Source organism: Medicago truncatula, chromosome 5 (genome assembly GCF_003473485.1).
Source record: "Medicago truncatula cultivar Jemalong A17 chromosome 5, MtrunA17r5.0-ANR, whole genome shotgun sequence".
In the NCBI taxonomy this organism is placed as follows: Eukaryota; Viridiplantae; Streptophyta; class Magnoliopsida; order Fabales; family Fabaceae; genus Medicago; species Medicago truncatula.
Genome location: NC_053046.1, coordinates 26,636,680 through 26,708,768, shown reverse-complemented (window position 1 = coordinate 26,708,768; position 72,089 = coordinate 26,636,680). Strand labels below are relative to the sequence as shown.

At 35.7% G+C, this 72,089-nt stretch overlaps 5 protein-coding genes, 1 long non-coding RNA gene and 1 other non-coding gene across 7 annotated transcripts in view; 3 read left to right on the top strand and 4 right to left on the bottom strand.

Annotated features, from left to right (window-relative positions):
* Nucleotides 1-118, top strand: part of LOC11433517 (uncharacterized) — a 1,541-nt gene extending 1,423 nt beyond the window's left edge. Inside the window, exon 1 of the mRNA XM_039834201.1 lies at nucleotides 1-118. This exon is cut by the window's left edge and continues 1,423 nt beyond it. The gene's annotated coding sequence lies outside the window, so the exon portion shown is untranslated.
* A 3,787-nt stretch (nucleotides 119-3,905) lies between these two features.
* On the top strand, nucleotides 3,906-6,545 carry LOC11433515 (uncharacterized). Its single transcript, XR_003012020.2, has 2 exons — nucleotides 3,906-4,754; nucleotides 6,254-6,545. It is a non-coding gene; the product is annotated as an uncharacterized lncRNA (long non-coding RNA).
* A 3,812-nt stretch (nucleotides 6,546-10,357) lies between these two features.
* LOC11436047 (mediator of RNA polymerase II transcription subunit 1) lies at nucleotides 10,358-16,928 on the bottom strand. Its single transcript, XM_003614808.4, has 5 exons — nucleotides 16,303-16,928; nucleotides 14,773-15,533; nucleotides 14,568-14,657; nucleotides 11,205-11,984; nucleotides 10,358-10,925 (listed from the first exon to the last, which is right to left on the bottom strand). Exons 1-5 carry the CDS (start codon nucleotides 16,409-16,411, stop codon nucleotides 10,782-10,784), a joined length of 1,884 nt encoding a protein of 627 aa, XP_003614856.2. The 5' UTR covers nucleotides 16,412-16,928; the 3' UTR covers nucleotides 10,358-10,781.
* An 18,288-nt stretch (nucleotides 16,929-35,216) lies between these two features.
* Nucleotides 35,217-43,832, top strand: LOC11431495 (mitogen-activated protein kinase kinase kinase 1). The gene is made up of 9 exons (XM_003614803.4): nucleotides 35,217-36,473; nucleotides 37,928-38,012; nucleotides 38,208-38,270; nucleotides 39,193-39,350; nucleotides 40,416-40,488; nucleotides 40,615-40,674; nucleotides 42,187-42,297; nucleotides 42,494-42,736; nucleotides 43,238-43,832. Exons 1-8 carry the CDS (start codon nucleotides 35,452-35,454, stop codon nucleotides 42,701-42,703), a joined length of 1,782 nt encoding a protein of 593 aa, XP_003614851.1. The 5' UTR covers nucleotides 35,217-35,451; the 3' UTR covers nucleotides 42,704-42,736; nucleotides 43,238-43,832.
* Nucleotides 43,833-46,187: 2,355 nt separating this feature from the next.
* On the bottom strand, nucleotides 46,188-47,124 carry LOC11442256 (glutamate receptor 2.4). Its single transcript, XM_024784483.2, has 2 exons — nucleotides 46,951-47,124; nucleotides 46,188-46,741 (listed from the first exon to the last, which is right to left on the bottom strand). The coding sequence occupies exons 1-2, from the start codon at nucleotides 47,095-47,097 to the stop codon at nucleotides 46,484-46,486; spliced, it is 405 nt and encodes a 134-aa protein (XP_024640251.1). The 5' UTR covers nucleotides 47,098-47,124; the 3' UTR covers nucleotides 46,188-46,483.
* Nucleotides 47,125-47,168: 44 nt separating this feature from the next.
* LOC11431952 (glutamate receptor 2.5) lies at nucleotides 47,169-49,683 on the bottom strand. Its single transcript, XM_024784482.2, has 3 exons — nucleotides 49,319-49,683; nucleotides 47,377-48,680; nucleotides 47,169-47,281 (listed from the first exon to the last, which is right to left on the bottom strand). Exons 1-3 carry the CDS (start codon nucleotides 49,596-49,598, stop codon nucleotides 47,234-47,236), a joined length of 1,632 nt encoding a protein of 543 aa, XP_024640250.1. The 5' UTR covers nucleotides 49,599-49,683; the 3' UTR covers nucleotides 47,169-47,233.
* A 17,490-nt stretch (nucleotides 49,684-67,173) lies between these two features.
* Nucleotides 67,174-67,280, bottom strand: LOC112422249 (small nucleolar RNA R71). The gene has a single exon (XR_003012616.1). It is a non-coding gene; the product is annotated as a small nucleolar RNA R71 (small nucleolar RNA).
* Nucleotides 67,281-72,089: the final 4,809 nt, after the last annotated feature.

Sequence of the window (72,089 nt, the reverse complement as noted above, 5' to 3'; positions counted from 1 at the left end):
CAAGCTCACTGTTTAAGAGAAAGGAATGCTATTGTTGTTGCTCTGGACCATTCCAGTTATAACTATATGTTGGGAATTTACTTGATTCATTAATGAAATAAAATGATTTTTGTATGAATGGTTATTACATAAAGTCAGCAATATCAAGCAGTAGAGGTATTAATTAGATACGGACAGTGGCGGAGTCAGGAATTTCATAGAGCCTGGGCAAAAAATTTATCGCAACTTCATGTGACATAAAGTCAGCAATATCAAGCAGTTGAACGGATAGAATACCAACTTCACAATCTGCAATTTAAAACTATAAATCCCAACAATAACCTTGCTCCAAAAAGTTTCACTAACTGTTACCATGGAAATATATGGCAAAAGTCAAGTAAATAATATATCTATTTAAGCTTTCAAAATCCTCTGTTCTGGCTTTTGTCAACGGCAATAAAGAAAGAAGTGAAGTGCATGTATAGCATCTGGGGTGGCCTCCCCTGAGGGTGGGCGGGGAATAGATTGTCTCCTGTCAGAATATCTGCAGTTTCCTCCGGTGCTAAATCTAAGTCATTAAACATCATTAAACATCTTCTCTCTCTTGATTTTAACATTTAATTTCTCGAATGCACTTATTTTTCAATTGGTAGGATTTCACTGACCCTCTCGTCACCGGAGAGGATCCAGTCCCGGGTGGCCGGAGCCAGGAGAGGCGGCAGCCCAGGTCACCATTATTTTAAGGGAATTAAAATTATTATTTTTATTCAATAGTTAACGCTATATAGATATATTTCTTTTAAATTGGTTTGATTAATTGTATTAAAAATGTATTTTTAGAAAACTTTAATAATAAATGAATTTTTTGCAACAAAAAATGTAAGAAGAAAACTATTGAAGTAATTAAAATGACATAATTTTATTGTTTCGTCCAGGACACCAAAAATCTAAAACCAACCTTGTATAGCATAGATATTGAAAGAAGAAATTAAAAAAAAATTACTAAAAAAAACCACCAAAAATACTTGTTTTTCCAGTTATTTTTATGCTATTGACCTTGTTTTCAAGTTTTTACTAGTTTTCTAGTATTTTTCTTGTTTTTATAATATGTTTTCTAGGTTTTTTTACTTATTTTTATGATATATTTTATCTGGTTTTTCTACTTATTTTTTCTGGGTTGTAATTAACATGGTATTTTTTACTTATTTTTATATATTTATTAGAGTTCAACCTGAAAATAAGTAATGCATTGTTAGACCATGTCTAATGGTTTGTTTAATGTGGGATTCAACATGATTTTTCTCTCCAATGGTCTGTTTAATGGTTGTTGAATTGTGGCATAGATGAGAGAGAGGGTGAATGGATTCAATTGTGTTGAAAGCAGTCTGGAATGTCACACGGTGCGCTGCAATTGGTTGAAAACTGGCGCGTGTAGCACACGCACCGACAGGGCGCGTGTGTGTGCAGAGGGCGGAGAAAGAAAACGAATTTTGGATAGATAGGGACGCGTGGCGCGTTTTAATTGGTTGTCCGGATTCTTATCATTTTAATAATTGGACCTCAATTATTTCGTTGTAAATTAATTTTAAAAAAAAAATACTAAAATTCATGATTTTTTTTTCTCTATAAATAGAGACTTGGTTCATTTGATTTGGACACAGAAAAAAAAACCAAGTTTTTCACTATCTTCATCTTATTATTATCTTTCTATTAGCAAACTAAGTGAAGTTTTAATCTTATTTCTAGTGAAATGGATCCCAATAATAACCATTTCAACACCCAAAAATTTTCTAATTACCCATTTAACTACGAAAATCCCAACAATTATCCAAATCCAAATCAATTTTTCAACCAACGTCCTCAAAACATACCTAATTTTGGTTTTACACCAAATTTCAACCAGTCATCCTCTGTTTCAAACTTTAATGCTTATTATGGATCTATGATGAGATATCCATCTCAAACACCCCGTTTATTGGTTATATGCCAATGGAGAATGAAAATTTTCCCAGTGTTAGTGCAACTCAATATCCTGAATTTTCAACACAAATAACTCTTGATGGCATGGAAGTTGCTAATGAAGTCACTTCAGAAGATTCCTCAAAGTGAACCCGATAAGTTATTTGCAAAACATCAAGAGGGATGTCGGAAAGACATCGAACATGCTTTTGGGTGCTTCAAGCTCGATTTAAAATCATCCGTGAACCAGCTCGCTTGTGGGACATAGTCGATTTGGGTATCATCATGAGGTCATGCATCATATTACATAATATGATTGTTGAGGATGAACGAGATACATATGCTCAACGTTGGACCGATTTTGAGCAACCTGGGGGAAGTGGATCTAGTACACCGCAACCATACTCGACCGAGGTGTTACCAGCATTTGCAAATCAAGTGTGTGCTAGATCCGAGTTGCGTGATCCAGATGTTCATCACGAATTGCAAGCAAATCTAGTGAAACACATATGGACAAAGTTTGGAATGTATCGTGATTGAAGATGATTTGTATCGTACTAAATAAATTACTTGTGTGTTGTATGCTTAGTTTTTTGTATTGCATTTTAAGTTATTTATGTGTCGCGTGCTTAGTTTGTTGTACTTGCATTTTAAATTAAGAAAATAAAAATAAATTATCTTACAAAATTTTGTTTTTCCAAAAATACTAAAAAATAAATAGTTAATTGTATTATTTTAATTTAATTATAATCGATAATTTTATGTAATTATAAAAACAAAAATTAAATAAGAATATAAAAATAAAAAATGGTGGGGTAGAATGTTGAATGAAAACCCATTAAAGAGGGTAAAAGTTGAATGAGTGTTGAATAAGAGAGAGAAAATGATGTGGAGTGTTGGAAATTGAAAAGGTGGGTGTTGAACGGTATTGAATGGTATGAACTATTGGGGGTGGTCTTACACCCATAAATCGAACATAGATTTTTCTGAACATTCGGTCCTTAGTGAAACTACTTAATAATGATTTTTTTTTATTGATAGAAATAAATTGTTTAATTTCAGTTTTTTTTCCTAATCGAATTTAATTATGATTTTTTTTGAGGGGAAGTTTAATTATTATTATTATTATTATTATTATTAGACTGGTGCTAGTCACATCCCAAAAAAAACAAGTTACACCTCAGAATGACTAATATACCCTTTAACTAAAATAAAAATTTCAAATCAACTAAATTTACATTAACGTAAATTGAACATAAGTAAACTTAATTTACATTAACCTAAATTGAACATAAGTAAACTTAATTTACATTAACCTAGATTGAACGTAAGTAAACTGAATTTACACTAACCTCTTATATACATACGTAAACTAAATTTACGTTAACCTAAATTGAACATAAGTAAACTTAATTTACATTAACCTAGATTGAATGTAAGTAAACTGAATTTACACTAACCTAAATTGAACATACGTAAACTTGAATTTACATTAACCTACATATGTAAACTACACTAACCCCTTTTATATACATACACGTAAACTTAATTTTACACTAACCTCTCACTTAAAATCAAATTGACAGGCATATCTCATACCAAAACAAACAATAAACAAATAGAAACTCATCGAAAATGAAATTCATGAAATTCACTAACCTTTATGAATATAGTACATATCAATAACAAAGATGTTGATTCAGATATTGGTTGCATATCTACGGTGATTTGTGGATGAAAGGGGGTAAGGATTCAGAATGATCATAAAAGATGGGTTTTTAAAAATTTACATGAAGAGTGCAATTTTGATATTATTGTAAAATTTTAAATAAATTTGGGTGTAACTTATTTTTTTTTTTGTGTGACTTGTTTTTTTTTGGATGTGACTATCACCGGTCTTATTATTATTATTATTTAATTATTATAAGAAATATTTAAGGAAAACATAAGAGCGAGTATGAATGAAGTAGGCAATTTGTACCGTTGCGCCTTAATCCGCGAACATATATTGATTCATCTCTCTTTCTCTCTCTCATATGAAACAATCAAAACCCTAACAAAGAGAAACATAGAAAGAACTCAATTTCAGTCTCAATCTACTTTTTTCCCTTATCGCGTTTTTTCTTTCTCAATCTATGTTTTGTTGACGATGATTTCATCATCATCATCACCGCGAACTCCCATTTCACCTTCGTCTCATTTGGTTCCGAATCTCTCAACTTCGCCTTCTCCCATAAGGTATCAACCAACAATGATGGATTCTTCACCATCATCATCATCACCGATGGATTCATCGTCACGAACGCCAATTTCCTCATATCCATTTGTTATTACGGCTGAAACCCCATCGCCTCCGCCTGCTCCAAAGAAACGAAGACACACAGAGCATACTATCGAAGCAGTTCGCCGTCTTGATATTGAGATTATAATTGAGACTTACAAAAAAAAATTACAGGAACTTCTAACTAAGGTCAACACCAAAGAGGCTTTGGAGGAAGAAAGAAAAAAGAAAATGAGAATTTTGATGTCACTCCGTTAAGAAAGGTAACAAATTTATAATAAATCGCTGCTTCTGTGTAGGTAAGAAAGGTAAGAACAAATTTACCATGGTTAATCTTCATTTGTTAATTATTAATGCATGATCTGTTCTTATTTTTATCAAAATTATTGTCCTGTTATTGAATTCTTTACTAACTTGATCGTCGGAGTCTCTGCAAGTACCACAGGAGAGCCAACATCTCAAAAACATGGTGGGTAACAAGTTTGATTTGTTTGTGTTTATGCAAGAGTTGAAGCCATTCTGTATTATTCTTCAGGTAATCATGCTGCACTTTAGGTCCTATATATAGAATGCATTCATAGAAAGTAATTCACTGTGTACTTGTTCTCAATTTTTAGATTACATTTTGGAACCACCTAATTGCTAAAATCATAATGGTGTTTAAACCCCTTAGGATGTAACGGATAGATATATTCTTAATAAAAGGATGGAGATGTTTACAGTGTATGAGAGGTCATGTGCAGAGGTGTGTGAGGGTGCGATGGTATTTAAGACAAAAGCTGGATGAAGATAAGTTGCCTCAAAGTGAAAAGGATGGAGAATATGATTTTTATAATTCGTCAGTTATCCAAGGAAATATAAGTCAGCATGAATGATGATTAGGTGGAACAATACCAATGTAAAAAGGGTTATGGACGGTGGTGTGGAGTATGCTGTGAGGCCGAGGCCGAGGCTGACTATGATAAATTTGTTTTAAGATATAGAATGTAGAGGGCAGCAAGTCATGGTTAGCGCTAGTGGGGCTGGGCAGGATATCGACTGGACAAAGTGGAGGACACTGATTGCAATTTAAATGGATATGTGTTTTCTGTTTGTTTCCAGAACAATGTACGGGCTGTCAGTTTTGCTGCCACAAATTTTAAAGAATCAAAGTCCATCCAACCGTAGCTGCAACCATGGGACATAAATGGTGTCTCTGCTGGGCCAAGGACCAGGGTTTTGTGATTTTGTCCATTGGAATTGATTCCTTCGTGGTAGTAAAATGTCTTCAGGGTGCTTTAAACTTAGCCATCACTGGTCACATAAGTTTTTAATTGTATCTGGAGTTAAAACTTTGTTTGAAATAGCTGTTGTGGTGTAAAACATTGCTTGGTTAGCGGCTGTGGACTGTGGTAGATTGATCGCTGTTGGTTCTTGTTTGAAAGAAAAATCTTGTGCTTAAGATCAACCTTTTCATTAATTTCAATTAACTTCCATCCCGTTTACCACACCTAGAAGATTAGTCATGTTTTATCATGTGTCGAATTTATATACCTTCATTTTCTGTCTGATTCCATGAAAAAATTTCAGACTGCTTTTTCCCATTCAACACCTGTGTTATGCACTGTTTTAGTTTATACAGCCACTAATTTATTTATATAATGTTATGAGACATAGCTACTACTAGTCATAAATTTCAATAGTGTGATATATGGATTTCTTTAAAGCAGGATAAACTGGTCACTATGTCTATCCTTAGATGTATTAGAGTTAGAAAAATTGAACTTGACACAAAATGCAACATAGCAGAGGTTGCACTAGAGTTGAAGCAAAGATATGTAGATTTGTTAGTTATCATCTATCTTATGAAGCTCATGAATTGGTGTGACCATAAACTGGTTTTATAATCAAATCAACCCATATAGATTGCATGTAACTTGACTTGTTTTTATATGAGTATTAACTGGTTCAAGAAGTATCTTGAGTGATCATGATGTACTATGAATTATGATTGACTTGTTTTTTTACTTTTCCTGACTGTTTCGGTCATGTTAGATATGGAGAACAAGGAGCTGAGGTTGCAAATGAAGGCTTTGACGCCGCAGGGGATGCAATTGGTACAGTTTGTGCTGTGTTTAAACTTACGACGGTACTCAACCCCGAGAAGTTAGTACACGCTGGTTGTATTAGTTTATCAGCTCATTTATTTTTTCTAATTGATCTTTTATCATATGTATTTAGAGTTGATCATAGATGTTCTGGAAAAAAAAAAGAGATTGTGTTTGTTAAATTTAAATTGTATAATTACTTCTGGAAGTTATCAGGATATCATTCAAAGTTTCATCAATTTTTTCTTCAGTAAGAATTTGGATATCACTCCTCTTTTGTACCAAAAAAAAAAAAAAAGAATTTGGATATCACTTGGTACTTCTTTGGGTCGTCCACTTGGCATAATCTAGGAAATAATAACATGTGAATAAGTAAATCTTCAATTTGGATAGTAAAAAAGAGTTAAATATAAAACAATAAAACATAAATGTTCAATCAAAAAAGAACCATTTGACTTTTTATTTTCAGAAATCATATTTGTACAACTATTTTAAAACAACTTTTAGACAAATCTTTCATATTTTCATTATGTTTTTATTTTCTCTTTATTGTTTAGATAATTATTTTGAAGGTTATCCATAAGTTATTACAAAATAATTGTAGAAATATCATTACTCTTTATTTGACTCTGTTAGCTTTAAATCTTTGTTGACAACTTTAAGAAAATATTTTCCATCTTTCACAAATATCATTTTTTTGTTTTTTGTTTTCAATGAATTAACATAAAATATATAATAAAAGTTATACTTTTATAACAATCAACAAAAATAGGGGAAAGAATAGTCATTTTTCTCACAAGTAAAAAAGAACAAAGTATTAACAAACAAAAAAAAGAACAAATTAAGTTTCCTATTAAATATTTCATACCTCCAATCTTCCGATAGATGAAGAAAAAAAGTCAACTACGCTAGGATCTACTCCTCCGTTCCTTTTTAAGTGTCACTTTTGGAGAAATTTTTTGTTCCAATTTAACTGTCATTTTCAAAGTTCAATGCAACTTTAAATGTTGTTTTATCAATATTACCCTTAGTTATTTATTGCGGAGAGAGAAATACTCCCTCCGGTCCTATTTACAAGAGACAGTTGACTTTTTAGATACATTGAATAATGTATATATCTAGTCAAGAACCTAAACCAAATACATAAATTATTCAATGTATCTAAAAAGTAAATTGTCTCTTGTAAATAGGACCGGAGGTAGTATATGAAATGAAATATTAAATGAATAAGGATATTATAGTAAAAGTATCAATTATTGTATCAAAAGTAGTAACATTTATTGATTGTCTTAGTTTATGTAAAATGTCACAAAGTGACAATTAAAAAGAAACGGATGTAGTACCTACTCATGATCAAGAAATTATTTAGTTTTCTCTAAATAGGTTCACGAGGGAATATATACTTCAATATTGGTCAATGTTAATTCATGGCATCAAATAAATGCGAACAGAAATTTGTTATTTTTTTATTTTTAAGTATATTAAAAAAAGTTAGCAATCTTTCAAAAATAAGTATATCAAATGATTATCAATCTAAGTTTAAATAAAAGTTACATGTTTTGTTCGTAAAGCGTAACTCAACTGTAAATGTTGATATTGTTAGGCTAAATATCTGAGTTTGAATTGAAACCTAGTATTTGTCAGTTGGAGTTTATGTGGTGTATTTACCGGTGCCAAAAATAATCCTAAACTTTTGAGGCATCAAACACCAAGGTTTTGTTTGGGAGTTTGGAGGGGAAGGGAGGGGAGGGCTTTGAGGGGTTGGAAATATATAGAAAAATTGACAAAAAATTCACATTTTTTGAAAGAATAATTTTTTAGAGAATGATAAACTAATACTTATCATTAATATACTTTTAATTTTAAGAATATTATAACAACATAGATTGAATTTAAAAAAATTATATTAACCCTCCATAACCCCCCAAAACCCTTCCCCAATACAATTTTTTAGTTCTCCCAAATGAGGGAGATTTTTTATTATGAGTAAAAAATTAACCTCCAAAGACCTCTCCTCCCAATGTCTTCTTCCACTTGCTCCTTCCTTTTTTCCAAAACCTCCCCTCTCCTCCAAACTCCCAAACAACGCCCAAAAGAAGGAGGAATCATACCATAACACTGGGAACCCCCATCTATGTGCTCCTACAATTGCTGCATTGTTTACCTATATGCAAAATATATTTTTAAAGTTTCAAATATTTTGGGTTAGTCAGTATGAGCAACAATTCACAACTGAAAAAATCAATTCTTCCCAAACATATCCTAATGCTACCACTTTTAAATAAAGTTGATGACAAGAGTAGCAAAAAAAAAAAACCACAACCAAATAATATTGGGTGAATTTGTTTGAGATTTTTTGACAAAAAAATATATCATTTTTAAGTGTTTGTTTAAGATTTTCTAAAAAAATCATTTTTCAGCACAAAATCTATTATTATTTAACAAACTTTTCATTATCTCACCAAGATATCCCGTTCCCAAACTAGTTTCTGAATTTGATAAAATCTGTAAAGAATACAATATTTGTAGAATCTTTGACATCAAGCTAATGGAAAACCACATTACAATTATCTTTGGTACCAAATATAGTAAAAATATCTTAAGTTGTGTAGTCAATTTAAAATGTGTAAAAAAAATGTTCATTTACATACAATTTTTTGTTTCTTTAGCATGGCCCTAATGTAGGCTGAGATATCCAAATATAAATTATTTACTTTTAACTCACTTTTAACGAAACGAAACCCAATTTTACAGAATCAATTCATTCAAAAGTATCAAATGTTTATCAACCGTTTGTGTGGTTCCTCTTCTAGATGGACCAAGATTGATTATAGAGGTGCAAAATCGATTATAATATGTTTGATTGCTTTCATGTAGAATTGATATTACCTCAAGAATTTATCTACCTAAAAGTTAAAATTTATAAATTTTTATTCTAGAATTGATTTTTCATAAACTACTAAATTAATCTCTGACTTTGTAAAACACTATCAAATAAGTCCATGAAATAATGAATATTTCAAATTGATCCCCAAATTTAACCATTTAGTATCAATTAGGTTCCTATATTTTAAAAGCTTACTATCTATTTGATTATTATCTTTAACCACTTACTATCAATTTAGTCCCTAACATATTTTCAAAATTATTTAATGAGTAAAATTTGATAGAGTCGAAGACCCCTTTTTGAAATATTCGTAATTTCATGCCTCATTTAACGGCAGCTAGGAGATGTATTGTAAGGGGGTGGGTTGTGGGGGTGAAGGAGTTTTATTTTTATATTTAAAAGTATATAAGCGACAATGATGTATTACAAGATTTGAGGGTTGGGTAGCAGTCTTCCTCCACCAAACACGCTAGAGTAACCCATCTTCGAATTCTCACTTTCACTTTTGCTCTCAAGCATAGCAAAAATACCCTCTGAAGACAGTTAACTGTCATTGGCTCCACGGTATTTTGGTATTTTTGCAGTGCTTGAGAGCAAAAATGATAGTGAGAATAGCAATTTTTTCTCCGCAATTCAACCAACCGAAGGTCCCACATAATAATTTGGGCTACAAATAGCTCTTTAATGTTTGGGCAGAACTGCAAATTTTGGAGCCGACACCCAACCAAATCCAACCGAAAAACAGCCAAAATTGTGACCAGCAGTACGATTTGATGGTTTCTCAATCCACCCCTATATTCCAAGAGGCCCCCAAAATACACTACCAAAAGGGTTCAGGTAGTACATTTCAGCCAAAACACACTACCGGAAGGACCCTTCAAAAAGCTAATGTGGGGCACATTGAGAAATTATTGTGCTATTATGTAGCTAGTCGTATGCTATTCTAAGTCACATGAACAACTCATGTCGTAGAATGTATCAACAAGAACAGTTTGTTAATGAACTTCATTATGTTCCTCGATATCAATTATGTTATTTGAACTTCTATTTTGTATCTCGATATCAACCATGCCTTTGGAGTTCGGACAGTGATACGAGAACAATGAACTAGGATTTACCCCAAAAAAAAGTACAAACATCAATGAATAATAAATCATATCAACATGCTCTAAAATTAAAAGTTCACTTTTAATTTTCCTTTTTTTTTTTGGTTAAAATTGGCCAAAAACATAAACTTTATCATGTAGAATAAAAACCCTCTTGAAAGAAAATAAATCGATCAAATTACCCCCAAAAGATGCAATTTCCCAGCACCCTACCACGGCAGAGAAAACAGCCCCTACCTACCGGCCCAATAACTTTTGACCTAAAAAAAGGCAAATAGAAAAGAATTTACCCTGTTAAGCAGGCAGGATTGAAGCACCTGTAACTTATTGCAATATTTGCAAATGTATGGTGTTCCATTCAAAACCCACCTACATATTTAACCCCTAAATCATCGCCTTTCTTTCAGAACAAAAGGAATGGAACTAGCCCTCAGACATCAAAAATTGAAACTTGGGTCTATCTATGATTGAAAAACAGCACATCAAGCTTCAGATCTGGGTTCAGAAGAGTTCAATTCAGCAGATGCTCCACGCAAGTTAGATGCACAAGAATCAAACAACTTGGACAGCTGTGGCTGCATACCCTCAATGCATAGCTTGAGTGCGGAGGGATCCAATTTCTTGCACTGGAAAACAAATGACAATAGAGTAAGTAGACCAACCATATCTGATAACAAGCTTTAACAATGTTGTTTTGGCCAAACAGGAATTGAAACATCCAATATCAGCCAAATCAAATAATAGCAAGTTGCATCAAAATGTAATTTAGCAGGGAAAGAAAAGTCATTCATAGGGAATTCACATAATATAACACATCAATGCATAGCAGAATTAACCAATTTTTAATTTTATTGATCTCAAATTCTCAATCGACATAAAATTGAACTAAGTTAAGAGATTACCACCTCTTGATAAAAAGCATTGATCTCCTCTTCAGTAAGGCCTTCATCCTCATCTGAATTTTCCTCCCAGCCAAGAGAACGAAGAAATGCAGCTTCTTCCTCATCTGGATAAACCGTAGCTCTGGAATTTTTCTCATCATCATCAGAAATTCTGGAAAGCACTTCATGGGCATGGGCATGAGCATTGCCATTGCTAGTCGGTTCAGCCGCATTGCCAACAGATTGCGGACTTGCAGAAGGCATAACTGATTCCCTGTTTACTTCACCAGATTTTTCCAATGTAGGAGATGAAACCATCTGGCCAGAATCTGGAAAAACGGTAGACGAGTTCGTCGCTGTTTTGTTCTTAAGCAGATTGAAGAAATCATTCCGGCTCTTCACTTGAGAAATGGATTGTTTCTTATCCAAAGCAGAGCCTAATTTCAAATCCAAAGAAGCTGGCTTCCGCTCTCTGGGAGAGTTTAGGTTACTGGGGTTCCTCACCGGTGTAGGAGCAGCTGCTGAAGCAACACAATGTTGATTTGCCGATTTACTATTAGCATAATTTGTTGGATTTGAAACATCCTTGGAAGTAGGGGAAGCACCATTTTCCCACACCACTGATTTAAGATCAGTAAACTTCCCAGATGTCTTTGGAACATCAACTTTGGCATTTACAATGCGAACAGACTGACTAGCAATGTGCAATGCAGAGGGTTGCTGGAGCGCACTCTTGGTAGCTACATTCATCTCAGCATTTCTGACAGCGGTTTTTGGCTTTGATTTCTCAGAAGAATTAAGAGCCTGACAAGAAAACTAACATAAGTCACCAAGAATTTAAAAGAAAAGAAAGCATAACATTGTATCGAATACAGCCAAGAAATAGACTTTATGCTAAAACACCAAGATAGAATTCAATTTCACTACAGTTTTCCAATATAGACATGGAAACAGCTAGAACATAATAGCAGTGAAAGTCTTTTCACTACTTGGGATTGATTACATGAATCAAACAATATCAATCTTCTCTCATAGATGCAAACAAATAAATCAGAATGCCCTTCAAATCTCTTATGATAACATTAAGATCAAAAACCTGCAAACATATCATAACACGGTTTGCAACATCAAATTAAGTGTCCTGCACAGACATAATAACTTCACAAGTAATCAAGACATCCACAACCACAAACCCACTGGTGGTGTAGGATACCAAAGTAAGCTTGGAAAGTTAGGAGATCACAAAAATGAACATATGATATACGCAGCGGAACAAATGCCAGATTTTAAATAGTGTGTATCAAAATACTAAAAACAAAAGGAGGCAACACATATCAGGTTCTCTTGACATAATTGACCTTAAAACAGATGCTTGCACCTAGAAATGAGATCCTGTATGTTCTAACAATTTTATTTGAAAAATTACCGCAATAATATTAGCCCCACCACATGAAAAATAAATAGGTTTTTCGATGCAATTGAAAAATCATATAACAGATTCCTATTCCAAGCAACCTCATCTTCCCAACTTATGAGTCCTCAGCATGTAATAAATAACCAATGTCGGAGAGATAAGTAGTAATTACTACATATGTGGAGAAATTCTCAGGTTCACATGGTAGACCAGTACCACCAGCACTAGATTGAAGCAAATAGTATGAAGAAATATATTTTCAAATTTGTTTCTCAAGTATTTGTAAAGTAAGATGCTTGTTAATATTGGATCAGCAAACGAGGAGCATCCAAATATCACCATGATAAGAAAACATTTAATGATACTAATCATAATAAGATTCATGGAATTGAATACAGCCTATATACCCAAACCTTGAAAAGGACAAATGGAAATGAAATAAAAAGCAAAATCATCCACTTGGCTAATTAATCACACTTCTAATGCAGGTAAATAACAAGCTTTAACTATACTACTGAACTCAAATTGTTAACGCAACCAATATCACTTCAAACTACAGTGAGGATAGAAAGAGTGTGGCTTCACAAAGCAAATTAAAAATACCTCAATAAATGTTCTTAAAAACCTGTAGCTTCCAATACATGTACCCATTACAGAGGGAGGTAGGAGGAAAGATGATAACTAATAAAATACTTGTTGTAGCTTCCATAAACACACCATTATCATCATTAATTTGTGGATAGCATATAAAGCAATAATGCATAATTAAAAACTTGAATCAAATCAGCAAGTTAAGCATGGTTTCCAGTATGAATTTCAAAGGCAAGACTAATAACTAACAATATTCAAATAAAGACATGGAAAAGAGATGAATTTGTACAATATCATGTCCAACCAGTTATACCAGACTGAGAACCAAGTAGTTGTATATTTTAGGGTTTAGTATTTTAACCCATTTTGGGACTGGGTTCAGGTATGGTGACACACCCAACCCTTGGTTTAAGATTTTCCCCAATTTTTTCGGCCTTTTCTACCACACTGCCATGTCTGATCCCTTCATGGTAGACGTGGCCCTGCCATACCCATACGTAAACTGCCACACCACCACCTTTGTGTGGCGAACAGTTGAAATCCTGACCCCAATATCCACCATGGCCGATATCCAACAACACCAGTGCTCAAGCCTCAATCAATTAAATGGACACACTTTATGGGAATATATGGCTTAAAACAGGTTTATTAAAATAGGCAAAAACAATAATTGAAAATACATAATATACTGAAAATAATATTAAGTGTCATAAAAACTTATAACAACATATAGGGTAAACAGTCAGTTTAGTTCCTGGATGTGTGACACACTGTCATTATAGTCCCTTGATGTATCAAAATAGTAAATACATCCCTAAGTGTCTCTTTTGTTTGTAAATTGTAATATTATGGACTAAATTGACCAACGAAAAACACATTTGAAGACAAAAACGACTAACTAGGGAGACACTTGAAGATACACTTGAAGATGTGCTTGCAATTTTGATACATTCAGGGACTATAATGACAACACCTCACATATTTAGGGACCAAAATAAGTGTTAACCCCAATATATATCTTGCAACCCCCCTCTTGATCCTCACAACCGGTGTACCACAAAACACCATACCTTCAACTATCAAATGTGCTCACAGCCATTCACAGAAGTTAAAGTCAAAGTGTTAACTACTTAAGTCGGATTTACAACTACAACAAGGAAAGGGCCTATAGTATAAACCTAATATCAAGTATAACAGGACAGGCTAGTAATAACAAAATTAACAGTAACACGGACATAAGATTCACTAAAAGGAGAGACAATTAAGAGATAAGGTACACAATGATATAAGTTATAAGAAATCAAATTCACATGTACAAGAATAAAGTTTGCAAATTGCAATGGACAACCTATAAAAAATGTTTTACAGCACAATTCTCTTACCAAAGCCTTAGGCATAGATGGTGTTACTGGAATCAATTGTCTTGACTGCTTGATAGCCAGTTCCTCAAGCCTTTGTGTTTTAACAGACACCTACAGTTGATTCAGGCATAATTAATTGATAATGGACATTCAAAATCATTGTAATTAAACAAATTAAACGAATGTGAATAAAAACACTGGTGACACAGGCAACAAGCTTAACTACCTGGGGAGTTGAACGAGCTCGAGATGGAGCCTGTGCTAATGCCTCGGCCATATTAAGACCAGCTGCGGTACTGGATGATACAGATACAGAAGTTGCAGCAATAGTTTGCTGTGCTGACGAAGATCCAGCACTACTGCTTCCAATTACCGAAGGTACCTCTGCAAGTGCAGATGTCCACCCCTCCCCTCCAATCAAAGCGGAACTGCCAACAGGTAAACTTTGACTAGCAGTGGCACCCAAACCAGGGGATGAAACCCGCCCAATTTCAGCTATTCCCTGCTTCTCATCAGCCCCTAGGGATGGAAAATCCTTGTCAAAGACAGCTTTCTGAATGCTACTACCAACACTACCCACAGAAAGTGCGCCATTTCCATTGTTGTGATTGCTGCTTCCGCCTGATTTAGTGTCAGCTGCAACTCTACGGGGTAAAGTCTCACCCTGTTTCCTGGAAACCATTGAATGAGAACGCCGCAATGTATCTCTCTCTATCCTTCCAGAAAAAAGGTTGACCAACGGGTCAGACCCATCACGATCCCAATGGTCTCCAAAATTGGATCTATCTTTCTCTCTATCACGGTCCTTGTCACGATGATTTCTGTTGAAACTACTGTAAGCATGCTTGGCAGAACCATTGATAGAACCCCTCCTAGAACTTGCCGACGATGTTCGATCAAGAAATACAGAACGCGAGCTATCAAAATCACCAGTATTCTTCGAAGATCTGTTCCTATTGTTATTGGCTGCAGATGGCGAATGAGAATCTACAAAACATAAAGACATTCATTTATTATTTACCCCCTTTTTCAAGAAAACTGCATAGCACGTGTACACCGGCTTTTCTCATATACATCCATTTGCTCGAAAAGGAACAAAATTCTATAAGGACAGAAAACGACAAGTATGGTTTAATAACGACTTAGTGGTGGTTGTAGCCACGTAGCATATCAAATTTTGAACAAATCATTAAAAGCTCCCTGATATGCTTTTTAGTACAAAATGTTTTCAAATAGTGGCGCAGCAGATTGCACAGTCAAAAATTCCAAAAGGAGAGAATACGACAAGTATTGTTAAATAACGACTTAGTGGTGATGTAACCATATAGCATATCACATTTTGAACAAACATTAAAAGTTCCCTGATACTCTATTTAGTACAAAAAGAAAGTTATCAAATAGTGGCGCAACAGATTGCGCGGTGGAATTTAAACAAACCCAAATCTCCAAGAGCCACAATCGACAACACTTCCCACTAAGTGGAGTCGGCTGAATGGATAAAATGCCGCCATAATGTTCTGTCATATATCATATGTCACTGAAGCACTATAGCATAGCGAAATTTGAACAAATTATTAAAGCAACACAATAGTGACGCAACGCAACAGATTGTGCAACGGAATTTAAACAACCCCGGTTTTACCGGAACCGCAAACGACAAAACAACACTTTAACACGACATTAGAATTCATTCAAATCCATCTAAAGCATTAAAAACATGCAATCAATTATAAAAAGAGCATCGAATCAAAATTACCCGCGTGACTAGACGAAGATGCAAAATGTTGGGCTGAATTGCCAGCACCAACAACACTTCCAGCACTTCTCAACCATTCTGGAACTAACGAAGGTTCACTTCTATCCATAACTAACACTGTACATGATCAAATTCAACAAAAAAAAAAAAAAAAACACCTCTTTTCACCGCGAAATCGCACCAATTTCACTATCAAATTCAATCTATTATATTACTAACCCATTCATATCACTAAAAAAATTGAAATTGAAAAGCCCTAAAGAGCAAGCACCAACCCTAGAAGAAAAGCACGTTGTGAAAAAAGCACTTATTCGTTAACTATGGTTAACGAAGAAGCATATGAAGAAAGGAGGGGAAAATTAACCCTAAGAGAGAAACGAAACGATACGACACCGAACGTCGTCGTTTTAATAACCGCCACACGCGAAGATGAAAAATGAAAGAGTGTGTGTGTGAATAGAAATTATAGGGTTTTGTTTTGTTTTTATGAGAGAAGAGAAAAAGAGTGCGATGGGTTTGGTTTGTGTGAATGTGAGAAAATTGAGAGAAGGCGAGAGAGACAAGGTAGAAAGAATTTCTGTTAGTTTTGGATACTCAGAAGCTATAGCTAAAACTATGATAATGACTTTCTCTCTCCTTTTTCTTTTCTTATATTATCATTTTGACTGTCATAATAAAAATTTATGTGTATTAAGAGAAGTATTGATTACATTTTACAAAACTAAATTTGTTACCAAAATTACTCTCTATGAGTAATAAATTTGGTAGTTAAAAATGTTGAATTAGATAATGTATGTTGAAAATATTATTTTTACATAGGAAATTAAAGTCAAAAAATATTAGTAAATGAAGAATAGGATTTGTTTGTTTTAGATTCTTTAAAAATCAAGTTTGATATAAATCGCGATTGATATAAATAATATATTTTGTAATTTTTTTGAGTAAATATATTTTGTAATTAGTTATCTCAATAATATATAGTATTTTAACTAGCACATCTTCGTGAGCTTAACTCAATTGGTGACGAGGATAATGCATGTATATGTATGTTTTGAGGTTCAAACTCCAGCCACCACAAAAAAATACTCCCTCCGTCCCTTAATGTAGACACTCATTGTCTTTTTCACGTTTCTTAAGAAATGTTGTCAGTATAATTAATGTGTCTGTTTTGTGTGTTAATATTACCAAATTGTCATTTGTTTGTATGTGTATTAAATTTGACTTTTCATATTTTAAGACAAGTTAATAGTATTAATTAGGGGTATATTTAGGAAAAAAATAATAAATGCATATAGTAATAATTTGAAAGGGGGTTTACATTTAAGGACAAAAATAAAGTCAAATGAATGCTTAGATATAGGGACGGAGAGAGTATTTAACTAGCACAAAAGAGTTTATTTGTTAAAAGTTAATTGAAATACGAAAGTTAAAAGATGTTTATTTATTTAAGGGTCTTGCTAACCATTGCTCTCAAAGCAATGGTTAAGGAAGTCAAAAGTAGCATGTTTGTATTGGTTTCAACGATATTTTGACTTTTAAAAAGTTAAATTTATCACTTTTCACAATTTTCCAATACTATATTTCTATTTTTATCCCCTTATCCAATGCCTCAAGGGCAAGACAAAAGTTATGGTGCATAAGGAAATCCTTATGCACCGTGCATAAACACTTCACAACCATCAGATCTAGTGTACACGTGTAATAATTTTAGGTTTCTCAAACTTCATTTGCTTCAAACATTTCTCTCACTAAAACATAAAGCTCTCCCTCTCTCTACAATTTTCAACATTCTGGAAAAGAAAACGAAGTACTCAGATGAGTCTTCATCTCTTCCGGCAACACATGATGATTCTGACGCGATGGTCGCCGGCCAGAGGCGACGGCGCCACCGTGTTGGAGAACCAAACTCACCCTTTTTAAAAACTAAAGCCATTTTTCAACATCCATTTTTGTTTTAATCCGAACTCGGATCGCGCAAAAACACAACGAGGAGGAGTAGATCTAAAGATTAAAACACAAATGAAATTTTTTTTGCTTCACTAGCTGTTGAGCCGGTTCGCTCCTCTTCTTCCCTCACGTTTTCTTCTTCTTATTCAATCCAGTGGCGCTGTGTTGATTGCTATATGTTACTGTTTCGTCACTGTTTGTGTTCACACTTCACAGTTTCAGATCTGAAGTTGTTACTGGATTCGAAATCTTTGTGATGTTAGAGGAATTTATGGCTGGGAAACTGCTGGAAACCATTAAGTACATCTAATGATTTTGGAGTAGAACTCACAGAAACCATTTCTTTCCTCCTCCTCCAATTGTGTCAGTTCAAAACTGAATGATGGCAATGGCTCTAGGTCCTTTGTTGTTTTCACCTGCTGGAAACCATTAAGTACATCTAATGATTTTGGAGTATAACTCACAGAAACCATTTCCACAGCAAAATAGAATTTATAAATGATTTTGTCATGAATTTTGCTTTTCACTCTCTCTTCTATTGAAAAAAAATTGTTTAAAAGATAAACAAAATAGCTATTTCAGTTAAAAAACAAAAGAAGTTTTTAAAAAATAATTTTGGATAAGATCCCAATCATAACAAGAACATAAAAAATAAATTAAAAAATCTAAAACAAATGGCCATTTGTGTTTCTTAGCAAAAAAGAAAAGAAAAGAATGTCTTATGACTTTTATATTTCATTTAAAAGAATATGAGTTAATAGACTCATATTTCATTCCAAATAAAATTTTAATTATTCATTTTTCAGAATCCGTTCAAGTTCAAGTTCCAGTTCAAAATTTACACATAATTACAAGGAGGAAAGATTGATGAAAAAAATACTAAAATTGAAAACCCATAAAATTCATGACAAAATATTCACAATAAATACTAAAACAAAAACACATAAAAGTTAGAAACTCATGGACTTCCCGATCAAAAATCCCAATATCAATCAAAGAAGGGAAGTAAGGAAAGAAATTCGATCATGTGGGACACGAGGAATAATATGAGAGCAAAAATTTCATGAATCGTTTCAAATCAATTGACTGCATGAAGGTATCTCCTTCCTTGTTCGTTTGCGATGAGTTCTTTCTCAGTCTCTCCCTGTTATGAAATCATGAGTTATGTTGTTGTTCGGGAAGAGGGAAGGTGATTAATATAGAGATTTTCGTTGAAAAGATATATCTTGATCAGTGGATCGAAGTGAAATAAACTGAGAAGATCGAAGTAAGCAAAGAATAAAAGGCATGTTTGCATATCTGCGGCGGCTACTAGGGTTGTTTGTGGTGGCTAAGAGATTGTGTTGAGAACTGGGAAATATTTAAGTAAAACAATATGGCACTGTTTTAATAGTAGTATAATTTCTAGGATTTTATATATACTAAAATAATTTTATAATAAACATGTACATAACATATACTAGGCCAGTCTTGTGCAGGCTTCGTTGGGTTTGGATCACGCATCCAAAGTTGATCGAACCAAACACTAAAAGATTGGATCTTCTAACATGTTCCAACCGTTTTACCCGATTGAACCGAACCAATTACTTGTAGGCCTATTAGACCCGCAAATTGGGTCAGGCATCACATTTTTGTGTACACATATGTGCCCCATTTCACTGTAGTTGAAAATTGTTACCTCTTTTTATGAGTGGTTGTGTCACTCCTTCCACCATTATCATTTTGGTCACTAACTACAATTGATATGGTTTCAATACTCACACCACAACGATTCATATTTTCTCTAACACGTGCACTGCCACTAACATTGTGTCTGTGATTATCTCTGCTAGTTGAAGGGCCTACTTTCTAGTTTGGACAGTTGTCAAACTTTCTAATAAATCTGAGAGTATTTGAAACATCTCATTATTTTTATAATTAAAATAGATCTTTTACTTAATAACTTATCTTTAATATGTAATTGTGATGTCAAAAACTAATTTTTAATGTTTTTATTAACAACAATGATGTAAACGTTCATTGTAACGCTCTAGTCATTATTTTATTTATTTATGATTTATTTAGAGTCTTTTATATGATTTTAAATAATTATTGTTGATTATGTGGTGTGTTATATTTTATTATATGGTTTATTGTAGTAATAATTAGAATAATGTGAGAATTATTATTATTTGGAATTTTGGGGGTTATATTTTAATTAGTATAATTAAGTGGGAGTTAAGGGAAATAATTGGGGAGTTAAGAAAAGGGGAGAAGTCAGAAAACTGTTTTTACGTGCAAACAAAGCTTTTGGGAGAAAAAGGGAGAAGAGCCAAGTAGAGCCAAGAGAACTATATTTTTGTAGAATTGTTCATCTGAATCAAGGTAAGGGGGAGGTTTACTTCAGTAGTATAGATTTTTAATTCTGATTTTGGTTTAACATTGTTCTGTATGAAAATTGGGAATTTGGGTTAGGTTTTGGTTCTTTGGTTTTTGGGTGAATAGAGTGTAGAAATCACTGGTTTGATGTTAGAAATAGGTTCTGATTGCATACATCATTTAGTTATACATCTGTAAACTGATTTGGCGAGTGAAATTGAGGAAATTTGGATTTTTGGGAAAAATCTGCATTCTGCCCGTACTGATGTTCATCGCTCGCCCCGGCGAGTAGCCTGTCTCGCCTCGCGAGTGAACAACTTCATGGCTCGCCTCGCGAGCAGAACCACTCGCCATGGCGAATAAGTGAGTGAGAGATCATGATTTTTAAATTGTTGTTATAAGGTGTAATTTGGTTAGTTTTGAGTGTCTGGATGTTTTTAGAGAGGACTGGGACAATTTTTAGATTAAAAAGATGAATAGGAAGCTTAAAAATGAAGATTTAGTGAGAAAAATGTCAAAACTCCCGAGAGCCCCCTTTTTCTCGTTCGCCTCGTACTCGCCACGGCGAGTAACCTTTTTCCTGAGCTCGCCATAACGAGCAGATGCACTCGCGAGGCGAGTTGCCCAGTATCTGAGCTGTTTGTTCTTTAATTGAATAATGATGAATGAACTTGATGTATGAGCATGATTATGATTGATTGTGTATTTTCTGGAATTGCTGGATTAAATATGATGACCTGTTGATGACTGTGATGTATGTTTATATTTAATTAAATCATACATGTTGTTAAATTGTGGGGTTGTAAGTCATTTTATATATATGCATTGTTAAGTTGTATGTAGATATACACAAGTGGAGTCCATTGCATAAACATAAAGCGGTGAGGGCTCATCCCTGGAACGCCTTGTTGTTCAAATTGGTGAGGGCTTATGCCCTGAAGAATGCTTTAACCATTCAAAATTCGGTGAGGGCTTCTGCCCTGTAAACTGGTACCAGATGCATGTGCATAGTCGCATTGTTGAAGAGTCTTAGCGGTGTTGTCATGTAGTTGCATGAGTCGTTGTTGTTGGTTGAAATTACCACTTATTGTTGATGTTGTTAATTATGAAATATATATGTGTATTGAATAATTATTGTTATGTTAGAGTGTTAGATTCAATTGATGAATTTTATATCTATTATTATTGTTGTGAATCTCACCCCTTCTGCTTGGAAATGTTGCCCTTCCTATGGGTAACTTGCAGGTGATCCTGAGTAGTAGATGGTGGCTCAAGTGTCTAGGGCTCTGATACGTAACATTTTGGAACATGTTGTGGAGCCTTTATTTGTTGTTAATTGAAACAATGTTTGATGATTAATATGTTAAGGCCTTTGTGCCAGGATTTAATGTTGGATGATGAAGTTTAATGTTTGAAAAATATTCCGCTGCAATTTATTGATGTTTCATAAATGATGATGTTTATTAAATAGTTTTATATTCTATTTAAGAAATTTTGAAAAGTAGTGTGACATGCCCGTTTGATGTTAAACTCTGATGTATTATTTATTATTTAATTGTTTGGGATAACGGGGTGTTACATTCATGGTTACTTTGTTTGGGTAGCATTTGATACATTTGAATTTCATTCAGGCTAAACACCTATGAAGCTTTATCATGTTGATTTTAATGATAATCTCAAGCGTGTACCAAATGTTAGTGTTGAATGGTATAGAAATTTTCTAATTATAGACAAGAAAACACTATTGAGCTTGATTTTACAAAAAGGGAAGCAAATGGATCACACATAGAGAAAAAGACAAATAAATTTCATTGAAATTTAATTGATTTAAATGAATCATTTATTGTTCAAAATTATCAGATGCTTGCATTTACCTACTTTCATCTTTTCTTTAAGCTCGATTGGATTTTTTTTAAGTCAAAGTTAAAAAGTAGATACATATTTTAGTTCATATTACACATTTAAGTAAGAGGTAAACCATATTAAATTGCAAAATATAATACGGTAGTCGTTTTTTTTTTTTTTATCTTATGAGTCATCACTCATATCAACAATCTCAAAATCGTTGTCCCCTTCAACAATCACCTCGATGACTTTTTAGAGAAAAACAAAATTTACACTCTATGACTTTAATGTAGAGTTAATTAGAAGTTTAAGATTTAGTAAAACAATGAATGTACCCAAGAAGTATCTATTGTAGTAAGATGTTCATCAAAGTCACAATTTTTAACCTTGTCATTTATAATGAACTGATTTCTTAGCCTTAAAACTATTACAATGAACTGATTATTTAGTGAAAATCGCATTTGAAAAGTTGTTTTTGTGAATTCTGCAAGTTTGATGTTGCTGTCAAAATCACGTTGCAATTTTGCAATCATAACGCGATTTTACTGGTAGAGACAACCTATTATCTAGACATAAAATCGTACTACGATTTCCAAAATCGTGCCATGATTATGTGAAATCAATTTCTTCATACTTCACTATTTTTAATCCCTATTGGCCATCTATAATTGTGTAGACTTGATATATCATCAAAGCATGACTTGTAGGGTTAATAATTATGTGTAAGGGAATGTAATGACTAGTAATGAACTTTGTGAAATATGTCAAATAGACAAACTTTGAGAAATAATGAATCATGCTATGTTAACTTGTAATTGATTATGTGATAATGATAAGGTTCTGAATAATGATTGAATTAGTGATTGATATGTACAAGATATATTGATTAACTAGGTGTAAATGATTAGTCTTCTAAAATGCTATTTTTTTTTTCTAAATGAAGAGATGTTGTTTATTGATGTGCTTGCAATAACATGACGATCAATGATGATGATGATGATGATGATATATGATCATGTTTGAAAGTGACGATGATGAATATATGATGGGATTAAGTGACGATCATGATTATGTTTGAAAGTCACGATGATGATATATGATGTGATTATTGAAGATGATGATTTACAATGATGAACATATATGTATATGATGATGATGAGTACATGTATGTAAAGTGATGATGATGTACATGTATGTAAAGATGATTTTTTATGAACGTATGCATTTGATGAATCATATGTTCATGCATTCATGCGTTTATGAGTCTTAGTGATAGGATATTTCGGTATCAAGTGACACATGGATCAATCAGTAACAAACCTACGACATCCAGAACGGTACCACATGCACATAGAGTCGTGTTTGGAACATTGCATGCATATGAGTCTATGTAATATATTTCATACTTGATTATGTGAAATATGTGAATATACGTGGAGATGTGTATTTGGTTATGTTTGCTAATTGGTGATACTTGTACGCTTGTGAGGAATTGAGAATGATCTAAGAACCTCTTGGTTTTAAATGATTATGAAAATTCTTGCATGTCTTATGATGTTGAATTGTGGATTGTTGTAGTAAGTGATACTTGAATCATATAATACCATGCTTGTGCTTATATATTCTTTATGTCGAATATTTATCCTACCTTCTTATCGTGGTTGCCACCTACACCTGTTGAGGGTAGACTTGCAGGTTGAGGACGCTTGAAACGGCGTGAGTACCTGTGGATTAGCTTGACACTTCCTCATTTTTCTTGCTTGCTTTTGGAGTCTAGTTGTAGGCTCTGATTAGGACCTTGGTCAGTAGTTGTTTATTTACATTATATGTTGGATTTATTTGAGAACCTTGGAGTTTTATTTTGATGTATTCTGAGATTAAGATATTTGGTGTTGTTACTATTGCATTGCGAAACTTTAATGAAAACTTAGTATTGCATGTTTTGAGTTATTGATGATGTAGTACCCTGAATATATATATATATATATATATATATATATATATATATATATATGAATATTTGTCTTATTTATATTTAAATATTGTATGTGGGTTCAAGGGTGTTACACTTCATATATACATTAGAATAAAATAGAGTTATTTTGAATGCGAGTCTTATTCGCTTAAATGTGTGCATTTTTTAAATGGAAAAATATTATTTAGAGACTCAAAACTTGCACAAGAAGTACACACGAGCAAGAGAACATATAAGAGACAGCACGTACCGTATAGAGGTGGCGCCAACAGAAAACAATAAAGCCTAAATGGGCAGCAATACAAAAAATGAGTACAACCCCACACAAAATCACATATAGATATGTCTGATATGATAATATGGTGAAAAAGAAAAATACAATTTATAGTTATCAGAAGGATTTTGCTTGCCTTCCTTCATATAAAACTTCTAAATGGACACAAGTGTTACCTTCCAGTTATGAATCGTCACCATCATGTTATTTCTTTTGAGCTAAAATTCAGGAAGAAAAAAAATTATAATGTTTAAGAGTCATTTTCTCATTGATTTATTTGAGGTATCGTTAACCAAAATAAATAAGTCGAAAAAGACGAAAAATACAGTGCAGATGAAATGATGGTCATGATAATTGTATTCATAATTGTTCGGAGACATGAGTAATAGTTTGCAAAATAACATAAAGGAGATTGTTAAGGCACGATTGTAAAACAATATATCTACCACAAAATAAACAATACCCTATATATATATATATATATATATATATATATATATATATATATATATATATAACATACACAAAGATAATTCTAAATCTAAGCATCGAATGAGTTATTCTAAAATATTTATGATAATGCCATAATAGGTGCCAAAGAACTCACAATCACAAGTATGTTTGGATCATAAATCTCATTATTCTTTTGATTTTAAAAAACTCTAATATAGACAAAAATAAAGCAATGATATGGACAATCTCTCTTACACTCTCTCATAAACCGTCATTAAACTTTTGGTCCACGTCATTAGTTGGTAAACAATGTATACATGATAACTGGATTTGTTGATTTAATTAAACACTTTTTTTTATTCAAAACTAAACAAAAATAACGGTTCACTCATCTCCTTCTTTGTGACTATTGAGTACTTGTGAATGAAGGTGGGGAAAACACGGGGGGGGGGGGGGGGGGGGTTGAATTGTGTGAGCTTTTGCTTCTTTCTAAACTAAATTCAAAGTCCAGAGTCTGATCAGCCCAATCCCAGGTTCAGTTTTATCTAACTTTTCATCTTCTTCATCCCCCATTATCAACCACTCACATCCCTCATCCTCCCTTTTTTTATCTAAAACCTCCATAACCACAAAACCTTCCAAACTCCATATCTCCCTCAAAACCTCACCAATTCTCAAAATTTCTTCACCCCATCAACCACAATCCACATTTCAATCATAACCCTTCCATCAAAAACAACTTTCCTCCATCCCAACCAAAAATCATCAAATTCGTAGGCCCATTCAACCAACTAAGAAACCCACAAATTCTTCACCAATTCACCCAACCTTCACCCAAAACACAAAAGGTCAACCAAGGTTAAGGATAATGGCATCTAGGAAAGGTGGAGCAAGCTCTTCCGGAGGACCACAACCAAAGAAGAAAACGCAAGCCAAGAATCATTGCATAATCTTCAAGGACACCAAGCAAAGGGAAAAGTATAAAATTCTTCTCTCTAAACCTTTGCATCCTTATCGATATCCAGATCCTTATACTTTGAGTGTGCTAGGACTAAGAGATAATGTGTCTAGCTTACTAGGAAATTTAGGATGGGTTGATATGCTTAGACCTATGAAAGGGTTCGAAAATTTCACTTATGAATTCCTAAGTTCTATTGAATTTACGAAGGATAGAGTGAATTTTGACAACCCCGACCATAGAGTCTCTTTCCGACTTTTGAATATGGATTATGAGATGTCTCTTGAAAATTTCTGTTTAGAGATGGACTTCGCAAATGCGGGGTTCATCCATGACTCTTGGAATCCAAATTTAAAATCGGAAAACTATGACCCCGCTCTCTTTTGGAAACGCATTACCGGGTTAAGGCAATATAATCCTCACAACAATAAGGCTAGTAACATCCACAACCCAGTACTTAGATACCTCCAGAGAGTCATGGCTTGTACCATTTGGGGTAGAAAAGAGGTAGGAACAACTAGGACGGATGAACTTTTTATGCTTTGGGCAATGCTTAGTAACAATCCCGTTAATACTTGTTTCTACCTACTTGATTACCTTTCCTCCATCGGAGCTAGACCTGATAATAGAGCTGAGATAGTAGTCGGTGGTATCATTACCTTCATCGCTAGGAAGTTTGGAGTGGGTGAGGAAGATGGGATAAATCCAATTGAGGACAACAATAGGCTTAATATTGAAACCCTTGTTGCGATGAACTTCATTAAGATTCACCCACCCATGACTTATGCACTTCAACTTCGCATACCTCTTTTATTTCTACTTCCTAACCCATCTCGGACTAACCCCGAGGTGGAGGAAAATTTGTTGTATGTTGGTGATGGATTACAGGTACATGAAGAGCATAATCAAGGTGACAAAGAAGGTGCCCACATGCACCATGAAGAGGAGCCCCATGACCATAACGACAACAATGAAAGATGGACATGGATGCAAACCGAGGTACAAAGGATAAGCACCGAGCAACAAAGGCAAGGTGTTGAATTATCCGGGCTAAGAAATGATGTCCTACGGGGCAACCGCATATCCGAAGAAAATAACCAAATGTTTCGGAACATGATGCAACACTTCAACCTCCAAGGCCCTCCCTATGGACCTCAATAAAAATGTGAGCTTTCCTCTTCCTCTTTTTCACCTTATCTCTTCACTCTCTATCTCACTCTTCTTCCTCTCCTTCTCTTTTATTCTTCTTTTATCTTGAATCATTGAGGACAATGCTTCTCCTAAGTGTGGGGGGAGCCTAATAAAGTGTCTTTAGTCGTAGTGTTTCCAAACTCCCTTGAACTTTATTCTTTTGTTATATTTTATTGTGAAAGGCATGATTAAGCAGCTCGTTTTTATTGTTTTATTATGACATAAATTTTTTGTTGTCTCTTCAATGGTCGTTTCTTGTACATGAAAGTGATTTCTTGTGTTATAAGTATTCTTGTTATACCCACATCAAGTTTTATTGTGAAATTAATTCTCCAATGAGAAAAACACCTGGTTGCAATCCTTGAGTAAGTGTATGAATAGGTATTTTAAGGAACACGTTCTAACTTTAATGGTAACCTGGACCCTTAAAAATCTTCAGAGTAAAAGTAGTATAAGTTTATGTGGGAATAATTCTAATGTGATGAAATGTGTAAACCGAAATGGGGCGGAAGGATATCACCACACGTGGAGGAAAGGATACCCTCTCACTAACTTCCTAAATGTGGTGATGACTTCTCAAATAAATTGTGCTTGAATTAAACCTCTAAAAAGAGGAACTTCCTAAGTGAAGTAAACAAGTTGTAGCACTACTTAGGGTGATCATAGAAACTTGGAGGAAAGGATATCCCCTCACGGACTTCCAATGTGAAATGATAGCCCCTAGGCATCTACAAGCCCCCAAATGTATAAATTCATCAAGTCTATCTTAACTCTCCCACTTCTCTTATATGAAATGAAGAAAAGATTTTTCTCGGTCATTTTAGTGTTAAGGTTAGAACCTGTTCCTCATAATATCTATCTTATACAGGAGCAAGAAAAGGGTTGGACTACACACACACTCACTTGAAATTTGTTGTCGGGTTGAATAAGTTTACAAGGAATGCTTGAAGTTATGATTAGTGTACATTGAAATGAAACCTCGAAGGAGACATAAGCTTTTATTTAAAGTGTCATATATTAATCCTTTTGTTGCTGCCATGTCTATGCCTTTTGCTTGAGGACAAGCAAAGATTCAAGTGTGGGGGAGTTTGATGAGTCATTTATTGACTATTTTAATATGCTTTTTAGTTTAGTTTTATTTAGATTTTATTTGATTTTATATTAGTATTATTTCCTTTTTAGGATAGTTTACTTTAAATTGCATTTTATTATATTTCAGGAAAGAATATTCGATGGATTGAATCTTGGAGCAAAAGAAAGGGACTTGGAGCCGATTGGATGCAAAAATATGAAGATTGAGAGACAAAAATATGTCTCCCACAAGTCAGAAGCTTGGCACGGCCCGTGCTAGCCTTGGCACGGCCGTGCCACCCTCCAGAGTGCCTTTTGCTGCTTTTGCTTATATTTTAAGCTACTCTATTTTTAGCCCAAATGTAATAGCTTAGATTTTAAGTCGATCGAATGCTATAAATAGAGTAGCCATCCATCACAAATATTCATCTTTACTTGGAATTCAATAAGTGACAATTGTTTTTCTAATTAAAGTTCTTTTCTTTTCCTTTATTTTCTTGTCATTTACTTTTATGCTTTCTCTCTTCTCCCCCATGTCTACGATGAACATGAGTGAGTAGACTTCTCCTTGTCTTGGGATTGTTGGATAAGTCTAAATGACATAATCCTAATCAAACCAAGCTCTAAGCCTTAATCTTATGTAACCCTAATTTCTTATCTGAATTCACCGTCTTAACATGGATCAACCATTATCAAACTGTGGAAACGAAAGTGGAGGGTTTGATAATTGTTTATCCATTATTCCAAATATCAATTCATAAAACGAAAGTGGAGCTTTGATATTCGAACAAGTGAATTCAGACAAGGATTGCAAAGTCAGCGAAATAGGCTTTGCAATCTTTGAGACATATAGTTTCGATCTTTAAGGGAACTAATAACAATCAAGTCAGCGAAATAGGCTTGGTTGTTAGAGGAACCAAAATCTAATAGTAATCAAGTCAGCGAAATAGGCTTGGTTGCTAGAGGAACATAAGAGAAACTGTCTTGAGAAATTAGGTCTAACATAACATTATAAGCTTATAGTTTTGGTTTGAGAAGGACTTGTCATTTAGAGGAAACCAACGATCCCAAGGCTCTTTTTATTATTATTATCTTTCAAACGCTTGAAAACCCCCAACTTACAATTCTCTTCTCTCTTCTAATCATCTGTAAAAAGTTAATTGAATTGAACTACTCCCTATCGGAACGATACTCTTTTATACTACTTCGGTAAGACCGTGCACTTGCGGTTTTATCTCATCATGGGTAAATTAGTAATTTGGATGTGGATTAGTTTTAGTGTTTAGTGAGACTCGTATTTTACTAAGTTACTAGTGTAGTAATTAGTATTTTACCAATTGGTGACCCTTATTAGTGTTTTACCGCTAAGTGATCGTTAATAGCATTTTACCGTTGAGAATAGTAGTAACATTTTGGAATTGGGTTAGAATGGGTTAAGTCCACTAGAAACTAAGTTAAGCCCATTAAGGGAGATACCATATGAGTTTGTCTTAAAAAATATCACTTCATTCATTTCATTTCACAAGATATTTCTAGAGAGAAGTAGAGAGAGAAAGTGGTGAAGAGAAGAAAATGGGTTAGAGAATGAGAAACTTGAAGAATCAAGAATTGGAGTGAATCTAGGAGCTAAAGTGAAGCCTAAGTTTGGATTAATCATTATCTAAAGTAAGGGGGTTAGTCTTCATCATAATCATTTAGTTTAGTTTTTCAATTGTTGTATGAATAAGTGCTCAATTGAATAAGTGATTATTGTGAACCCAATCTTTGAAATTCGTGCTCATGTTGAAGTGATATGTTTGAGTGTGTTAATTTAAGGATAATTGAATTGTTAATTATGAAATTGCATGTTCATGATGTATGTAAATGGGTAGTTTGAGAATTATGCTCAATTGGTGATTTATGACATGTTGTTGTTGGAATATGATGAAATGCATGATTATAAGTTGTGGTTGTGGTTAATTGTTGATGATAATCGGATTTCATAACTTGGGTATGAATCATGTGGAGATGTTGTGGTTGAATTATGTTGAATTGGGAGAAATGAATTGTTGTTGTTGTTGGAGAATTATTGTTTTGAGAAAAATCAGTTTTACACAATTTCATATTTTATTCAAATGCCACGAAACGAGCGATTTCGACGTGCTAGAGCCTTGGGTTATGCCTCGGATCACTTTTGACGATTGGGGGTTTTAAACATTCGATTTTGGAGCGAAATTGGCGAAAACCCGCGGCCGAAACACGCGAAAACGCGCGTTTACGAAGCGCTGGGCGCCCACTTACAGGGAGCCAGCGCTGGGCGCTACACTCCTGGCGCCAGGCGCCCTGGACAGGGCAACATGCTTGTTGCTCCATGTTCGGGTGCTTGGGGGTAGTCGTGTAGGGGTCCTAGGCGATCGTTTTGAAGTGTTCTTTTTCTGTTTTCACTTACTTTTCTACTAGAACAACTTGGCTTTATTGAAACTTGGATTTACTATATAGTTTGAAACTTGTGATTGTGTCATGTTCGGTTTTCCGGATATTGTCGGAACTTGGAATTTTGTGAACAAAAAGGGTTGCAAGCTTAGTCTACAGTCCATATAGGCTTAGGCAATGCTTGTGAAGTTGATGCAATGTCTTAATCATGTCAAACTTGAATTTCGGGTGGGAATGTGGAAAAATGTGAACTTGGGTTTTCTCATATGAACTTAAGCTATTCTTTGAACTAATGTCCAATAGTTTGTTAGTGACTTAAGATTATGACTACATGATTGATTAAGATTATCTTGTGAGCTTTGAACTTGGATAAGTTATTTATTTGGGAATTATCAATGTTAGCCGTTTGCTACTTGATATGGATTATACCGGAAATGTTCCTTTTTAGCAAATTACCTTATAAATCTTTCATAATTAGTTTTGTATGTCTATATGGAAGTATTTGATTGATAGTTGAGTATTGAATGTGATGTTTATCTTAAGGTGACGTATTTTCCTCTTTACTTGGAATGTGAGCAAATCATGTATTTGATATGAAATTACGTGAAGGTGATGATATTGGTGAATCCATATACATTGTTTGTTATGATATGGTGGGTGAATATATATGTTGTTGTGAATTGTTGGTGAGTGCATATATGTCGAGAAATGATAAATTGGTGTGAATGCATATATGCAAGTAATATTGGTGAGAATATGGTGAGTTGTTGTGTGAACATATGCATTGTTGTTGAGTCATATGTTCATGCATACACGAATGATGGAGACATATATTTTTATATATCCAAATGGTGAGATTATGATGTTCTGTTGGCATCACAGGCGACAACCTAAATATTGGTGAGACCGGTACCACATGCATATAGAGTTGTGTCTAGGATCATATCATGTTGTGGAATGAGTCTTAGTTGTGAATGTAGTTGATGATCATTGTGGTTGTGCATATTTAATTGTGATGATTACATTGATTGATTGATGAATTGTGTCATGATTAACTATATGAATTGATGAACTTGTGAAATTGGTGAGATTGTTGAATGAATAATTGTTGATGATAATATGTTAGTTAAATACATATCTAAAGAGATTTGGATGATGATAAGAATGTATTTTTGGAAACTATCTACTCTTGATTCATTACACGTTATTTGATTTGAATTATTCATGCTTAATTGATTATGTGGATTATGTTGATGTAATGCTCACCCCCAGTGGTTTGTTTGTCTGCTTGCCTGCTTGCCTGTATGGGTAAGTAGACGTTGTGCAAGAGTAGTTGCTTGGTGAGTTGATAGATGTTGCTGGATAGTGGGAGCTTTCTCCGCTATCGTGTCTTAGAGTAGTATAGGCTCTGATCTAGGGGTCCTTGTATGATTACTCTAGATCTTTTGTTGGATTTTTTCATGTTTTGAGATTTTGTCCACTTGTCGGACTTGGAGAATTATTGTACTTATGCATTTTGAGATCATGTGACATGTATGCTTTGATGTATATGATTTTTGTATTCCGTTGCGACTGATGAGATTTTTATGCATGCATGTTGACCGTTGATTTGATTTTTCTGAATTGGTGAAAGTAGCGACTATTTCTTGAATATTATTATTATTCGCATGTTTTATTGCTGTAATAGAAGTAGGGCGTTACAGTAACTGCTCTGGAAGAAGGTGATGTTGTTAAGGATAAAGTTTCTGTTTTTACGGGTCAAAGTGGTGGTTGTAGAAGAAAATCATTATGTGGGTCAATTAAGGGATCACCAAATTAGTTTTTGTTTCTCAAAATGGTTTCATTGTTAATCTTGCTTTTTCAATGAACGGAAACAACAAAAAAATCTCACCAATTTGAGACAAAATTGATTTTTTATGGTTTTGGTTTCCTAATGAGAATCAAATCGAGATAACAAGTAATTTATTCTAATTTTCACAAACATGAACCAATTCATACTCACCCTGCGCAATTTGTACCTTTTTTTTGTTTATTATGGGTTTTTAGCGTTTTATGAGAAAACGAGAGATACAGAGATTTGAAGATGAGGGAAGTTTTTGAATCAGTAAAAGAAGAAAAAACGAATATTGAAAAGAATGAAGGTGAAAAAAATGGTGTTAGTTTTGCATTGAGTTTGTGGTTGAAGATGAATGAATTTGTTGTTGAAGGTGATGGATTGGATAAATAGATGTTAGTTTTGATGAGAAATGCCAGGGACACTCTCTTTTCAACACTCACTTTCTAATTGGCTTAAACCAATGTGTGACCCACCACTTTAAGTGGAGCCCATTTCCAAAGTGTGAGACCCACTATGATTTAAACCAATTAGAAAGTGAGTGTTGGAGAGAGTGTTGAAAAGAGAGTGTCCCTATCATTCCTCTAGTTTTGATTGTGTGTTAGATGATAGTGGTGATGTTAATTCTAGATCTAAGGGTTTGTTTGATTATGTGTTTTTGTTGAAGATGAAATGATGAATTTTGTAGAGAAAAAACAAAGGGTTTTTTGATGAAGATGGTATGAAGGTGAAGAAGAGGAAGAAGATGAAGAAAAGCAAATTAAATTAGGTGTTTGTGATACACTGTAAGATCTTATAGACCTCCTTCATCTCTCCTTTTTGAGGGGACCAAGGTGAGTTGAGGGACCAAGGTGAGTTGAGGGACCAGTTTGCGAAAGTTAAGACTTATGAAATCAAATTGAATAAAAGAAATAAGTTAAAGGACCGACATATCAATTAAGCTAATTTTTTTTCTTATGTGGGACCATGAAACAATATTTTTGGTTGCAACCTGCTATTGAAGGTTATTTTGAGAGGACTATGAGTGCACCTCTATTATTAATAAATTGAGACATTTTTTCTTTTAAAAAAGGGTTAATTAAGTGTTTGGTCCATATAAATATCTGCAGTTTTATTTTTAGTCCCTATAAAAATAAATCACACTTTTTAGTCCCTACAAAATTTTCCGTTAGTGTTTTTAGTCCCTGTTAAATTAAAATTTGTTTAATTATGCTTAAACTTCTAAATTTTTGAAAGATTTTTTATTGGCATGTTCATAACATCGTAATACACTATTTTATAAAATCTTTTAATTTTTTAACATGTAATGAATTAAATATGAATTTTTCTAAAAGCCAAATTTTCAAGATTATATTAATGAAAATTTGGACCTAATAATAAAATTTTGAGCTATCTTTTTGCGGAGGAACTTTGTATAATGTTCTAAATAAGTATGTAAAAAATATGTTGAAAATTTAAAAGTTTAAGCACAATTAAGCAAATTTTAATTTTACAAGGACTAAAAGTATGTGTTGGTCCCTCTTAAATTAAATTTGTTTAATTATACTTAAACTTTTATATTTTTAAATGATTTTTAACAGACATGTTGAACATTATAATAATATTTTTCATAAAAAATTAGATTTTTTTAACATGTAATGAATTAAATATAATTTTTTTTAAACGCCAAAAATTCAAGATAAACCTAACGGAAATTTGGATTTAAAAATAAAATTTTGAGCTAACTTATTGCGCAGGAACGTTTTATAATGTTTTAAACAAGTATGTAAAAAATCATTAAAAAATTTAAAATTTTAAGCATAATTAAACAACATTTAATTTAACAGGGACTAAAAACATTAATGAAAAATTTTATAGGGACTAAAAAGTGTGATTTGTTTTTATAGAAACTAAAAACAAAACTGCAAATATTTATAAGGACTAAAAACTTAATTAACCCTTAAAAAAAAAGGCTTAATTACACTTTTGGTCTTCATGTTTTGGCCTACTCACGAAATTGGTCATGTTCTTTTAAAACAGAACAAAATGGTCATTCAATTATCATTTTTGTTGCATTTTTCGTCCCACCTCCTATTTTCAAACTCCAAAAACGCAGAGAAATGACAGTTTTAGACGGTTTTAGATCTACCCCTATGCTCAACCATGAAATCAACAAGGAATAAAACATGTGGGCACAAGGAATCTATTCTATTCAGCACACTAATCAAGAAAATCCTAATTTGAAACATATCTTAGAAATTATGGTTTTTTGGTTAGTGTGTTGAATAAAGTGGATTCTTTGTACCCACATGCTTTATTCCTTGTTTATTTCATGGTTGAGCATATGAGGTAGATCTAAAACTGTCATTTCTCTACGTTTTTGGAGAATAAAATGGGGGGTAGGACAAAAAATGCAATAAAAATGATAATTAAAGGACCATTTTATTCTGTTTTAACAGGGCATGACCAAATTCGTGAGTAGGCCAAAACACGATGACTTTTATTAATAAGCCTAAAAAAATTGAGACATTTGTTTTTAATGAAAGGTGATTAAGCCTACAAAATATATTTATGCGCGTGGAAATAGAAAAATGTAAGAAGAAGTACAAAGTTCCACATAAGCAATCCTCTTTGGTAGTAGTCAACGTGGCACCGCGTTTTCTGTATCCTTTCTTTTCCTTCTTTCTTTGATAAGATTTTTCTCTCTCCTTTAAACAAAATCGTTTACCATCTCCAACTTAGTCTGACTTCCATTTTTTAATTTTTCAGTCTCTTCAACCATTTCTAAAAGTGCTTAGTTTCAAACGCGCGGTAGCAGCCAGAGCTTTTTTAAATGGACTTATCACCTTTAAATGAATCACTTACCACGAATTTTCGGTTATAGAAACAAATCAACTACGGAAATGAACTCCAAGAAGAAGAAACAACCCAAGTTACAACGTCGTAATGCGGTGAAGAATTTCAACTACGATGCTCAACCGTCTTCGTCGTCACCGGAATCTTCCGAGTCGGTGTCGTCGTCGATTCTCTGTACTCGATCGATGGATTTTTACGATCGGAAAAGCTTTAGAGTTGAAGGTGTTGACGGAGAATTTGATATTATTTGTCGGAGTTTAGGGTTGAATGGACCGGAGGATTTCTCGATTCCGGCGGCGGCTTGGGAGGCGATGAAGGTTCGGTCTTCTTCAGATGTTCTGCCGAGGCTGAATGTTACGGAATTCGATGAAACGAAGGTGAGTGATGAAATTGATGAAGTTGGAGTAGTTGAGTGTGATGATAGGGTTTTGGTTAGAGATTCTCCGGCGGAGAGTAGTGTCGGTGATAGTGGTGGAGAAGTTAATGTTTCAATTAGAGATTCGCCGGCGGAGAGTAGTGGTTGCTGCACCGGCGGTGAAATTAGGGTTTCGGTTAGGGGTTTTGATGAGACAAGCAGTTGTTCAACCGGCAGCGGTGGTATTAAGGGAATTAGACCGCCGATGCTTAAGCCGCCGCCAGGGGTTCGGGTTTCTGTTGTGGATGACACGTGTTCAACGTGGGATATTCTGAGGGATTTTGCTCCGGAAGGGGAAGGAAAAGAGAGAGAAGAAGAGGAAGAGGAAGAGAAGGTAGATGAAGTAGAAGAAAAAGGGGAAGCTGATGAAGTGGGATTGAAGATAGAAGAAGAGGAAAATGGTGACATTATTGGTGAGTTTTCAAGGTCGTGTTCATTTACTACTTCACAAGAAGATGATTCATCTAGCACGACGACGGATACTAGGTCGAATAGTATATCTCCTAATGTGAGATTGAAGCCTGTAATTACTCCTGGGAGTTGGCAAAAGGGTGAGCTTTTGGGCCGTGGTTCATTTGGAACTGTATATGAAGGAATTTCTGAGTAAGTGCTGTTTCTATTAGTAGCTTGTTAATTAAATTTGAGTCTTGCTAACGAGTGCATCCAGGGCACAATTTTAAGCATTCTAAATTAAGTAATTACATAGACTTTCTTAAAAACTTCCCATTTAAAATCCTTAGAAAGTGTCTGGGGGCACTCGTTAGCATTTCACATTAAATTTTGTAGTTTGATAGTATATATGTATGGGGAAGTAGTTAATGAACGTTGGAAAGATTAGTTTGGAATGACTGTGAATTTGATAAATTACGTTGACAGTGCCAGTGGTACGTGGTTAATTGTTAAAGTTCAAAAGTGTAGCCGGGAGATAGGGGCCACATTGTGATTGTTAAACTCACGCCAATACAAACATTTGAAGATAAAATAAAAGGGGTCTGCATTAGGTAGAGTGTTTAGCCGAGCGAAATTGAGGGAGAGCATGATTTAAACTTTTATTGCTCAGTTATCTTTTTGGAAAAGAAGGGGAGGAAAATCTTGAATCAATTTTGGCTCTCTACGATATTTTAGGTGTTTATAAAAATTTATAGATTAGTGATTTATCAAACTGTTTTTCTAATAAAATCTTTCCCCTTTTATTGACTTGGCCATTGCTCCAAGTTAGGGAACTTATAAAGTCTTGCCAAGTAAAAAAAATTGCTCTTGGCTGCCACGTATGTTATGAATGTCAATGTATTCGTTTCCTTTCCTATTAAATTAGTGCAAATATTTTACCGAACATGAGCAAAAGGGCTCTAGAACCCTTGTGGTTTTGGTCAATTGCTGAAAAATAGTTTGATGTTGGCATCCCTTTGTTGCATTTTTCAGAATGATTCCTTTTTTTCTCTTCTAGGTTGTCCATTTTGGCGCTAAATGAAAATCACGGTTTTGAACTGCCTTACCTTGATGTTTTTTATTATTTTTTTCTTTCTTGGGCAAATATTCTAGATTATTTTTAACCTTTGATAGCTCTTTAAAGTCTGGGTTTTCCTCTATTATTCAGCCTCTTCATTCGGTTTCTATAAACTGACAGTTTTTGCCTCTGTGGTGAGAGTAAAGAAATACATTGTCTCACCACAGAGGCACGAACTGTAAATTTATAGAAGAGAAAAAAAAAAATACATTTATTCTGTGCCGCAAGACAGCTGAAATTTGTTTCTCAAATGCCACTACGTATTTGTTCTGTTGCTCGTCATAGTTGGAAAATGCATGTGAATTATTAGCATTATACAAGTAATCTTGTTTTTCTCACAATTTATTGGTGAAATTAAGTTGTTCTTGGTGAAATTATCGTCCAATATCTTCTATTCAGCATGCTTCATCTTTTGGGTTTGTTTCCCACTTTCGCTACTATGCTCAGGAACAAAGCCCTAAATAAATAGCCATTTACAAAATTTGATGTTTATAACTGTTAGGTAAGTTGCTAACTACCAGTTTTATTCCCTTTCTGATTACCATTGTAGAGATGGATTCTTTTTTGCTGTAAAACAAGTTTCACTGCTTGATCAAGGGAGTCAGGGAAAACAAAGTGTCGTTCAACTGGAGCACGTAAGACAGGCTTTCTCTTTCTATTGCTTCATAATTATTGTATACTTCAATTTTCCATTATTTGAAATCCTTTTATGAAGATAAAGGTTTTCTTATAAATACTTTGCTGTCTTGTGCAATATCTTTTCATCCATTTACGTTCTCATTATTTTTTCATCTATATGTTTTCTCACTTTACTTCTACCTCACTCTCAGGAAATTGCACTTCTGAGTCAGTTTGAACATGAGAATATTGTTCGATACATTGGCACTGAAATGGTACTTTTCTTGTTATCTCTCGTCTTCTCCTTTTCCTTTTATGTTCATTTTCATTTGAGCCCATGGTGAAAGAATCTGTTACATATATTGCTATTCATGTGCTTTCATTGAACAACTTTGGCTTTACAGAGTTGTTGGTTCATGAGATCATCAATTTTTTTGCCCCTGTTCTTTTAGGTAAAATGTAAAATTTATATTGGTGCGGGCCTGTGCATCTCTCTTGGCCTAATGGTTTAATCTTTCGGGGTAGTTGTTTGTGACAGATTGACAGCTTCCATCGACTCGAAAGAGATTGAAGGATAGTTTTCTGACTAATATTCACTAAACATGAAATGATACTTGATTGATTTTACACTATACAGACAAGTCTATTTACAATCCTAATAAATGCTAGCCTAGAATTACTGGGAATGTATCTGTTCTAAATGACAGACATTAAGAAAACATTACTCTATGCCAAATAATATCAAATAATAAAGGAAAAGAATCAAGAGGTAATTGTGCAACACAACACATTTCAAATTTATGTAAAATGTAATATGTCCTTTTCATCTGAAATATTTTTACTCAATGCTTTCAATGTATTGAAAAAGTTGTAGCCAAAACTGTATATTGTGTAGTTTGAGGTATTGCTAACTTCACCTTTTCTTGTCACACTATGAAGCTAGGAACTAGTTTCGAATACAACTTTTAGCATATAAAGTAGAACTCACGTTATATTTCAGGTTGCATGTTAAGACAATTGGATGGATACCATACAATTCTTTCAATTATTTTCTATAGTTATGCTGCAATATTTTGTCAGCTATAAACAAGTTTATCTTCTAACCGCCATTTTTTGTTGTCAGCTTGTCATTGCATCCTATAATTACTATCTTGAACTGTAGTTTGTAATTTACATTCTGCTTGTTGTTCATTGCAGGATGAATCAAATCTATATATTTTTATCGAGTTTGTAACCAAAGGTTCCCTTTTAAGCCTCTACCGGAGGTATAAACTTCGAGATTCCCAAGTATCTGCTTATACGAGACAGATTCTGCATGGTTTGAAGTATCTTCATGATCGCAATATTGTTCACAGGTGATCCCAGAATTATTGATTTATTTTCCTATAATTTGAGATATAGAATAGAGATGAATCCTTGTATTCTGGCATGCCTATGTTCTTGATTTCATTGCATGAAAGAAACTTCCACTTGCTGTCACATAATTGCAATATAAATATTGTTTTAAAATGACTTTGTAATATTAGTGTTTCTTTTCCTTGTTGTTAATTGGTTATTTAGAACATCCCTTCATTTTCATAGTTTGGGATGTGTTTTACATATTCCAGAGGACCGTGAATGGTTCCATATATTGGGCAATATAGGAAAGGGGAGTGGAAAAGAGAAAATTATTATTGGGATAAAAGGATTTATCATCCAATTATTGTCCTTGTTGTTCTCTTCTTGTCTCAAGTGTATATATAACCTTTGATAATGGCTTGTTGTGATAGGGCCTAGAAGAATAAATGAGTACGGGGTTAGGTTAGAGTGAGTTATACAGTTGGATATCTGTCTTGTTTGTTGTAGTTGAAATCTATCATGGGGATGGGTAGTTAGGCTCTGATGTAGGGGGGAATCCTTGGTGGAGAGTTCTTTCTCCCATTCTGAGTATTTTCAATCAAACTGTTCATTTCCTTTGATTGTTTCTATCAATTTCACATTTCTCCTCCCTGGGTTCCTAAACAACCTGTGTTTTTGCGGCATTTGATACCTTGTTGGATGTGAATTTTCACAAAAAAGAGATGTCCTTCTCATTGATATCAGACTAATTTGAGGTTAAATATGTTGAATTTGAATATTTTCTGAAACCACAAGCAGATATGATATTTAGATTTTAGCCTTAGAAACAACTTAGTATATAAGCTTTAGATGCAGAGCATAAGAATCATTTTAACTTGTTCTTGGAACTTGAAACTGTAGAAACAGCTGTCACATAAGGGTTTCAGTGTCATAAATTCTAATCGGTACAATTTTGTTTCTTTTTGGTTTATGGTGTCAAAGTTTCTTTAGCATTTTTGTTTTCTGTATTTCTGTAACAGTTAAGTAGTGCCACGAAGCAATATTTGTGAATATGACCTAACTATTTTCTCTCGTAATTAAAGGGATATTAAATGTGCAAATATATTGGTTGATGCAAATGGATCTGTCAAGGTTGCAGATTTTGGATTAGCAAAGGTGACCTTTCTACTCTGCTTCAGTTTCTGTCTAACTTTGACTTTAGTCGCGGAATCTCTACTACCTGCAGTTGCATAAATTATAATTTCCATTTACTAATTTTACTTTGTGGCTGTTGTTTTTCAGGCAATTAAACTGAATGATGTTAAATCATGCCAAGGAACAGCATTCTGGATGGCACCAGAGGTTTGTTTTCAATCTTCGAAAGAGAATTATTGAATAAATGATGGTTCAACATATTCAATAAGTAGTTGGATATACATTGTTTGTAACTTCTTAATAGTTTATGTAACAGTTAAGTGGTTGGATCAATAATTGTTACATGTAGATTGAGTTTATGCTCTTCTTCTTTTGCCTGCTGAATGAAATTAAATGCTTTGATTGTCTCTGAAGTTATTGGGATTCCACGTAGAACCTCAGTTCATTCGTATGTCTTACCATACATAATTGATTAAGCAAATAGGGTTAGTTGTAAAGCTGAAACAATAAATCTCTGAAGTGTAGCATGGACATCAAGATGTAAATGAATACTGTTGAAATTTGGGGCCTAACTCATCCTTACAAAACCGGCTTGTAAGGTGAGTAGTGCCTCCTCTTTATAAACTCTTCTCAAGCATCCTATTTATCTGTGGGACTAAATCCACCCCCTCAAAGCCAACACAATGAAGGTGTTGGAAGTTGCAATGAAGGTAAACCAAATGTCGCAATTTAGGCGATTAGGGGCGGACCGCAATAAAGGTGGAATTTCGAACAAATAAAATTTAATCTCTACGCATATGAAGAAGCATTACCTTATAATAGGGCAAATACTCAATTTGATCTTTGAAATTGTTCGATTATATCAACCTAGTCTCCCACTTTATCGATATTCCAAAATGATCTTTGAAATTTCAAAATGTTGACTGTGTCCGTCCGTAGTTGATATTTGCATGAACTAAAATGACATTACGTTGGTAATGTTGAAGATGCATTTCCAGCATATGTGATTGGAGATCCAGACAGAGGGATCATCTTTATTGATATTTTGCAATTCCAGGGATCATTTTGGAATATTGATAATAGGGAGGACTAGGTTGATATAGTTATGCAATTACAAGGAATAAATTGTGTATTTTCTTTATAATGACAAGAAGTATTTTAGCTTTGATGGGTTAATCTTTTAGATCGGCCTAATAGTTACACCTCTATCTTTTTCACATGTCCCATTTATTCATCATATATCTTTATTAAGTTTATTGAATTGATGAATATATATATATATATAGTGTTAACCCTCTGGTTCCTAGGGGAAAAGGGCCCTAGTAATTTGGAATTTGGCCGGGAGGTAAGTAATGCCTAGCCAAAAATTGTTTCACCTAGGAATCACACTCGGGTTCTCCCGAACCATTCGTTCTTAGGGAGAGCTCATTAACCACTTGAGACCAATCACTTGGTTAAAAAGGCTTCAGAGGGAGTCAATCCCTCAACCAATACGCAGCCAAATCTATGTTTTACCACTGTCAGCATGCAACATATGATTAGTGATAATGGTGTTGTACATATTTGTTGGATTAGAAACCTTGAACTTGCTGGACTTCGTCAGCCTCCTTAGCGATCCCCTCCCCTTAGATACACACCTAAAAAAAAGATGTTTCATTTTACGATTCTTATTAGGTTAAGTAGTGATTCTGAAGCTTTGCTGTTGCAATTAATATGCAGGTTGTAAGAGGAAAAGTTAAAGGTTATGGACTTCCGGCTGATATATGGAGTCTAGGATGCACTGTGTTGGAGATGTTAACTGGGCAAGTTCCATACGCTCCTATGGAATGTGTATGTATCATATTACCACTTCAATCCAACTGTTTTTTCTTTTTACCACGCTATTAACATGAGATTAAACTTAAGTTCCTTTTTGAAGTGTTACGTGGCTATGATTTGATCCCTATCTCTATATAAATTTTTTATGAAACATTGCATTACTGCTAGTTTTGATTTCCATGCTTTGTTGAATCTCTTATGACAACAGATCAGCGCAGTGTTTAGAATTGGAAAAGGTGAACTACCTCCAGTGCCTGATACTCTTTCAAGAGATGCACGCGATTTTATTCTGCATTGTCTTAAAGTTAATCCAGATGATCGTCCCACTGCGGCTCAACTCTTAGACCACAAATTTGTCCAGAGGTCATTCTCCCAGTCCTCTGGCTCAGCGTCTCCACATATTCCGAGAAGAAGTTAAACTTGTCATATCCAAATATGGAACACAATTAAGGTAAATGTTTTTACGCACTCCCTCATTTTTCTGCCCTGTTTATGGCTTCTTATCATGACATCTAAATTACTCCCTCCGTTTCAAAATACATGTCATAGTTTTACAATGTGCACTATTCACATAGCTTACTTTGACCATATTTTTTAACTAATTTATAAATACAAATATTAGCATATAAGATGTTGTTTGATTTGTCTCAATGAATATTTTCAAAATACCAAATTTTTATAATACATGTATTTTGGAACGGAGGGAGTATTTTTTATTTTTTTTTAGAACACTATTCTTATGACTGTCCATCCTTTCAAGCATTTTTATTCATAACTCATGATATCTATTGGATGGAGATAAGTAACAGATATTAGATGCTTGAAGTGCTTTGTTTCTGTTGAATTGAATGCACATAAGATGCACGCTTTATTTTAGTTGGGTGGAGCTCAACCGTGTTTTAATTATATTTTGGTGACAAATATTCTTCCTAATAAATAATTTCTGAAACAGGAGGTGGACAAGGAGAACAAAAGACTTTCTAACTGGTTTCCGGTGAAATTCTCAAATTTCACCTATGCCAACTGCAGCATAGGTTTATTTGATTATTTATCTCTTGATGACATATTTGTCATTCATTGGATTTAAAATGTTTCCAATGTTCAATATTCAACTTCTTAGAGTAATTGTTGTAGTAATTGTTGGTCATGTGGTGCCTTTTGAAGTCAGAGTTTTCTTGGTTGTGTGTTTTTTTTTTTTGAAAGGGTTTTTGGTTGTGTTGTAGCTTATATTTTTAGGCACTGCTTCAGTTCTAGTACTACAGTCTCCGGAATCGGGGTGCATGAATATCATCTTTGAGAATTAGGGTCACTATGTTGTGTAATTATGTGTTGTATAATTTATTATTCAATGATAATATGTCTGTCAAAGAACGCTGTAAGTATATTATCATCAAAATGTAATAGGTTGCCACTTGCCAGAGTCTTCTACCAATTTGTAGGCTAAACTTCTGGGAGCAATAGGAGCAGAAACTGGACACTTCTGTTGCTATTTTTGTACATGTTCTTTTGTTAGTAGGAAATTATTAGTGTATATTTTTATTCCCAAACTTGTTCTCATTTTCAACATGGTTTCTTTTTGTTCTTTCATGTTTCATTCCTTTGATGTTGTCTTTGTGACAATTCTTCAAAGAAAAAACTACATTCGACAGCTGATCATGGAAAGAGGGGAGAAATTAAGAGATGAAGGGAGGAGATAGAGAACTAAACTGCAGAAGAGAAATTAAGAGATGAGATGAGAGAAAGGCTGTAGTGATATAAAGAAAGAAATAATAGTGAGAGGGGGGGACAAGGAGGAAAATCGAGAGAGATGAAAATGCATACAAAATAAATAAGGATCTCCAATGAAAAAGAGGAATACTAGCAACACTCTCTTTTAAGCACTCTCTAGCACTCACTCTTTTATTGGGTGAAATCAATGTAGGACATACACTTTGAAAATGGAACCTACATAAAGTGGTGGGACATATATTGATTTCACCCAATAAAAGAGCGAGTGTTCAAAAGATTGTTGCTAGGTCAACTTTGATGTCATAGAATTTGTCTTATATACTTCAACAAAGTATCATAGGATGTGTTGAACAAATAAATTAACAAAAACAATTCATTATATAATATTGGAAAAGAAAGATTCATAGTATGCAGAAGGCATGGACGACCTTTTTTGTCTCAGAATTTTGTTAAGATTTCAAATCTTGGATTCGGAACAACCATGACTCTAATGGTGGTAATTTTGGTTTGTATAATCGTTTGAAAAACAATTGAATCTAATAGACTTTTGCTATGTTTGACTTCATGGTACAAAGACAATTCTTGCGTTCTTACGTAAGTTTACTGTGACTTTTACAAAGCTACAAATACAAGCTTCTCACTAAACATGCGGCAGCGTTCTAACAACTGCTAGACCAACACATGCTTTGTCTTTCAACAATTCATTAATTGATGTATATAAATAATCTTCATTTTCGCGCACTTTTTTATCTAAACCTTTACACTTTCGTGTTCGAACAATGTTAAGTATGGAGTAATCAAATATCAATGCTAAATAACATTTTTTGGTAGATGATGTAAACAAAAAGGACACCAAAGAATTGAAACAAATTTCCAGTACCTTACATAATATCATCATTATCTTAATCAACCATCTTTACCACTTTATCTCTTTGCACGACAGTTTTTTAAACATGCTCTTCAGTTTCATCTGAGAATACCAAAAAAAGCAACAAAAAAATACACAATCAAGCAAATGCAGCTGTCACTAAACACAAAATGATAATTAATTAACAAGCCACAATGTGAAATTTTAATTTCATAATTTTTATATTACCAAAAACAAGTAACAGCACTTGTTTCCTCTGCACTTTCTCTTCGTACTCCCTTTGGGTTCCAAAAATGTACGTAAACTTTGTGGCATTTGCTTTGATGGCGAGCTTATTCCAACCGGTTTCACAAACCATAAACGCTTATGTAAAAATTTCACAAAATTGTAAAATTTGATAATGCATGCATGTTTTAAATTATGATATATAACTACAAATGTGATTGCAGTATAGTAATAATTTTAGACGCCTCCACAATAACACTATAACTGCAATTGCAGCCGCATCAACCACATTTGCCTGCTTTTTACCACAATATAAAAGTTTGCAGCATAACTGCAAATGCGACAACAATGAGTATGCAAGAAGTTGAGCCTTACGATCACAGCCACGTCTTGTTTTTGATTCATATTGTGGCTTGGTTTTCTTTGATGATTTGTTTGATGATCGAGCTCTTGATGATTCCACATAAACTGTGATCACCATACCATTCTCTGTATATTGGCCATGCTTCTTCTTCTTCTTCTCTCCTACCAATGCCATTTCCACAATTGATCGTTAAACTTTTGAGAAATTGTAAATTTTGAAGGAAGAATAGATCAGAGATTTTATTTACATTAAATTAATTGTTTCTCGAGAAGCATAGCGAAATCTTCGCTTCTCACAACAATGGGTTAGCCAAAAAAATAAAAAATGTTTTTTTGGTGATAATTGAGTATATTTATAAGATTTTCTACTCTAATAATATATATCTAACAGTCCCAACTATATTTCTAAAAAAAAAATCCTAAATATAAAAAAGAAAATGCTCCATATCGTAAATAATTTATCATGGTGACATCACGACGCTAGATACTTGTATTGTTGTAGCAAAAGCTCTAATTTATATCAATCCCACCGATGCATTTTGTGGAAGGAATATCTAACAGTTGCAATTAATTCGCGAGGCATTCAATATAGTTCCATTCACTGCAAATATCAACGAAATTTTTTAGTTACACCCCATATATTTCTCGTTACATCCAAATTTACTTGTTAATGAAGCATGAGCAGCCATAACTATATCAACAAGTTCTTTACTTAACATGAATCACACACCTGTCATAATATCTTAAAATGTATCGGCATAATATATTGTACAAACATTGTTCATGAAGCATGAGCAGCCAGTACATTATCAACAAACTCAACCACTACTAGAATTTGCTGGCTATTAGTGACATTCTCCTCTGATGCATTTCTTGTTTCTGTGTTATTTCTTACTCTTCTTAAGATTCTTGATTGGAGTTTCGAACGGCACCAAGCAAAAAACTTGCTTGTACATCTCCATAATCGTGTTAATGCTAAAACTGTGTGTTTTCTCAAAGTTTCTACATTCTTCACTAACAACAAATCATGTGATATGACAACGCAAGAATAGCAAAAAAAGAACAGATTGAAAACAGAGCAAGGAAAGGCTGAAGGCCTATCGATGAATTATTTTTCCCCTTGTTGCTCTCTAAAGAAGAACAATTGGCTTTGCTTTCACTCTCTATCTCGTTCAACATATTTTTTTCGAGCTGTTCTGTTTCTCCGCTCTCTATCACATTCAGCAATGCCTCTGATATGTCAGCAACTAGACTTGAACCTTTTGGAAATACCTATGGTTTCAAACCACAAAATGTTACACAAAAGTTGGATCAGCTTTTGAATATTAAAAAAAAAGTATATATTTGTAGAAAAACTATTTTTAAAAACCTTGTGTGTATGGAAATATCTATTAGGTCTAAAATTTTAATTACCCTAATTTCATTTATACTAAACATGTTAAAAATTTAGAATCAGTGACAATGAGAGGAGAGAAACCCACAAAACCAAAGCCGCCAAGCCTGAAAATGTTCCCCACTTTGATGAAGCCCTTACACGAGTACTTTGCTAGAAATACTTTAGCATGAGGCGCAACAAAGAATGCGGCTTCAATTTCCTTCTTCTCAAAGGCAGCAGGGTAGTCACTCATGGAATTTATTTTCCTAATATTCTCAGGCTTAAAAACTTTAATACGTCAGTCAGATACTTCACAATAAATGAATTTCCATTACACCCGACTGGTGAATTTCTTTCGTTAAGAGTCTGGATATCTAACACCGATGGTTTTACTTGTATTCCACTATGGCTGTGTCACCAACTGCAGCATCCAATGTCTGCATTAGAAGTAAAATTTAAGATTTTTATTAATCAGAACATAAAAAAACGAAAAAAAAAACTAGTGCTCTAACCTAGTTGATCGTTACCATACCTTATTGTAGACCTGATAAACCATTTCATCGTATGAGCCATTGAACGGAATAAAACTGTACTGTAAATAATAAGGTAAACGTTCGACAACAACTTTAAAGACTCCGATAGAGAAACCAGTTATCAAAGTTCCATTCCTACTGTCATGTGTTACATTCACAAATTGAGTAAAGACACCATTGGCAGGCACTCCTATTTTCAATAACCTTTCCTCGTTACCGTGAATCCATCCCCTGGGAACAGATTGTAAATCTCCAGGCCAATAAACTGTGCTGAAAACTCCATCAGAATCATGAGTTGCGTTTGTCGTCTCCATTACTTGATGTCTCACTATGTTCTTTGAAAAACCAAGTGTTGAAGACCAAAATCCCAATTCTCTATAACTTTTCCCAATCACATTAATTATGTTGAAGGTTGGTGATTGGAGAAATCGTCCATTCTTGGAGAAAGTCTTTGCGCTCAGTCTTTCAAATTTACTAGACAAAATCTTTTCTGAGAATTGTTCAAGTCTGAACTTTACTTGTGATAATTTATTTGCAGCTTCAGCAATAGCTTTAGTTGCATAATATGCTTGAAGTGCAAAGTTACTTGGGTTAACGCTATCTTCTTCAGGGTATTCTAGTGCAAACTTTCTTTGGAATAGGAATTTAAACTTTCTGAAAGCCTTATTCATTTCTATGAAGTGTGTTCTAAATCCAACAACACCTTGCATGTTGAAGATAACAGAAGAGTTAACTGAATCAAGTAGGCCAGCAACCTCGTCCGGGATAATCCACACCGAACCTTTTTCCATCAAACCTATTTGTTTTGCTTTCTCACAAATAATATTAGCCAACTCTAAAGAAGAACGAACAATCAAGAAGACCCTATTACTCTTCCTTTTCAACTCATTAAGCTCATTTTCAATTGTAGATTCTGCGTCTGAAAGTGTGGATAAAGAAGGAATAGCTAAATGGCTTTCAATTTCAGAACCAGCAAGTTTAAGAGAATTGGAGAGGCTAAGTATTATTTCTGGATCAGAGGAAAAGTCGTCATTATTATGTTCATAAATTACTGCCACCTTTTTCCATCTGAATTCTCCTACAATTGCTGCAATGCATTGGATGTGATGGTTAATATCATCTCTGAGTTGGATGAAATGTGGCAATCTAGGAGATAATAATTCTTGTCTGCCAGCAAATGAAGTTAGAGACAAGATAGGATTGTTCTTTATGTTGTCGTCGAATTCACTAGCAAGTGTTGCTTCTTTGTGTGTAATCGTTCCTACGATGGCCAGCACCTGGTCGCTCCGTGAGAGATCCATAACTATATTTATAAAAGCGTAATGGTGTTGGTTAGACTGTTTATTTTTACTTCAAAGTTTACACAATAAATCCATCATGAGAAAGGTGAATGTAAATATCATCGGTCTATACATAATCATGATTCATAATAGAGAAAAGTGGAAACTATTTTCTTTTTATAATATGTTTGGCACCAAAATAAGGAAATACCGCAGGATTCATTTTTAGGACAAGATATGTCACTGATACAACGCAATACTGCAGGATATCTTATGACAGACTCGGATATGTACAAGATATGTCACCAAAATAAGGAAATACTGTGGGATACAACTTTAGTGGGCGGGGATAAGTACACACCCACTTGATTGTTCATTTTGACTCTCTGTTGTGGTCTACTATTTGTCAAAAATGTCTAGAACGGTTGGGGAAAAGATTCATGTGTTGCATCTAATGATATAGTTACAAGTGGGGTGTCTTGGGCGACCGTTCTTCAGGTTGTGAGAGGAATTGGGTGTCCAAATACTATTTTATTTGTCAAAAAAACTGAACACCTATGATGCGTTTGATTGATGAATCAAAATTTAAGACTAAACGCGGCGTGCATTAATTAGATAAAAACATTTTTAATGCAACTTTAAGAGTTGGAAGGGAAATTACCACTTGAAATAACTTGTGCAGAATTGCCATGTGAATCTTTTATCTGCAAATCCAGCTTGGACGAACTCAATTGGTTGTTGAACTCTTTGACTGCAATTTCCATTGCTATCTTTTGATGTTTTCCCATTAATGAAACCAAATCAAGCACAACACCTATGCTCATAACAGACTTTTGTTGTGGCACTAAGCAGTGGCTTCTTTTCACTCTTGACCATGCCAACAATAACAGGACAATATTGAAGCAAAGAATACTTAGTTGCAATGAAGATTTTCTCCCCATTCCAGAAAGGTAAATGTTCAGAGAGACAGAGACAAAGAGAGTGTCACAAATTTGAGTCACTGACTTTGAGCATGAGTATTAATAGTTGTTTTTCTCCAACAATACTTGAATATTCAATTTGTAGCCTATTAAATAGTATTCATAATTGTCAACAAGTTCCGACTCAAGTGGCAATGTAGCCTATCAAATAGTATTCATAATTGTCAACAAGTTCCAACTCAAGTGGCAAAGATATCAAAATTGTTATCTACATGATCAGTTGAACAAAGTATTTTGAATAAATTAGTCACATAACAAAAAAACTAGATGTTTGACTGGAGAAAAGTCAATTGAAGATTATGAATGAGTAATGCCATGCTTCGTAATTCAGATTAGAGCAATCACTTTCACTGTTGCTTAAAAAACTATTTTGGTTTTAGTTAGTCTTAACAGGAACTTTCCAAGCCCCTCCCTTCTTTGATTTTTTTCTTTCTTATGAAATATTTTGTTTGAATAAGCTAAACTAGCCCATCTAAATTGGCATAAAAGATAATCGAACCTGAGAATATTAAGAGGAGCATACTCCAATGTCTCAATTCAATTTTACAAGACTTAAGTTTTTTTCCCAATAATATTCAACTACAAATCGACTGTTAATCAAGTTTCAATAACATGAAGGTAAGTTATTGGAGTTTGATGCTACAAGTGTTGGGAAAATATGAGTTGCATGAATTTTGGTCCATGCAAAAATATAAATTAATTTGTACTCCCCACCCATAATCAACTGCGAATGAAGTAGAAAAATGTAAATGTTATATTATCTAGTTTTACTCCCTACCTATAACAAACTTAAAGAATAGATATATTAACATATTGTTCAACATAGGTTGGAAGGGATATTATGAGTGAAATCAAGAAAAATGAAAAAAGGACAAAAAGTTGAATGGGACATTATCTGCAAATCTATTTTAGTGAAACCAAATCTAGCACATCAGCTATGCTCATAAAAGTGTTGAAATATATTCTTACTTGAAGTCTAATGGCTAGCACATACACGGCGCATACGAACCTGCTCGTCTATTTATACGTGGCATTGCCACCACGCCCATGTACGAATCACAGTCACCATTTGCCTATGTTTACATGCTTTTTCCACCTCGATCATATACTGATTTGAGCGTCGGAGCGGCTATATGTTTTGTCGGTCCCTTCCCTTCCCTTACGGCATTGCCTTTTAACTTAATTGTTTCTACTCCAACTTTTGAACCTATTTCTGCACATGGGTGTTGTCCCACCCGTAGGACCAGACCCACATGAGCCCTTTGTTCCCCTTGTTGTTGATTCTGCTGATGTTGCTGAGCAGGGAGTAGGAGGAGGCCATGCACCTGAGGAGGAGGACCCAGAGAAGTACCTTGAGGAGGGAGAGTTCATTGGGGGGAAACCTAATGTAAATGTTTAGATATGACATTCTGTGTGCAAGAACGAGTTTAAGAGTGCTAACTAGTTTGTTGTGTACTTAATGTCTCTTAAAACTCTATATTTTGGATGGTAGCTAGTCTTGGTGACATAGTAGAATGACGTAGTATGACTGATGTGTTGGAACAAAATGTGTTTTACAATGAACCTTAATAAGTTTTGATGATAACAAGGTATTAAAAATTGTCAATTGGTTATTGCTAATAATTGTTCAAGTGTACAGGACCAAATGCTAGTCAAGTAATTTCAATAGGTCTTGGAAGAACAAAGGAAAGCAAAGGAATTCATAGCATCTGAAGAAAACTGCGTCTGAAGCTTGAAGTGCTCCTGAAGCTAAAGTGCATCTGAAGTGATGACGTCATCAGAAGCAGAAGCTCATCAGAAGCAGAAGCTCATCAGAAGCAAGGTTTTCATCAGAAGCGATATCATCACCAGAAGCTACATTTAATCCGTAAATTCAAACTGAAGATCCAAAGTAGCTGTTTCTCATTTCAACCTTATTTAAGAAGAACGAAGAATTGAAAGGGAGGTATCAACGGTCATTTGGATAGCACTGAGTATTTGTCCTTCATTAACAGAGTTGACAAAGTACAAGTGTACAACCACTACCTCCACTACTCTGTTTTGTCCACGCTACAAGACAAGACAACAACTATGCCTGCAGAATTTGTGCCTTCAAGATGGGAATGAATTTGAAGTTAATTCCTCAAAGGACTACACCCAAATCAGGCAAAGGATTACTGGTGAATGATCAAAGGATTTCAAACGACTCTTTAGACGTGCTAATCATCTCAACGTCTCTTTCACACCTCTATATAAAGGAGTGAAGACTTGAAGATTGTAGATAGATATATACAAGTTAAAAAAGCGCCAAAACTCTGTCAATTTGATTCTACAAAGCACACTGAATTTCTGCACTGATTTGATACATCTTAGAAATTCAAAAGTCTAGAGTCTCTAACGTATTGTATTGTGAACACCACTGATTGTATATCAAGTGTTCAAGTCAAACTTATTTCATTGTATTTTTGTTTGATCAGAAGCCTCTTGCCTGTGTGCTTGAGCATTAGAAGACTCTTGCTTAGTGCTTGAGCATTGGAAGACTCTTGCGTGTGTGCTTGAGCATTTTTTGAGAAGTCTCATGCTTAGAGAGTATTGAGCATTTTGTAATCTTTGTGATTATAGTGAAATCTCCTTGGAAGTGCAAGGGGGACTGGACTACTTCCGATTTGTGGAAGGAACCAGGATAACTGCTTGTGTCTTGCTTTTCTTTTCTCTGCTTTGATCTTTTCCACTGCATATCTGATTCTGATCATTTCATCAGAAGCACTCAGAAACTGCTTCTGAAGTTTTATCAGAAGAAGATTTTTTTTTTTTAAAGAGAAAAAGAAAACACAATTCAACCCCCCCTTCTTGTGTTTTTCTCACCTTCAATTGGTATCAGAGCTTGCTCTGTTATCATAAGCACTTAACCGTGTGACAGATCAAGATCCAAAAGAAAAACATGTCTGGAGGAGAGGAATCAACTACATCCTTAAAATACACAAGTGTCAAACATGACTATGATACTGCTGAAAGGAAATCAGACTCTGGAAAAGCTCCAAAGTTCAATGGAGATCCAGAAGAGTTTTCATGGTGGAAAACCAATATGTACAGCTATATCATGGGATTGGATGAAGAACTATGGGATATACTTGAAGATGGAGTTGATGATCTGGATTTGGATGAAGAAGGAGCTGCTATTGATAGAAAGATACACACTCCTGCTCAGAAGAAAACTTACAAAAAGCATCACAAGATCAGAGGGATTATTGTTGCTTCTATTCCTCGTACTGAATACATGAAGATGAGTGATAAATCCACTGCTAAGGCAATGTTTGCATCACTCTGTGCCAACTACGAAGGAAGCAAGAAGGTCAGAGAAGCAAAGGCCCTGATGCTAGTTCATCAGTATGAGCTGTTCAAAATGAAGGATGATGAGAGTATAGAGGAGATGTACTCTAGATTTCAAACTTTAGTATCCGGACTGCAAATACTGAAGAAGAGCTATGTCACTTCTGATCATGTTAGTAAGATTCTGAGAAGCTTGCCTTCTAGATGGAGACCCAAAGTAACTGCTATTGAGGAAGCTAAGGATTTAAACACTTTGAGTGTTGAAGATCTTGTCAGTTCCCTCAAAGTGCATGAAATGAGTCTAAATGAGCATGAGTCCTCTAAGAAGAGTAAATCTATTGCTCTACCATCTAAAGGAAAGTCTTCCAAATCTTCTAAAGCTTACAAGGCCAGTGAATCTGAAGAAGAATCACCTGATGGAGATTCTGATGAAGATCATTCTGTGAAGATGGCTATGTTGTCCAACAAGCTTGAGTATCTGGCAAGGAAGCAGAAGAAATTTTTGAGCAAGAGAAATGGCTACAAGAACTCCAAGAAAGAAGATCAGAAGGGGTGCTTCAACTGTAAGAAGTCTAGTCATTTCATTGCTGATTGCCCTGATCTTCAGAAGGAGAAGTCTAAAAGCAAACCCAAGAAATCAAGCTTCAGCTCCAGTAAATTCAGAAAGCAAATCAAAAAGAGCTTGATGGCGACCTGGGAAGATTTGGACAGTGAATCTGGTTCTGATAAAGAAGAAGCAGATGATGATGCAAAAGCAGCCATGCGGTTAGTGGCAACAGTATCATCAGAAGCAGTATCAGAAGCTAAATCAGATTCAGAAGATGAAAATGAGGTATATTCCAAAATTCCTAGACAAGAACTTGTTGATTCTCTAAAAGAACTCTTATCACTATTTGAACACAGAACCAATGAGTTGACAGATTTAAAAGAAAAATATGTTGATTTAATGAAACAACAAAAAACAACTCTATTGGAACTGAAAGCTTCTGAAGAAGAACTCAAAGGGTTTAACTTCATATCAACAACGTATGAAGATAGACTCAAGATTCTTTGTCAGAAGCTACAAGAAAAATGTGATAAAAATTCAGGCAATAAACATGAGATTGCCTTGTGTTATCGCGATTTTCGGGTGTCAAGTCATTAATTATGCTTGAACCTTTCAATCTTTGATATTCTCTATTTTTTCTTGGGAATGGCAAAATTGAGAAAACCCTTAGATTCTAAGTTCGGGGGTCGTTTTCACTACGGGAAGGTGTTAGGCACCCGCGGTGACTATAGTACTCTATAGGAGCCGTTTTCTTAGTTTATGTCTACGCTTTATTTTTAATGCTATTTATGAAAAAGGAAATTTATTTATGTTAAGAATGGGGGGGAGAAAGTGTTTGAGGTTTTATTTTAGTGGACTTGGAGAGGTTTTGACCTCATGCCTACATACCCATTTAAGGGATCAAACTCCATGTAGTTCTCTTTCAAAAAATGTTTTTTGTGTGTTTGGTTGATTTTAGTTTTTGTTGGAAAATGGTTTTGAAGAAGAGAAAGAGGCCTTAAAGGCATAAGAGAAGAAAATGGTGAATGGTTGGTTCAATTGTTATTAAAAAAGTCTAAGTAGGAATTAGGATTCATTTGGATTTGGTTAAGAAAATAAAGGAAAAAATTCAATGGAGTTTTGACTCCAAGGTTTGTTTGGAAAAAAAATTGAGTGATGGAATTTATTATTATTTTTTGGAAAATTGGCATTTGTCTAAAAATCGCGTTTCCTAAGCATACATCTAAACGGTAAACATGCAACGTGTGTGCGTGTCGGTGCTTGTGTCGGTGTACATCATTAGAGTCCATTGTCCTTTACACTTTGCCCTAGTTTACATGCTATGGTCTTGCGAGTAATTAAAAGAAAGCTAATCTACCTAAAATTATTACAAACCCATTTGATATAGAAATGAATAGAAAAAAATAATGCCTAAACTATGGGATGGATGAAATATGAAATGAAATGATTAGTATCATAAGGCATAAAAATGGTAAAAAGGTAAACAAAATTGAATAGAATAGCAAGAGAAAAAAGAGTAATGAAATGAAATAAAATGGCAAAATATACCTAAAATTGGTTATGACGCTTAGACATGCACATGACCTATAATCCTCTCATCACAGCAATGTTAAAGGGGTTTGATTTTGAGCTATAATGTGAGAACAAATAGGACACATTCAAGCCAAGAATTATGACACATTTTTAAAGATATTTTGCACTTTATTTCTTGATAAAAACACACATTACTTGCAAAACAAGAAAGAAATGAAAATCTACATCCACAATCAGCAAAACATACATATGATCAGCAACACATTCACCATGAAATTACACACCAATCACCCACATCACATGCCAACATTTTATGAGAAATATACCACAAAAAATGCACAAACTTAGATCAAACACAAAATTAATCAAGAAAAATAACACACACATTTTTATCATTTTTAAACCATTGAAAAATATCACAAAAGTATTAAAATGTATTAAGAAACATCCAACAATTTTTTTGGGAATTTTTAGAGAAAAAATTAAGCACACAGAGGTTCAATCAGCAAGAAAACAGGGTGTGAATAGCAAGAAAAAAACAAAAACGTAGGAAATTGTAAAGAAAAAGGCCCAAGCCCAAAACCTAAAAGCCTGGAAGCACAGGGAGCGTTGGATTGATCCAGGGAGGGAAACCCTAGATCCAACGCTCAGGATTGAAGGGATTGGACCGGTCTTGAACTGGTCCGGTTCAGTTGTCTATATAAGCATGTTTACACCGGTTTTTTCATTCCTTCATGTTCTTTCTCTCTCTTCTCTCATCCTAGTGAGAGAAGCTCTCACTTCTCTCTTCTCCTCCCTCGCCGGTTCCTGGAAAATGAAGATGAACTTCATCTTCTCCGGTGAACCTTGCTTCTCCGGCGTGGTGGCCGGCCGCCCAAGGGTGGCGGCGCCGCCGCCGGAGTTGAGCAAGCTTCTCCGTTTTCAATTTTTTTTACATATTTGGAAATCCTTTTTCGTTCTAAACACGAATCCGGCACTGGTTTTTTCATGCAAGGCTTAAATCTTTGTAGATCTACACTTTTGTTCACGGTTTTGAAAAAGATTTTTCTTGATTCTTTTTAGTGTTTTGTTGAATGAAAGCTTTGGAACTTTGCAGATCTATATCTGATTCGTGTTTGTTGATATTTTTGAGAAAGAAAGTGGAGTTTTACGTGTTTACCTGTGGTTTCAATTGTAGATTTTGAGCGAAGATCTTCGGAAACACTTGAACTTGATTCTGTTTGCTAATTTTTGGATTTGAATCCGAAAATAAATCGGTTCTTCACTGATTTGATATCTTCTTCTTCTTCACCGGTTCAATCTTCTTCATTTTCTTTCCCTCTTCTTCTCACGGTTTTCTCTGTGATCGTGCTTGGATTTGTCGCCAAACGGTGACGGATTCGCACTTGAATTGCAGAGAAATCAGTTCGATGATGATGATTCTTCAATGAATCACTGAGAACTGTGACGAATTTGTTGAATCTTGTGTTGATTTTTGATTCTGGAGAATTAGGGTTTATGAATGTTCTTGGTGTTCTTGGTGATTTTCTGAGTTTTGATCTAACTGACAAGAGAGAGAAATTTCTCAGGTGTTTTTGATGATGGCGCGTGACTGATATTTTTTTTGACTTGTGCATTGAATGCGCCTTTTATAGGCTGCCACTTGTATCTGAGACCCAATGGAACATTGCCACCTGGAATTGGACTTAGGGACTTTTCTGCAAAAATAAGAAAATTGAAGGACTGGACTGCAATTTACAAAAAAGGACCTAAAAATGCAATTTTAAAAAGTATTGGACTAAAATGCAATTTTAGAAACTGTTTCAGGGACTAAAATGCAATAAAAATAAAATTGGACTAAAATTGGTAAATTGGACAAAACGTAAAGTGAAACCAAAAAATAAAATCAACAAAAGGACTAAAACGAACCAAATACTGACATGAGGTATTTTAAAATACCTCCCTGTCAAAATTTTGACAGGAAAAGACCAAAATGCCCCTAGGGACTAAACTGACTCAGATGCAATTTTTGAAATGATTTTTAAACAAAGACTCAACAATAATTCGCACAGACAGGTTGAAAAGACTTAGAGGCAAACACAGGGACTAAAATGGGTTCCACTGCAGGAAATGACCAAAATACCCTTTTGCATGTTTTTTGAAATAAAACGCCAGAAAAGTAATGCGATGTTTCTGAGAGTTCTTAAATGACTCGTAATGCAAGAAAAGACACTTTGAATGATTTTATGCAAGAAAATCGAGCTTGAACGTACTTTGAGACAGAGACAGTAAAATATGCAGATGAAAAGAGAGTAAAGATTCAGAGTAAGACAACAGCGAATTGACAAATATCAGTGTTAAAAAAAGAAATTTGAACGAGTATTTTTAGGTCCAAAATCAGGGTACAACAGCTGCCCCTATTTAAGTTTCTTTGTCCGGAGGGTCAAGAGACGGAGTCTTTGGCTTGACGGGACGAAGATACTTAAATATTAACATTTGCACTATGTCTGGACGTAAAAATATGCTCGTTCATTTTCAAATATCATGAATGCCATGCAACATTTGGATTATGAGTGCGAGACAAACGAAAGCTGGAATTAACAAAAGATGTCGTATCCATTGCGGGATTGGTAGACATTGGCACGATAACAGATAACAGAGTAGATAGGAGACTAAGAACAAATTGACGGGTACAAGCTGCTCTTGGATTGAGCTGGGCACTTGACCGGGAATAAAAGCAGACAAACAGGTGCGAGTTGTTCTTGGATTCGAACTGGTCACTCGACCGGGGACATGGAAAAGGTAGACAGGTACGAGTTGTTCTTGATCGGAACTGGCCACTCGACTGAAAGCAAAGGCAAATAGACAGGTGCGAGCTTGTTCTTGGATGCGAACTGGTTACTCCACCGGAGACAAAGACAAATAGACAGGCGCAAGCTGCTCTTGGATTGAGCTAGCCACTCGAGCGAACAGAAACAGATAGACAGGTACAAGCTGTTCTTGGACTTGAACTAGCCACTTGACCAAAATCATAGACACATAGACAGGTACGAGCTGTTCTTGGATTCGAACTGGTAACTCGACCGATAACATTGAAAATTAAACGGGTACAAGTTGTTCTTGGAGGCGAACTGGTAACTCGACCGGAAACATAAACAAATAGGTAGGTTCAAGATGCTCTTGGATTGAGCTAGCCACTTGACCAAACAGAAACAGATTCACTGGGGATTGTTTTTTTGACAAAATATAGATTGAGATTGACTTGACGTCGATTTGATTTGAAAGGTAGAAATTGACCGATATTATTGGCTCACAAGGTTTTGACAGAGAACCCGACATGAGTATTGAATTGAGACTGATGTTGACATTGGAAATGCAACATGCATGAATGATATAACAGTTTCATTAAATGCATGGGCACGTAATATGCATGATTATGCATGTATGAATGCTTGTAATGCATGACTGTTGGCGATTTGTAGACACAGTTCTGCAGAGACAGACAAGACACTGGAGTGTTGGGCACGCAGTGGCTCGTGCTATATTACACATTCCTGGAAATCCTCTTTGGAGATGACGTCGTTGGGAGACGTATCGGAACCATGGCTGAGGGCAGGTAGTTATGCAACTTGCTGGGGATAGAATCTCGGAAGACTCTACTGGGAATAATGCCGGATGTATCGTGGATGTCGCATCTGTGGTCAATGCTTTTTGCATGTTATTTTTTTCAATTTTCATTCATTCATTTTTTGCATCCCATTTTTGCCTGGATCGCCCTTTCGGGTTTTCGATCCACCGGGGAAATAAATTCTTTTCATTGCCCCATTTTTGCCTGAACTGCCCTTTCGGGTTGTCAATCCAGCGGGGTGCTCATTTTTGCCTAAGACGCCCTTCCGGGTTTTCAACTTAGCGAGCCTATTCATTTTCATGCATTTTCATTCTGTTTTTTCATTCTTGCCATTGACCACATACTATCCTGGAGGAGAACCTGCTTGTAACATATGTTGAAATAGACACCAACACACACTCGCTCATGCATATTTCGTTTGAATGTACCCTGTTGCTCAGGTTTGCTTTTCAAAAACTTTTCCAATTTTCAAGATGTTTGTTTCGAGCATTTGTCATTATTAAAAATAGAAGGAAAATGTTTTTGTACATAACTTTGAAAGTAAAAAGAAAGCAGAGTTTCAAACAAAAGCACAGACTCAAATTGATGTATAAGAGTGGTGGTCAGCCGAAGGCGTGACTCCACGGATTTACAAAGCTTGGAAAATGGTAATTTTATTGGTTGGTGGTACATTGAACACAACAATCATTACATTTCCTAGAAACTTTGAATTCGCGAGCATAGGAGCTTTTGATGAAGATGGTCATTAACAGCTGCAGATGCCCCAAGGGGGACGGTGGTTGGCCAGATATAGTTACTTGCCTCTCGTTTCAATCTCATTTTTGCATGAACCGCCCTTCCGGGTTTTCGGCTCATCGAGACGCTCATTCTTGCCTGAGTTGTGTACAATCTCAGCGAGCTTTTTCATATATATATTTTTTTGTCCCTTATTTTTGCCTGGACCGCCCTTTCGGGTTTTCGATCCACCGGGAAGCGCATTTTTGCCTAGGCCGCCCTTTCGGGTTTTCGACCTACCACGCTGTTCTTTTCATATTTCTAGGCAAAGTATTTCTTGACTATATCAGCATTCATAGGATTTGGAAGTTCTACACCATCCATGTGTGTAAGGATTAAAGCACCACCGGAGAAGGCCTTCTTGACAACATAAGGACCTTCGTAGTTAGGTGTCCACTTGCCCCTTGGGTCGGGTTGCTGGCTTATCCTCCTTTTCAATACAAGTTCTCCTACCTTGAATTCTCGAGGATGGACTTTCTTGTCAAAGGCAGTCTTCATTCTTGCTTGATATGACTGTCCACGAGCCATGGCATCCATACGTTTTTCCTCAATCAAATTCAACTGATCATACCGGCTCTGGCACCATTCAGCCTCAGATAACTTTGCTTCCATGATCACACGGAGAGATGGGATCTCCACTTCCAAAGGAAGAACTGCTTCCATACCATATACAAGAGAGAAAGGGGTTGCCCCGGTTGAACTGCGCACAGTAGTACGGTAGCCATGCAGAGCATAGGGTAACATCTCATGCCAGTCCTTGTAAGTGGTTACCATCTTCTGGACAATTCTCTTGATATTCTTGTTGGCGGCCTCAACTGCACCATTCATCTGAGGTCTATAGGGAGAAGAGTTATGATGCTCAATTTTGAATTCTTCACAAAGAGCTTGCACCACATTGTTATTCAGGTTTGTACCATTGTCGGTAATGATCTTGCTGGGAACACCATATCGACAGATGATGTTGTTCCTGATGAACTTAGCTACCACTTGCTTGGTCACATTGGTATAAGATGCTGCTTCAACCCATTTGGTGAAGTAGTCAATTGCCACTAAGATGAAACGATGACCATTTGAAGCCTTCGGTTCAATTCTCCCAATCATGTCGATGCCCCACATTGAAAACGGCCATGGGGATGAAATAACATTGAGAGCGTGCGGAGGCACATGAATCTTATCAGCATAGATTTGACATTTGTGGCACTTTCTGGCGTGCTGGTAGCAATCATGCTCCATGGGTCCCGAAGGTACCGTCATGTACATCATGCATTAACTGCTCTGCTTCGTGTTCATCAACACATCTTAACAATACCATGTCATAGTTTCTCTTGTACAGAATATCTCCATCTAACATGAATCTACTGGCCAATCTTCTCAGGGTCTTCTTGTCTTGGTTGGAAGCACCTGGCGGATACTCACGGCTCAGCAAGAACTGTTTGATGTCGTAGTACCAGGGTTTATAGTCAACCACATTTTCACCAGCCTGATCGATCACATCCCCAATAGCAAACACATGTGAAGGTCTTTCAAGGCGTTGCACTTTGATTATTGGCACATCATTCCAATGGTTTACTCGAAACCTGGAGGATAGAGTATCAAGAGCATCAGCCATTTGGTTCTCATCACGAGGAATATGGTGCAGCTCAACCTTTGTAAAATATGTCAGCAAACGTCTCGCATAATCACGATAAGGAATCAACTTAGCATGGTGGGTCTCCCATTCACCCTTTATCTGATTGATGACGAGTGCAGAATCTCCATAGATGTCGAGGTGTTTGATTCTCATGTCAATTGCTTCCTCGATCCCAAAGATACATGCTTCATACTCAGCCATATTGTTTGTACATTCGAACAGAATTCTGGCGGTAAAAGGGATGTGATGCCCCTGTGGGGATACAATGACTGCCCCAATTCCTTTACCATAAGCATTGACAGCACCATCAAAGACTAAACCCCACTTGCTATTAGGATCTGGACCTTCACCAACCAACGGTTCTTCGCAGTCTTTTGATTTCAAATACATGATCTCTTCATCGAGGAAATCGAACTCAATTGGTTGATAATCATCAAGAGGTTGGTAAGCAAGATGATCGGCAAGAATGCTACCTTTGATTGCCTTTTGAGTTTTGAACACAATATCATATTCAGACAAAAGCATCTGCCAACGTGCAATCTTCCCAGTAACAGCAGCTTTCTCAAAGATATACTTTATCGGATCCATTCTGGATATCAACCACGTTGTATGATTCACCAAATAATGACGCAGGCGTTTAGCGGCCCAGGCCAAAGGACAACAAGTCTTCTCAAGCATTGTATACCGAGTTTCACAATCGGTGAACTTCTTGCTTAGATAGTAGATAGCATGTTCTTTCTTTCCAGTCTCATCTTGTTGACCAAGTACGCATCCCATGGATTCATCAAATACTGCCAAATACATAATCAAAGGCCTTCCTTCCACGGGTGGGACAAGGATAGGTGGTTCCAGCAGGTAATTCTTGATGCTATCAAAAGCTTCTTGGCATTCATTATTCCATACAATAGGCTGATTCTTTCTAAGTAGCTTGAAGATCGGCCCGCAGGTTGCGGTCATGTGAGATATGAATCGGGAGATGTAATTTAAGCGTCCGAGGAAACCTCTGACTTGCTTCTCGGTCTGTGGAGCTGGCATTTCTCGGATGGCCCGGACTTTATCAGGATCGACTTCAATGCCCTTTTGGCTGACAATGAAGCCTAATAACTTTCCGGATCTGACACCGAATGTACATTTGTTAGGATTCAATCGAAGCTTGTACTTTCTCAACCTTTCGAACATCTTTGTCAAATATTCAACATGTTGCTCCTCATCTGTTGACTTTACAATCATGTCGTCCACATATACTTCGACTTCTTTGTGAATCATGTCATGAAACAGAGTAGTCATCCCTCTTTGGTAGGTAGCACCAGCATTTATTAGACCGAATGGCATCACTTTGTAGCAGAAAGTACCCCATGGGGTGATAAAAGATGTCTTTTCTCTATCTTCAGGAGACATTTTGATTTGATTGTAACCGGAGAAACCATCCATGAAGGAGAACACCTTGGACTGAGCAGTATTATCAACAAGCACATCAATATGAGGTAATGGAAAGTTATCTTTTGGACTGGCTTTGTTCAGGTCTCGGAAGTCAACACACATCCGGACTTTACCATCCTTCTTTGGCACAGGTACAATATTGGCAACCCATTCAGGGTACTCAACTGTCATGAGGAAACCTGCATCAATCTGTTTTTGAACCTCGCTCTTAATCTTGAGAGCCATATCTGGATGAGTCCTTCTCAATTTCTGCCTGACGGGAGGACATTCAGGCTTTGTGGGGATCCGATGCTCCACAATTTTAGGATCTAGACCTGGCATATCTTCATACGACCATGCAAAAATATCCGGATATTCCCGGAGGAGCTGGATGGTCTTCTTTTTAACCCCTTCCTCTAGAGCAGCACCGATCTTGATTTCTCGCTTGTTCTCCTCGGTACCTATGTTGATAAGCTCAATCTCTTCCTGGTGAGGCTGAATGGCTTTCTTTTCTTGCTCAAGTAGCCGAGTGATCTCGTATGGTATGTCGTCACCTTCCTCATCTTCGGCTTCATACACCGGGAATTCAAAATTCGGAGGGAATGCAGGGTTACTGTGCCCAACGGGTTTATTATAGTTCAATCTGCGTAAAATGGTTGGATGATTTTAGAAAGAGAAACGACAATTTTTTATTAATCAACGGCAATGCCGAAACAAACGTGCCCTTACAGAAAATATCACTCTCGCTTTGGGCAGAGCGAGAGGATTGTTATTTTGAAAAAACAAGATACTTAAGCAACAAGGTATATTACTCAGAAACATGCATGATTGAGGGAATGTCAATGGCATCCCAATCTCTCGCAATGCCTCCTGGTGTAACAAATACAGGCCTTGGGCCAAACCCAGTTGCTTCTTCTGTGATTGCGTTGACAAACCCAGCACTATAGAATGCCCCGGTGGAAACTCCTGAAGTTGGGGAAAAGCCAAGACCTTCCTTATGCTTGTTCTCACGAAGCTGTATTAACCTGCCCCAGCCGGCAGCTTGACCCTCTTGGACGGCTCTCTGTGCATCCTTCAAAGAAGCCATTGCAGTTCCATCCCTCTTGGGCTCCGTACCTTCGACAGTTAATCCTTGAAAAGCGGTCCCCTCTGCAGACCCTGCTTCTATGCAAGAAAAAGATGATAGCTGGCTAACCAGGTATGCTTCCTCTCCATGAATGGTAACAAGCTTTCCACTTTTTGCAAATTTCAACTTTTGGTGCAAAGTAGAGGTCACCGCCCCCGCGTCATGTATCCATGGTCTCCCCAAGAGACAGCTGTAAGAGGCATTAATATCCATGACCTGAAAGGTGATTAGAAAGGTTTCGGGGCCGATAGTTATTGGCAAGTCTATCTCCCCGAGAACGCTCTTGCGGGTTCCATCAAAGGCTTTGACCAAAAAAGTGCTCCTCCTCAAAGGAGTTCCCCGGTAACTCAGCTGATCCAGCGTTGACTTGGGCATCACGTTCAAAGATGAACCAGTGTCTACTAACACATTTGAGATCATGTCGGACTTGCAATTCACGGAGATATGCAAGGGCAAATTATGATGCTTTCCTGCTTCGGGCAATTCATCTTCACTGAACCACAGGTTGCTGCAGGCGGTAATGTTCCCCACTATGCTACCGAAGTGATCCACAGTGACTTCATGATCCACATAAGCCTGCTCCAATACTTTCAAAAGGGTATCTCTGTGGGCAGCGGAACTCAGGAGTAGGGACAAAATGGATATCTTCGACGGAGTTTGCAGCAGCTGATCTACAATCTTATAATCACTTCTTTTGATCAACCTCAAAATCTCGTCCAGATTAGAATCCTCTATAGACCGGCCTGGTTGGCTCGCGTCTCTGTTAACGGGAGAAACATCAGTCGGGGTTGTCTTGTCAATGGGTGGCACGGTAGGCGTAGCTGCCTTCTTTTGAAACAACGGTGGACGGACTCTTCCGCTTCTTAGGGCTGCTGAAGTTCCTTCGGCGGTATTGTTCATCACAGCCAAGGACACCAGAGGCACTTCTATTCCGTTTTCAATTATGGTAGCATTATATTTGTACGGGATAGCCCTATCTGAAGTATACGGTACCGGTCCGGGAAACCTTATCACCAGAGGCTCAGCATTCTCCTTCAAAGGCATACTCTTGACAGGTGGATCGTGAAAAACTGGCACAATCACGCAGACATCACTAACAGTCAAAAAATTATCATTCATCAAGCTTTGGATGTCATCTTGAACAGTAAAGCAACCCAAAGGATTACGAAGGCATCCTAGGCACTTGGCATGATCATGGCTGAACAGAGAAGCTTTGCACAACTTGATGTGTAGAGGCACCAGAGGAGTTGTGATGTTACGGACATCAAGTCTAGGAGCTTCCTCACGTACTTTGATCATATTTACAGCAGCATGATTTGGAAGAGGATTGTCGAGGACATGCGGGACATTATTCTCAAAAGTCCGCTTTCCTTGATCAATGAGCTTCTTCACGATATACTTCAAAGCATAGCACCCCTCGACATCATGACCCAGGGCGCCTTGATGGAAATCACATTTGAGATCGGACCTGAACCTTGGAGGCAACGGATCAGGTGGGGGCTTGCCCTGTCTGGTTGTACAATGCCCTCTATGGAGTAAAGTCGGAAGCAACTCAGCATACAACATCGGTATCGGAGGGAAAGTAGGTCTAGCTTGTTGATGTTGTTGTTGAACCGGCAGCTGTTGTTTCATCTGTTGAGCAATTGCATTAACGGGTACCTGAGGTTGACCCGGTGGCAAGGGATACTGATGATAGAATGGCGGAAAGAAAGGATGCTGAGAATACGGCGCATATGGGTACGACGGAGGCATTTGGGCAGTGATGAGTCATTTATATGTTATTTTAATATGCTTTTTAGTTTAGTTTTAATTAGATTTTATATAATTTTATATTAGTATTATTTCCTTTTTTGGATAGTTTACTTTAAAATGTAATTTATTATATTTCAGGGAAGAATATTGGATGGAGAAAGTCTTGGAGCAAAAGAAAGGGATTTGGAGTAGATTGGACACAAAAACATGAAGATTGGGAAACAAAATATATCTCCCACAAGTCAGAAGCTTGGCACGGCCCGTGCTAGCCTTGGCACGGCCGTGCCACCCTCCAGATGCCTTTTGCTGCTTTTGCTTTGACTCCAAGCTATTCTATTTTGGCGCACAATCTACCGAGGAATATTCTAGGAATATACTTGCTTAGATTTTAAGTCAATTGTGTACTATAAATAGAGTAGCTAGCCATCACTAAATATTCATCTTTACTTGGAATACAATAAGTGACAATTGCTTTTCTAAATAAAGTTCTTTTCCTTTCCTTTATTTTCCTGTCTTTTACTTTCATGCTTTCTCTCTTCTCCCCCATGTCTACGATGAACATGAGTGAGTAGACTTCTTCTTGTCTTGGGATTGTTGGATAAGTCTAAATGACATAATCCTAATCAAACCAAGCCCTAAGCCTTAATCTTATGTAACCCTAGTTTCTTATCTGAATTCACCGTCTTAACATGGATTAACCATTATCAAACTGTGGAAACGAAAGTGGAGGGTTTGATAATTGTTCGTCCATTATTCCAAATATCAATTCATAAAACGAAAGTGGAGCTTTGATATTCGAACAAGTGAATTCAGACAAGGATTGCAAAGTCAGCGAAATAGGCTTTGCAATCTTTGAGACATATAGTTTCGATCTTCAAGGGAACTAATAACAATCAAGTCAGCGAAATAGGCTTGGTTGTTAGAGGAACCAAAATCCAATAGTAATCAAGTCAGCGAAATAGGCTTGGTTGCTAGAGGAACTTAAGAGAAAATGTCTTGAGAAATTAGGTCTAACATAACATTATAAGCTTATGGTTTTGGTTTGAGAAGGACTTGTTATTTAGATGAAATCAACGATCCCAAGGCTCTTTTATTATATTGCTTTTAACCGTTTAAAAAAACCCCCAATCTACAATATCTTCTCTCTTCTAATCATCTCTAAAGGTTAATTAAATTGAACTACTCCCTGTCGGAACGATACTCTTTTATACTACTTCGGTAAGACCGTGCACTTGCGGTTTTATCTCATCAAGTTTTTGGCGCCGCTGCCGGGGAGTAAACTAATTTGATTAACTCTTTCCTTGTGATTAGAACTCTCTTCTCTTCCTCTTTTCTTCTACTTCTTTCTTTTGTTTTACCACTAACTTCTTGGGTTCTCGGTTTCTTATGCGAAGAAGTAAAAGTCTCGGAGAATTTATTCTTGAGATCGAAAGATTTTTGCATAAGAAAAAGAGACAGGCACAAAATAATACTGCTATGGCTGAACGCACTCTCAAAGAGTATGCTACTCCTTCAACGGAAGAGCCACAAGCTATTATCGTGTACCCAACGGTTGCGGGTAATAACTTCGAAATCAAGCCTGCACTACTCAATTTAGTGCAGCAAAACCAGTTTTCTGGATCACCCACTGAGGATCCAAATCTCCATATTTCTTCCTTCCTTAGACTCAGTGGCACCATAAAAGAGAACCAAGAAGCCGTAAGACTTCATCTCTTTCCCTTTTCCTTAAGGGATAGAGCTGGCGCTTGGTTCCATTCCCTAGAAGTCGGTTCCATTACTTCATGGGACGATATGAGGCGAGCATTCCTCGCCCGATTTTTCCCCCCATCCAAAACAGCTAAGCTTAGAGACCAAATTACGCGTTTCAATCAAAAAGATGGGGAGTCTCTCTATGAGGCGTGGGAGCGTTTCAAGGAAATGCTTAGACTTTGTCCCCACCATGGCCTAGAGAAGTGGCTTATAGTCCACACGTTTTATAATGGCTTGTCATATACCACTAAAATGTCTGTTGATGCAGCCGCAGGTGGAGCTCTAATGAACAAAAACTACACGGAGGCTTATGCTTTGATTGAAGACATGGCTCAAAATCACTATCAATGGACCAACGAAAGAGCCGTCACCACTCCTACTCCCTCTAAGAAAGAGGCAGGTATACACGAAGTCTCTGAATATAACCACCTTGCTGCTAAGGTTGAGGCATTAACACAAAAAATTGAAAAACTTAATGTTAATGCTGCCCAACCTTCCCCTGCATCCCCTACTTGTGAAGTCTGTGGTATAACTGGTCATACAGGTGTTGATTGTCAGTTAGGTAGTGCTGCCAATATTGAGCAACTGAATTACGCTCAATACAACCAAGGAATGAGGCCAAATCAAAATTTTTACAAAAATCCTCAAGGTTCCTATGGACAAGCAGCACCACTTGGCTATACAAACAACCAGAGAGTGGCTCAGAAATCAAGTTTGGAGATTTTACTGGAAAATTGCATTGCAAATCAAAATAAAAATCTTCAAGAATTGAAAAACCAAACAGGATTTCTGAACGACTCTCTCTCCAAACTCAATACCAAAGTTGATTCCATCGCCACGCACACCAAAATGCTTGAGACCCAAATCTCCCAAGTGGCCCAACAAGTGGCCACCTCTTCTCAAACACCAGGAGTCTTTCCTGGTCAGCCTGAAACAAACCCCAAAGCCCATGTCAACGCTATTTTTCTAGGGGGTAGTAAGATAGAAGAGACTGTTACTAAGGCCAAAAATGTCAAGAAGGAGAGTGTCAAGTGTCTAGGTAAGAATGGTGTGATAAAAAGTGAGAAACCGCTTGATAAAAACAAAGCCCTAACACCTTTAAGGCTTACTAAGCTCAACTTGGAGGCTCAATTCACTAAACTCTTTAACATAATTCGAAAGATTTGCGTTAAAATCCCCTATGCTGAAGCTTTGTCTCGTATGCCTCTATACGCCAAGTTTTTAAAAGAAATTTTTTCAAAGAAAAAGGCTATAGATCATAATGAAACAATAGCTTTGACAAAGGACAATAGTGCAATCATCAAGAAGCCACCTACAAAGCTTAGAGATCCAGGAAGTTTTGCCATCCCTTGTATGATAGGGAATTAAACCTTCAACCGAGCCTTGTGTGACTTAGGAGCTAATGTTAGTCTGTTGCCCTTACCCCTCTTTACAAGGCTGAGGTTGGGCAAGCTAAAGCCTACCGAAACAACATTGAAGTTAGCTGATCGTTCTGATATCCAACCTGTCGGATATGTCGAGGACATCCCCGTTAGGATAGAAGGGATAGACATCCCAACTGATTTCATGGTGCTTGACATAGACGAGGACAATGCGTGCCCTATAATCTTAGGACGACCCTTTCTCGCCACTGCGGGTGCTATAGTCGATGTTTAAAACGGTAGGATTGTTTTCCAAGTGAGTAATGAGTTGATAGGATTTGAGTTGGAGAATTATATGAAAGGTCCCGCCCTTTATTCTTGTAATATGATTAAAGGTCATAATGTGAAAGAACGCTTATTAGCGCCATCTACACAACATGACCTCTTTGATCCATTCTAAGGACACTTTCTTATAACGTCAAGCTAATGACAATAAAAGAGCGCTTCGTGGGAGGCAACCCACGCATTTAACTGCTTTCGTTTTGTTTTTGTTGTTTTTAAGTTATTTTGTAGGTAATTGTCCGAAGGTGATTCAAGAAAACGAGAAAAATTTTGAGGCCCATGTCCAGAACCTTGGCACGGCCCGTGCTCACACTGGCACGGCCGTGCCAGACCTTGCCTATCCAAACCAGCAAAAAATTCCAGAATGTTGGCACGGCCGTGCCCGACCCAGGTAGGCTATTTGCTCGTTTTTTTTTCCTCATCTTCTTCCTTCACTCTCAAACACAAACATCTCTCTACCTTCACCTTCTCTCTAAAACTTCCATAACCATTCCAATCATAACCCACCATTCAAAAACCAATATTATCCATTCAAACAACATCCCCAAATTCGTAACCCTCATAAACCTAACCCAAAAACCTAAAATTCTTCACCAATCTCAGAACCCAACCCCCAAAACTCACTTAAACCTTCACCACAACACTAATCCAACCTTTTCCACCAGAATAACCCTTACCCAAACCACCACACCAAAGGCAAGGTCAAGGCAATGACTTCAAAGAGAAGTGGAAAGGAAGTTGCAAACTCATCCGGAGGACCTCCCCCAAAAAAGAAAGCACAAGCCAAAAATCATGGCATCATCTTCTGGGACAACAAGCAAAGGGATAGGTACAAACTTCTAATCTCTAAACCTCTACAACCTTGCAGGTACCCTGATAACCATGACATGAATAAGCTAGGTATTAAAGATAATGTGTGGAATTTGCTAGAAAGGTTATGATGGGTTGATATGTTGAGACCTATGCGAGGGTATGAGAATTTCACCTATGAATTTTTAAGTTCTATTGTTTTTACGAAAGATAGGTTGAACTTTGATAACCCTAACTGTCATACCCCAAATTTTGACCACTTTTCTCTATTCTTACCCATTTTATTCGTATTTTTAAAGTCGGGAATTTTCGTCGTTTCAGACGAAATTTTGGCAAGGAGGTTACTTTGAAGTACCTCATTTTTGATTCCGAGTCGGACCCTCTTTTCTCTTTTTATTTTCTTTCCATCTTTTATTAATTTTAATTTTAAGATTAGTTACTTTTTTTATATTTAATAATTTTTATTTTCCATCTTTTAATTTTATTTTTCTTTACATGATTTAGTTTAATTTGTTTTATTTTATTTCGTATTAGATTTATTTTATTTTTATTTTATTTCTTTTTAATTAATTAGTGTAAAAAGAAAAAAACAAAGTGTCAATAGGTCCAAAATAAAATGTACAAGGTCTAAAAAAATTTCAAGTCAAGTGTCAACTTTAACATTCCTTTTTCAAAATTCACCATAATTGTCCATCATTTCCATTAAACCATTTTTCCTTTTTTCATCAACCTCCTCACCTATAAATAGAGCCCTCATACCACACAATTACACACACCAAAAGTTCTCTTGAGTTGTCAAAGAACTTTTCTCTCTTCTCCCTCTTTAGCTTGTGTTGACGAGCTATTCTTTTCTTCTCCCTCCTTTTTCTGTCCCTTCGGAAAAGTCCCTTCGGAATTTTGTCCCTTCGGTAATTTTTGTACCTTCGGTTGTCCATTTCTTTTATTTTCTTGCATTTTATTTCTTTTTAGCATTTTTGCATTTTTATTTTATTTTATTTAGCATTTTAATTATTGTTATTTATTTTCCAGCAATTAGAATGTATTTAGGTCCAATGTAAATATAAATGAGAAAAGTGTGTGGGTGTGTGTGTCCTTTTATTTCTTTACCGCCTTAGATATATCCAAAAATGCAAAAAATTAGATTAGGGATTTTGTGGTGATCCAACGTCACTACAAAAATCCACGCGCTTTTATTTTTATTGCTCCGTTAGTTTAATTTTCATTTATTATTCAAAAACAACAAAAACATGCAAAACTCCAAAAATATTTTCTTAATAAACCTTGGTTTGTAACCCAAGTGTCTTTCCTTTTTATTTTCTTAATCAAATGCTTAATTGAATTAATATTCATATTAAACTTGATTTTCTTGTAATTAAAATGTGAACAACCTCACCTTATTTTTTCTCTCATGCCTTGAGGCCTCTTTCTTTTCTTAAAACCCATTTTCAAAAATCTTAAAATCAACCTAACCCACCAAAGAAATTTTTGAGGTGAACTACATTGGTTTTGATCCCTTTTCTTTAAGGGTATGTAGGCATAGGATTTTTATCCTTCCAAATCAAATAAAAATAACCAAAAACATACTTCTTCTTCCTCCATTCTTTCACTTAGATTTTTAGATAATAATTTTCAAATAAGCAAATCAGTTTAGCACAAGTAAATTAGGTAAGAGGTTCCTACGGAATACCGTAGATGCTTAGGGTGCTAGCACCTTCCCTTCGCATAACCAACCCCCGAATCCAAAGTCTCGATAAGGGTTTTTACTCATTTTTTCCCTTCCCACGAATAAAAATCGAGAGTTCAAAGATTGACGATTCAAATCAATTAATGGCTTGATATCCGAAAATCACGAGCACAGAAATGGCGACTTCACTGGGGACTTTGTCCTACGCGGGTTAAACCCACCTTACTTTCTTTATACTTGTGCTTCATTATTTCTTATGCCTTGTAAATACATGCCTAAATGTTATTGTTTTCACGTGAGTGGTGAGATAAAGCTCTACACCCGAGCTTGAGGGAAATATAAGATAGGAGTGGTAGACTCATAGTGGCATACCGAGAATATACTCGTGTCTTGTCACACGTGAGATAACCACACTTAGCAAAGGAGCTTGAAGTAATATATGTCGGCGTGTGTTTTCACGTTTAGACTTTATTACTTTTAAGTTTCCAATGAAGCTAAGGACCTTTAGTAACCCTTAACCCATCTTGGCCTTTTAGGACGTAGTGTGGTGGCTAACCGGGTGTTTTCTCGGAACTAGTCGATACGCGATACTACACTCAAATGAGACTTTCCTACGAACGTTGTTGGACCGGGTGTTTTCTCGGTATCCGATAATATTCGGAAGTGGTCGAGGACTTTGGGAACCTTGGTAGAACCCGTAATACAGGTACAATTTGAAACCATAGTCCTTACCAAATGGCGTTGTTACCCTTGACTCCAACATCGTGAAACTTAACCTTACCATGTATTCTATGTACTTTAGCATTATC

Excerpts from the sequence above, each read along its gene's own strand:
- LOC11436047 (XM_003614808.4), bottom strand. The coding sequence starts at position 16,411 with ATGGATAGAAGTGAACCTTCGTTAGTTCCAGAATGGTTGAGAAGTGCT. Across the intron at positions 14,658-14,772 it reads GAGCTCGTTCAACTCCCCAG|GTGTCTGTTAAAACACAAAG; the intron begins GTAGTTAAGCTT and ends AATCAACTGTAG. Across the intron at positions 10,926-11,204 it reads TCAATGCTTTTTATCAAGAG|TGCAAGAAATTGGATCCCTC; the intron begins GTGGTAATCTCT and ends TTTGTTTTCCAG.
- LOC11431495 (XM_003614803.4), top strand. The coding sequence starts at position 35,452 with ATGAATCACTTACCACGAATTTTCGGTTATAGAAACAAATCAACTACG. Across the intron at positions 38,271-39,192 it reads GATACATTGGCACTGAAATG|GATGAATCAAATCTATATAT; the intron begins GTACTTTTCTTG and ends TGTTCATTGCAG. Across the intron at positions 40,489-40,614 it reads CAGATTTTGGATTAGCAAAG|GCAATTAAACTGAATGATGT; the intron begins GTGACCTTTCTA and ends GTTGTTTTTCAG.
- LOC11442256 (XM_024784483.2), bottom strand. The coding sequence starts at position 47,097 with ATGAGTGACTACCCTGCTGCCTTTGAGAAGAAGGAAATTGAAGCCGCA. Across the intron at positions 46,742-46,950 it reads GGCTTGGCGGCTTTGGTTTT|GTATTTCCAAAAGGTTCAAG; the intron begins GTGGGTTTCTCT and ends TTGAAACCATAG.
- LOC11431952 (XM_024784482.2), bottom strand. The coding sequence starts at position 49,598 with ATGGGGAGAAAATCTTCATTGCAACTAAGTATTCTTTGCTTCAATATT. Across the intron at positions 48,681-49,318 it reads TGCACAAGTTATTTCAAGTG|TTATGGATCTCTCACGGAGC; the intron begins GTAATTTCCCTT and ends TTATAAATATAG. Across the intron at positions 47,282-47,376 it reads TTTATCAGGTCTACAATAAG|ACATTGGATGCTGCAGTTGG; the intron begins GTATGGTAACGA and ends CTTCTAATGCAG.